This window comes from Camelus bactrianus, chromosome 3 (assembly GCF_048773025.1).
Source record: "Camelus bactrianus isolate YW-2024 breed Bactrian camel chromosome 3, ASM4877302v1, whole genome shotgun sequence".
NCBI classification, from domain to species: Eukaryota; Metazoa; Chordata; class Mammalia; order Artiodactyla; family Camelidae; genus Camelus; species Camelus bactrianus.
Genome location: NC_133541.1, coordinates 21,668,099 through 21,740,187, shown reverse-complemented (window position 1 = coordinate 21,740,187; position 72,089 = coordinate 21,668,099). Strand labels below are relative to the sequence as shown.

General features: G+C 33.3%; 1 pseudogene; it reads right to left on the bottom strand.

The window, feature by feature from the left end:
• Positions 1-48,300: 48,300 nt before the first annotated feature.
• On the bottom strand, positions 48,301-50,410 carry LOC105069463 (serine/threonine-protein kinase ULK4-like; annotated as a pseudogene).
• Positions 50,411-72,089: the final 21,679 nt, after the last annotated feature.

Sequence of the window (72,089 nt, the reverse complement as noted above, 5' to 3'; positions counted from 1 at the left end):
AGTGCCAGTCTGTAGTAATTTGTCTTTATCACCTTTGCTTTTAGATGAAAAGATAATTTACCTTTTAAAGAAGGAGAAAGTAAATTTACTGTAAGAGACAAATATATCCATATACAGTTCAATATAATGAAATTGCAAACCATAATAAACCCCTGTGATTCCTTTAGTCATATGCAACAATGCATATTTACTCTAAGGAAATGGCCTCAGCCTTATTCTTTATTGTGATTTGATTTGCTTTGATTTGGTTTTCTACTTGACAGCATTCGACTTCAAAATCTAGGAGGAACAGAACTGCATTATCAATTCAGAAGATGATTTAAAAAAATCATAAACTAATGCAAAAATATTAGGCAAAAATGTCTTTTATACAGTAAGCCAGAGAACAACACAATAATTGAGAGTTACATCAGGAAGAAATTGAAATCACTTTACAGTTTTACATGCACTAAAATAATTGAAATGATTTTTTAATCTAATTTATATATAGTAAATATTGGCAATTCTAGAACTTCCAATATATCCCTTCAAACACCCTTTCCTCCAATAACTGTAAGTTTCTTCTGCATAGCACAGGGAACTATATTCAATATCTTGCAGTAACCTATAATGAAAAAGAATGTGAAAACAAATATATGTATATGTATGACTGAAACACTATGTTGTACATCAGAAATTGACACACTGTAACTGACTATACTGCCATAAATTTTTAAAAAATTTAAAAATTAAATAAAATAATTGACCTGAGTACTAAAGTTGATAGCAGACACAAAGTTCTTTTATAAATTCAAATTTATAGGAAAACTCCCATCTTTCAGGATTAAAAAAACAATTAAAAGATTTAGAAATCATTTTCTCCTATAGCAAGTATTCTTTTCCAGAAAACATCCAGAATAGAGGTAGAAAAGATACTAACAAAGGAGAGTTGATAGTGAAAGTTTAGTGCAAGAATGTTTGAAAGAAGTGTGGTCCTAATTTGAATCAACATCTAATTAGTTCATTTAATTACTCAGTGCCAAGAATAATTGATTTCAGTCCAAGAAACAGAAACACTTCTACTATGGGGAAAAAAAAGTAATTTTGGCCCTTTAAATTGGCAGCTGGGCAAAGGTTGCCTCTAAAGAGTGTGTAACATGAGTGAGGTTTTATCTTCTATTTGAACTATTATTTCAACAGCTTCCCCACATTTATCATAACATTAAATACCAAAGTCATTTAGAGCTGGATTATAAAATACTCACATTTCTGAAACAAACTTCCACATCATCTATACAAAAAGGTATCGTGCACACATATAATTAAGAATGTAGATACTAACACTATTAGCAGCTTTTGGGTCATAGCTATTTATAGGTTATTATTTTTATGAAATATTTGTTATATTTGATGTTTTAGTCCCTTAGTGGCAAGAACTACTTTTTTTTTTTAAACCACATTGCTTCCTCTTTGAATCTGTGAAAGGAAGGAAAAACCTCCCTCTGTACTAGTTCTTACTTGTCTACATCTATCAAACTAATGTCTTCTCCGATGAAGAATCATTTTACCCTGCCCTCATCCTGTCCTTAAATGCTTGAACTTAGAATGGGGCACTTCATGTACCATGAAGCAGTTTCCTGGGGTGACGTTTTTCGGGGACTATGGGAACAAAGAAGCTGAACCTGGTCTATGCAGCTTTTTAGGCAGCATGGGGAGTTCCTCCTTTTTATTCTGTAATTTTTTTTAAACTTCTTTCTTTCTTTTTTTTCTTTACGGTGTGAACTGGTCTCAAGTCAGTGTACAGGTAAGCCCTGGCTGCCTCTGCATCTCAACTTACTCCCCCTGGGGACCAAAAGCCTTCATATATCCACAAAATGGGAGCCCACTGATGGATGGCATCTCAAAATAAAACAAACAAAAAGAGCAAGTATTAAAGCGAAGATTTATGTTTAAATGGATTACATAATTTACACAAAAGCAATGCTATCACCATCACCTGAGTGGACTCAGGCGAAGACTGGCCCTTTTTCTAGGGGGAATCCGGGAAGCTTTTGGGAAGGCAAGGGACTTCCTGTAACGAGGCAGCTCACGACATTTGGAATGACTATTTTAAAAAAAGAACAATGTACAATTAAAGTCATCAGCCACATTGTAGAACATTGAAGGTGCTTGTTCCAACTGACTGCTGTCGCATTTAATGTCGTCATTAGCAGGGACCTCTATGCCAACACAATGCTGTCTGGTGGGAACACCGAGTACTTAGGCATTGCTGACAAGATGCGGAGGGAGATCATCACCTTGGCTCCCAGCACCATGAAGATCAAGGTTATGATACCCACTGAGCACAAGTATTCCATGTGGATTTACAGCTCCATCCTGGCCTCTCTATCCACCTTCCAGCAAATGTGAATCAGCAAGCAGGAGTAGGAGCAGTCTGGCCCCTCTATGGTCCACAGCAAATGTTTCCAGGCAGATGGTTGACTGCATTAAACCCTGTCTTGACAAAACCTATCTTAGGCAGAAAATGAGATGAGATTGGCATGGCTTGATTTGGTTTTTGTTTGTTTTATTCTATTCTATTCTGTTCTATTCTATTCTATTTATTTTTGGTGCTTGACTCAGGATTTAAACATTGGAACGGAAGTTCCTTTTAAAACATGGAGACCTGCAGAGGGCATCCACTCCATCCATGAGTCTCTTAGGTCTGTAGGTGCTGGCATTGGCTTCTTATAGCTCAGTAAACATTATTTAATTACTACAAAAACATACCTAATTTTAATTCATCACCTAATCAAATACATAGAGTGCATTTTCTTTCTAAAATGATCCATTATTTAAAAATATTACATACTAAACTCCATCATGTTTTAATGTATGCTTCTGAAGTAGATTCTCTAAGTGCCATGAGCTTGACTTGATCTTTGTCCTACTGAAGTCTCAAAGGCAGAAAAATAAAATAGAAATATCTTACTCTGCAGTGCCACACAGAATTCCCTCCAGGCTGCCTTGCATTTTGTTTTATATTCTATGACTCCTAATATTGCCTTTTAAAAATGTTTCTGCTCATTATCAGATAATACAAGTTAGTTACCAAAATTTGGAACTGGCAGGAAACTATCGACATATTTGCTTATTATACATAGTCTTATAAATATTCATTATTATCATATTTTAGGACTGTACAATGAAATTAAAATTGTAATATTTACTATTGCATTATGAATATATTCTTATTTCAGGAAAGAGTTTTAAATGAGAATTTTGAGTGCTGCATAGTATTTCAATGTATGGGTATATCACTATTCACATAACCAATATCATATTGGAAAATTAAACTTTTTCCTTGTGTATTATTATTATTATTATTATTATTATTATTATTATTATTATTATCACTTTGAAATTTCTTTACATGATAGCAGAAAAATCAAGTTGCAATACTGTGTATTTTTGATGACAGTTGAAATAAAATATACAATTTACCTAAGATTCTGTAAAACATTATTATGCATTCAGCTTTGTACATTCCTGTTTCTGATACTGTCTTCCAACTCTCCCACGTTTAAACCTTTGGGCTATGCCCTCTGAACGTAGAGTGAGATGAATTATACCTTCAACCTCTTTTCTGAAGGTCCCCTTTATGCCTTTGCTATAACTGAAACCTGGCTCTTCCTCAGTGACATTCCCTCCTGTAAAATATTGTTTATTATTTTTCATTTAAAATTTCTGTTACCATTGGGTCTGGAGATAGGGTCGTTGTTCTCCTTATTGCTTCCAGACCATTCTCCTTCCTTTCTTCCTAGAAGAGCCCTCCTTATAGTAATTGTTAACTGATCCCCAAGTCACAGCTGGGGATCCTTAATTTTACCTTCTATTTTACCTGTAGTACTGACTCCACAATTCTCTGTCCCCACTGGTAGGTATAAATACTTGGGTCTATTGCTTTGCCCTGTTTCTCACATCTTCCATGCCCTAACTTCTCAACCTATTTATTTTAATTTTCCAGGGTCAGCATCCAAATCAGTCTAGGGTTTGCTCCCTCTATTTCGTTTCCTTTCTCTGGTTTTCATACTCACCTGACAAAATCCACACCCGAGTAAACACAACTTTCCTTTTCTGCCTCACCTGCATGCATCTGAACTTAGGTCAGGGAAACACACCACCCCATGGAGGGATGTCACTCCAATCTCATGACCACTAACCTCAGAAAACCTGGATGTTTCCCTCACGCATTCTCTTCTGTTTCCTTAGTCCATTAACTCTCCTAATTACTTAAACAACGAATTCAACCTGCTTATCTCCCTTAAAGCCTGTAACAACTGCTCCACTGCTGTTGATTTTGCTTCTCCGCTCACCAGAAGAATATCAAAGCAATTAAGAAAGTTTCCCCAATTTCCCATCTCAGCTTCCAAACACCTTGTATCTGAGCTCACATATCCTTCTCTTTTCTGTAACTATGGTTAAATCTGTGCTCCATCTATAACCACCCATTGTGCTACGTTTACTAGATCTCATCTCTTTTTATTTATAAATATCGATTCCTCTGCTTTCCCTTTATCTCCTTTGTTTCACAATGCTGCCCTCATCGAGTAAGCAAATATGGTATTATTTCTCCTATAAAAACGGCCAACCATGTCTTCCCCAGTAATGACCTTTCTCTGCTCCTTTCTCAATGAAGACAATTAGTATCAGAACTGTTAAAAGTGTTATCTTTTCTCATTCTCTCCATTTTTTTCCTATCCACTCTCTCCCTCTTCAACACCTCCCACTTAGGTGTTTCCCTACCATTCTGCCAAAAATTATTTTGTCACTTTTTAATATCTGTTCTCTCACTTTATTCATCAGCAATATTTGACAGAGTAGGGCTAATCCTCCTACATATTTTCTTCATTTGACTTTGATTATACTCCATTTTGCTCATTTTTCAATTTCACTTATGCTTCTTCTTAGCTTATGGTCTCCCATCATCTATCAAATTCTCAAATTTGGAGTTCCCTGCAACTCAGAACTTGAATCTTTCTCCCTCACTTCTTTAGTTATATAAACCTCTAATGTCCTTTAAATGCTAATACACCACAACATATTTCTTCATTTTGGAACTTTCCCCGATGTCCAGATTCATATAGTCAACTTTCTTCTTAATATATCGTAGTACTGAATGTGAATAGGTGAGCTGATAACACAGGCAGTGAACTGACTCTCGTAGGTGTTGGAGTATGTGCGTGTGTGTGTTTGTTCTACATATTCTTAGATGGTTCTATTCAAGTGAGTGGGACATACTGTGTTCACTGGACTTACAGATAAAACTGCACATAAGCAAACCTGGCATTCACATTATGTTTGCATCGTTCCTAATATATCAGTTGTTTTGGAGCAAGGTTTCTTTACAAGGCAAGCATTATGGCAGAACATATGCACTGATTTCTTGTACATGAGCCCGTATTCTCTCTGAAAGTCTGGGTTTTACCCACATCTTGCTTCCAAAATAATGACTCCTGAATAACTACTAGGTTCACTCAAACCATTTAAGCTATGCTAATTTAAAAGATAAAGAACAGGCAAATAAATTTAAAAATTATGATCAGATCACACAGTTTACTTCATAGGAAAAAAAACTGCTCATGAAAATGAGTGCTATTTGGTATCTTAGTAAACACTTAAATTGTGTGCTACAGGATGTACTGGTGTTTAGAGCTTAGAGTGGAATCAACATGGGGAAAACAGGCTCAGCTCCAGGAATTGTTGAAAAGAAAATTAGGCAGTAAGGAATTCAGCGGCTAAGGCAAGTGGATAGGTCACACGTACCGTCCCATGAAGTATTTGCCGTTAGAATGTTTGGGATGATGTTCTATGAGTCTGGGTGGTGGCCAAAGGGTACAAACTTCCAATTATAAGACAAATAAGTTCTGGGGATATAATGTACAGCATGGTGGTTATAGTTAATAATATTGTATTATATACATGAAAGCTGTTGAGAGAGTAGATCTTAAATGTTCTCATCACAACAAAGAAATGGCAATTATGTGATGTGATGGAGGTGTCAGCTAAGGCTATGGTGGTAGTCACTTTGCTATGTATAACCATATCAAATCAGCACATTGTACATCTTAAACTTACACAAAGTTATATGTCAGTTACATCTTAATAAAGCTGGAGTAAAAGAAATATAAATTTAAAATATTCTTACCTACCCATGTAAAAATACATGTCATAGATATCTTAAAAATAATAATCAAGACCAGAGAATTAAGGCAAATAAAGAAAGGCAATAGCACGAATTAGGGAGAAAATGCATCAGTGACGATATCAATTTCTAAGCAAACATCCCTATACTTGGGGTAATCACCACTCTACAGGCTGAGTGATGGCTATGAAGAAAAACAGTTAAAAAAAAACAACAACCATAGCTGGAAATCAGTCCAGCATGTCTGAGATTTTAGTCAGGGTCTCTGGTATAGGTAACAACCGCATCGTTTAGTTCCTATATACATAGTTTTAAGGGAGGGTATTAAACTAGGGTAGATTATGGTAGAATATTGGAATAATAAGTTCACCTTAAAATACCTGGGGATAAACTAAAAAACAAAAACAAAACAATTTTCTTTATGACACACACTCAATATGCAAGAATCAGAGAGAACCCTCGTGTTCAGAGTCATCGGGGGAAAGGTTGGTAGAGGTGGCTGTCACCTGGTGGACTGTCTGGATCACAGGACTTTCTTAATCAATGGGACAGTGAGAAAAGGGCAGAGAAAGGCCTGGCACCAGCAATTCAGTGCTTTGGCCTGGACATGAAACACACTATTAGTATTCCAATCCCATTGGCCAAAACCAATATGGCGTGCCTTCTTTCATAAGAAAGAAAACATGATCTTACTGGAAACACAAAAGGAGAGAAAAACCAGGTTATGACTGAGCTCTAGAAGTCTTGGTATCCTTACCACAGATGGGGACTGAGTATCAGGAAAGCGTGAGAACTCACTTATCAACACCAGCAAAATCTAGGGATGAATAAGTTGTAAGGGTAAGAGACACACTTCTCAACCTCCGAGAATTCATTCAGTCACTCATGTATTTATTTTCTAAGGATAAACAATTTTTATAAACAAACACAGGCCTGAAAGTGCACACTGATGTGAGTATCCAAAATAATTAAGTTCCTCCGTAGTCTGTACCGTGTAACAGTGTCGTGGTCACAGGAGTACTGGAGCACATTTTTTTCTGTAGTGCATTAGCATTTACTGGAATTTGGGGTCCTCACAAGTAGCCACATTAGACAATATAGATTCAGTATTTTTTCTAACTAACCCTTAATAAATAAGTGTTTAATATTTTATACCATAGCCCATAGAGAAATTTCCTTCTTTTAAGGCATTATAAATTAAGGTAAGCGATCTTGGGTTAATAGTCTCAAAGACAATCAGAAAAGGGTTTTATATATGTATATATATATATATATAATTTATATATATATTTTTATATATATATATTTAGTTTTATACTTCCTTACTTTGACAAGTACCAGCCAAAAGCCCATAAACTAATATTACCCATTTTTTCTTTTTGCATTACTCTCATGATTTACATATTGCACTATGGTTTTTTGAGTAAATTAAAGTAATAAACTCCATTTCCTGTCAAGACTACTTCCTTTCTTCTACTATATGCTTCAGTAGCTTATTCAAGTAAAGTTTACGACTAATTAGAAAAGCCACATGCATTTGGAATTAATATTGTCAGTTTGCGTTAGTGTATATTTAAATCTCTGATCGTGTTATGATTGCAAGGCAGTCTAGTTGAAGTAGAGCATATGTTTTGATCTCTGCACCATGAAATGAAAAAACGAGGTTTTCTTTAGAATTACATGATCATGCATAATAAAGATTCACATGCTGGTTAAAATACATATGGTTAACATGTTAAAGTACTAAATAGTAAAAAGTCCATTAAATAATACCTTGGTTAGATAAGATGATGATATTATAGAATTAGATAATGGTAGTGCAAACTAATAGGTTTCAAAGTCGTATTTGCATAGTTTAAAGGCTGAAGTAACAGGAATCTAAATGGACATCACATAAAGTCAGTCATCCTGTTTATCTATGGGGAGACCAAGCAGCTTATAGCATCTATAAAGCTGCAGAGGGTTTCTGAAAAATTGAACCAATACTTCCACCAGTCAAAATTGTATCTATGGATTGCTTGCTTGTGCCAAACACAGCTTTGAAGTCACACCTGCTTCTTACATGCTCAGAAGGGTTTATAATCTAGTTGGGGAGGAAATTAAAGGAAAATTGCAATGGAGAGCAGTTGATATTTTGACTGACAAATTGGTTATTTCGAAAATATAAGCTAAAGTATTAAAAGCAAGAGAGAGAGAGAGATAACTATTTCTGTTAAAATTTTATAGAGAGAAAATGTTCTTTTTTTGGAGGACTAATAATAGTGGGAGGAAACTTAGCCAACCAATTACTTTTTTAACAATCAAAAATACACACATATACCACAAACAAACAAACAAACAAACAAAACTTCACAAAGAAACTACTGTGTTTGGTCTAATTGTTATCAGTTAGAGGCCTTATTGGCTGAATAACTAACTAACAATCATAAACCCTAAGATGTGGTCCAGGTCGGTAGTTATACATAGAGATTTATGAATTATTATTCTTAACCCGTGTTTTCCTCTCAATATTGGACACAGTATTTGCATGTACATTGGCTCTAAATTAACATTAAAACACTTAGATCATGACATATACATTTTAGGGAACTCTACGTGAGGTTTCCAAGTGGCAGGTAAAGATATAAAACAAAAGAAGGCCAGGTTTCTATGGAAACTCTAAGCCTTGGGATCTTGAGCTTCCTGCGGCAGTACTGAGGTGGTTTCAGGGAGGTGTGCAACTTGGGGTTACTTGGGATGTGATGCACATGGTCATGTATAGCCAAGGTTTTATTCTCCTCTTTGTTTCATAGGTCTGTTGCAGAAGAAAATGCTATTTGCAATATGTATAATATATTCATACTACTTTTTTCTTTATAAAAGGTATGAAAGATGAACAGTCCCTGCCTTGTGGGTTTGAAAGAGTGTCTAGGGCACTTAGGCATCTTCATGAACAATCCAAGTATGACTGCACTTCAAAATTAATGAGCCAAGAAAATGAGCCTTGGTTATTTTTCCACTCTCTGACTTCTAATATTACATTTGTTTCTATAGTTAACATTAAAAGCACTACATTAAGTTCATATGAAATATAGCTTTGTTGTTTGATTTAGAAAAAGCTTCCTAAAATCTTCTAATGATAGTCTTGCGTTGGTCTATGCAGTGACCTACATAAAAAATAAAACAGAGATATAAAATTAAATAAATCTGGAAACTGCAAGATGCAGAAAGTACTTTGGAAATGAGTGAGCATACAACACATACTTTCAGAAAGATGGGCTGTATGGTGTGTAAAGTCATTAAGTACTATGGCTATTTTTAGAAATATAAGAAGACATGCTTTCTCTTACTAGTAGAGGTACAAAGTATAAAGTTGGAACTCTGGTCACTTTATGAGAATATTTATCTTGGAATTGACATTTGGGTACCCTGACCTGTTGGATATTTTGAACTGAAAATAAACCCCAGTGGATTGGGCTATATATTTCCGCCATCACACCTGGTGCTATTACTGGCACACAGGTAATATCACAGGCAACAGGAAACTCTGGCAAGGACAGAACAAAAGAAACAGTGTTGAGGAAAACTATCTCTTCCCAGAAAAGAGACGTCATGAGGAAAACAGTAGTTCTGAACCCAGACTTCAATTCCTAAGCACATAAAACAGGGCTCATTTTGGCAGTATGGCAGTTTTAAACAAAGATATTTGATTTCCACTGAAAAATATACCATAACATGTGTGTGCAGCCTATAGAAATAGCACCAAAACTATAAATACTTTTAGTTAAGTATTGATAAATAAAAATAAACCATTTCAGTTAACTCATATCTGAACGATGCACTGCTTTGGGTTATGTGTGCATCAGAAAACCAGGGCAATAAACTTTTCTCTTTTTTATGACACTGAACCTGTCTAGAGGCTTCATTTTATCATCAGACAACATATGACTCTTATTACTACAGTCCATTTGCTCAGGATTCTCCTAGGCAAAAAATTACTCAAATAAATTAATTTGAGAGACATGTTGTAATGCCTAAAATTATTGTAATGTATCATACTCTCCAGATAATATTTCAATAACAGGGATTACCATTGCCTCATGTCAACAGATTAGATCAGAGCTTCTATTTAGCATAGTAAGGCTGCAGAGGGAGATAATTTTCAAGTTGAGGGAATAGGTCTGGCCCCCTCAACCTCCATAAATACCTAATCTTTGTGCAGGCTCTCAGATGACCATCTTATTATTGAATATCCCAAAGCACTCTCTAATTATCCAGCCTTGATTTTCCTTAATGAATGAGGTTTCCCTTGATCATTTTACTAATTAATACTTAATAGCTAATAACTGCAGATATGATGCTATAAAAGATGCATTTTTTTGTATGTGGTAAATTTTGATTCACAAATATGTAAATAATGTAGATAGAGGTTAAAAGCACACAATTTCATTTCAGACAGTCTAGAGTTTAAGTAAAGATTTTTATAATATTTGAAACAAGCAATCTCAACCTCACTAAATCTCAGTTTTTCACCTCTAAATCAAGGAAGGTATTAAATAAGTTGAAATATGTTAAAGACACAGCGTAGTTACTAGGATGTAGTAAACAATCAACATATATTAGATTTGCAAATGGGAAGAGAATATCACAGGGCTGATAGGATTAGTTATTGAAGTTAAATAACCAGGACAGCACGTACTCTGTGTAATTGGGTAACCTAAACCTTCTGAGCTCCCATTTTCTCATATTTAAAGTGATAACGTCTTACTTGAAATTTTGCTTCAAGGTATATATAGGGTACACATTGTAGCTTCTAAGTTTGTACACGTTGGACAAGTATCTTAGCTATTATAAAAATTCTAGGTCATTTACTGGGTCTGACATAATCATATTCACTTTGCATTTTTAATCATAATGATTACTTCCTATTTGATACTATGATTTTGAGACTTAATATTTATTATTAATTTTCCTTCTCCTTAGAATACAGGAAACCATCAACATAATTAAGTAACATTGGATTAAATATGAATATGAGTGGGGTAACACTGTCCTTCTGCACACTGAGCTAAGTTCAAAGAACTGAAACCTTCTTTGCTTTGGGCACACACCCAAACCACTTTGCTAAGTAACCTAACTTCACTCATCTTCCTCTTTAAAAGCCTAGAAATTGGGTACTTGTTCACTAAAGCTAATTCCATATGTGTTTCATAACTTTTAAAAATTTCTAAGCAAGTAACAATAATTAGGCAGTATCTTTACTACACATGTTTAGACTGACCTCAGAACATTTTCTTATGCATTTTTTGTGCTAACAAAACAACGTCTTAGTCAAATTAGAACTTTTACTAAAATTTACTAAGAATTTACTAAATTTAATTTACTAAAAATCAGCAGTTTATGACTGACTTCTCCATGTCATTGTGGACCAAAGCTCTGTCTATGTGGTTACTTTGCCATGATCAAATTGTGGCTTAAATCTTCTATTTAAAATGACCACTTTGAGTCCCACTGCTAAGTCAGCATTCTATTCAGGATGACCTGAAAAGTGCATACATCACTTCGACTCACATTCCATTGTTGGAGACCTAGTTGGAAGGCCATACCCAGCTGTGTGGGAGGCTGGAAAAATTTATCTTGCTTAGTCAGTCCTGTAGTCAACTCAAATGTCTATTATAGGAGAAGAGGTGACCAGATGTTGTGGGAGAGACAACTAGCTGAATCTGCCTCAATAGTTTTCTCTTGTGATGTTTTTAAGTAAACGTGCAACTAGATTTGTCTTCAATTGTGCAATGGTGTAGTTTGGAAGTCATGATTTCTAGTTAATGCATTTCCAGTACTAAAGTCTGATTTAATTAAAATCATTCTAACACCATGGTAACTTGTTGAACTCTTTACCCCTACACCAACCATCCTGAATTCCCCCAAGTCTGCACAACCCTGAAAATCTCTACCATGCTTGGATTTATGACTATTCAAGGACTGGAAGGGTATCAAAATCTTTAATTTCTTGACAATGACTTAATTTCAATACAACTAAAGCCATTGGTTAAATAGCCCTTCTTTTCCCATAAGGACATCCACTTTCTTTTACTCTTCTATTTGTGATTTTTCATAGTAGCCACCAGTTACCCATGTCAGAAGCTGGAGACCGGACCCAAATTTCTCTACCATTTATCTAACATGTCAAATGAATAACGAAAATAACAACACATATAGTATACATATGTACCTATACCTATATATAAAATAAATAACTACATTTTTACACTGTAGGCATTTCTGTTCCAAGCCCCCTCATCTCCATATTTCTCCATATGTATTTTCCTTCCCCTTCTTTTGGTCTCCTTGTCTCTGCTTCCATCAACTCTGCTGTCAGAATAACCCCTATAAGAGGATTGCCTTGAAATTACACTTAAATATTAAAATGGCTTCCCATCACCTATAGGGTGAAAAAAAAATCTCTAACTTCTTAGTATGTTACAAAAGGGATTCATGCCTTGAATTCACCTGCCACTCCTTTCATCTCCATCTTCAGGCAAACTCTGTTTAACTCCCTGCAGTTTCCTCGTCATGCTGCATTTGCTCACACCTGTACATGTGTCACCTGGCAAAGTCTGGACAAAATGTCTAGTAGAGCAAAGATGCGGCCTCCACAGAAGTCCTTCAGACGGCTGCCCGGACCTAAATCCTCCCCTGTTCAGCTATCTTAGGCACTGCATCAATGCCGCACTTAGAAACATTGTAGAACCTATTACATTTTATTGTAATATTCTCTTCCAATACTCCCTTCCACGGGGTAAAAAGTGGTATTTATATCTTACTGTTTGCAGCATCCCTGCCAGGTATATGACATATATTCTGTACACAAAATATATTTTAAATAGTCTCATTCTGACTGAGAGCTTTTCAGTTTGTTTGTATTTAAAAAACTTGTTTTCATTGACTCCCTGCATCTATAAAACATTTTCTACCCATATCTTAAATACTGTATGATATATATTACCTTCCATAATGAGTATAATTTTAATGCAAGTGCTTTTAAATGAGTGACTTATGATACAATTTTAGTGTTTTTGGTTTAATAATCCACAGAAAAATAGGAATAAAAACATAATGATAATCTTGGTTGGTTTAAAAAATAAAATATGTTTTAAAATATTTAATCTTGAGCATTTGAAATTCCACCTGATTCTAAAAATTAGTCAGTGGATCCCAGTGAGCTTTTGTGCCTTCAGTTCGAGCCTGGGGGCTTTTACTCATAAGTATTCGTAAGTACTTTGCCTTCAGTCAAGGAAATCTGAAGAATCTCATGGGGCAGCAGGGGCATATTATGTTTCTCTAAACCAGGAAAATGAACAAATCAATTTGCATTTGAAATCCGCAGAGAATGAAAACTGCTACTTAGAGTGTTATGCATTCCTCTAGGAACAGTAGGGTGAAGTATTCCTTGCAATATCATATGGTGACATTTTTATTATCAGGAACTATTTTTCCGTGTACAAATAAAAATATGTTCTGTGCTCTTGCTCTCTCGCTGTGAGTAGGGCACTTAGAAAGCTGATTCATAGTGTTAGCCCTGAATCTTTATTGCTTACCACAGGCTGTTTGTCACGTGTAAGTCCTGAGGGCTATTGCAAATTTTATTGCTCCTTACATATGGCTCAGATTATATCAATGTATAAGACCAATTAAGAGGGTCCTTTATTTCATAACTTTGGGTACATTCACAGGAAATTTGTTTTAGAGTTGGCCAGAGTGCATCTATAGATGTAATTTAAATTAAATATCTCAACTGAGAATTATTTTAATGGGACATTATGTAGTATGCTAACTATCAGTCACTTGTGCAAGTAATAATGAAAAAATTATGAGTTCTATGCAAATTTAACATATTAACTAACCAAGGCACGTTAAATCATTACATAGTGAAAATCATGGAACATTCTTGCTGCTCCCCTCACTTTCGGGTCCCAAAGTTCTTTTTCAGAAAATAACAGCAGCAGTCATCTCTAGAACATCTTCCGTCAATGAAGCACCTTTATTCTCCCTTTTATTTTCACACAGTGCTATGTGAGTCATGTGTGTTTATTATCTATATTTTGCAGATGAGGAAATAGCTTCCAAGACAGTAAATGATTTGTCTAAGATTACAAAGCTAATACAATTAATTTGAAAAAAGTACAACTCTAAACATTTTTGTTGCTGGACTGGTTACTTTGTGTTTTGCTCTTCTTTCCAATATCAAATTACTGTAATTAGTGCTTGTCACTTTAGCTTTTGATCACATACTGTCCTGCGAATCTCCTTCTGTGTATCTTCAATTTTGCATTTTCAACTTGCTTATTTCCCTTGGATGCAATTGTGTTTAGTCATTCGTGTGGGGATCCTCTTCCCTCCACTCTGGCTTAAATTCAAACAATGGCCTCAACCTCCTGACCAAACTTATAAAAAAAAAAAAAAAATCTTCAACTGACCCCTCTGTTTCCTCACTCCCCATTTCATTACTATCTTTATTCACTGCTCTTTTTTTTAACTTTTTACCATAGCCAAATTTTCTGCCTTGTCTACATCTAATTTCTAATTGGTAGGTTTTGCTCCCTGATCAGTCTTAAAATTTCTACCTTGGCTTCTGCAACGCTGCATACTTTTTATTATTTCACCTATGATTTTGATTATATTTTCTACTTGGATTTTACTGGTGCTTTTTAAAAAAATTCCTATATGTGATTTTCAAGATTCTGTTCTAATTTATCTTCCTTTTTCTTGTTAGTCTTACATGCTCAATAAACTATCACCATTATGCCAATGCCAGTTAGATCCAAGACTGATATCACTTCTGAACAGGTACAAATTTAATATTGCTTAATTGCACTGCAGAAGGATGTTTCCATCTCCAGACGTACATTGTCTAAAAAAAATAAAAGTCTAAAAAAAATAAAAGTCTAAAACTTATTCATTTCAATGTCTGCATGTTTTCTATCCTGTGTTCTTTCTTACCTTTCTCTGTTTCTCTTTTTCTGTAGCCTAGATAGACTCTTAGTCACCATAATAATAGTCCCAATAATTTTTAAGACTGCTGCTCTCTATCTTCCATTATTCAGCTGTTAATAAATGCCCATTTTTACCTTCTACGTATTCTCTCTTTTACTATAGACTGCCATACCAGATTGTTCACAATAACCTAAGTATATCTCATGACTTGAATTTCCATTACCCTAATGATACTTGAGGGACCTTACATGTGTTAAACAATATTTTTGTGTATACTTATAAATATTCTACATTTTCATATATATATGTATATATATACATTTTATATTTCTGTGTAAAATACTTCCACTTCTATTATGTTTTGATGCCACTTATGTTGGTATTCTCTTTGCTACTAATAAAATTTTAAATGCATTTTATTAGTAGCATCTCTTCACTTTTTCACATATAACGTGTGTTCTGCCACAGAAAAATTACATAGTTGTCCCTGGATAATTGATTTGTTAGCACTTTTTATTGGAAATCTGTCTTTCTATTGAGAAGTGTTGGGATGTAGGTGCCAGTAGAGTTCTTTTATGAGCCTATATTGCTTAGCATAATTGCATAAATTTGACTACTAAAAGGTTCAAACTGAGACATAATCTGATTTATATCTTCTGGTATTTTCATTCACGTTACCATTTTGACACATGAGAAATTTGCTTACCCCTTATTTAGAGAAAAATTATTCATGTTTCACGCCTATAACAAACAGGCATCCAGAATCCACTCAATAACAGGAAATTTAATAATCACTAAAATACAAAGCCAAAGAATAAATCATCTCTTTGTCAATGAATCCCCAGAAGTTAGATAAGAAAATTTCATTATTTTAAAGAGTGATGTGTGGAACATAGGAATTAATCTGGCAACGTTAAGAAAATGAATGTGGCTACATGTAAAATGCCTTCTTAATTAATCAATTTTAATGCCTCTGTTGTGTTTTGGGTAATTTTATAGATGTCTTCTCTGGACAGTGAGTGTAGAGACTATTCACAGCACTATTAAAAATCTGTATTAATTATAGACCGAATTTGTGTAGCGCAAGTTCACTAATTACTTTCACAATAGAGTTCTAGCCTTTAGAAAACTGTATTACATAAATATGGTTACGACTTTATTACTCAGATGAGAAAAATAGGGCTGATATATATTCAGTAAGTTATCAAGTGTAAAAATATTAGTAAATGAATAACCAGGACTCGAATTCAGATTTCTAGACTCTGAGTCCAGGGTTCTTACATTGGAACCAAGAGTAGAAAAAAGATTCTCAGGTCTCCTTTTTTCTCACTTCCTAACACTTACGACTACTTCCATCACACTGCATTGCAATAGGTTTATCTGTTGTCATTGTGGTATCTTTTTAATTATTAGGATTCTTTCTTTTCTTTCCTTTTCTTTGTTTTTCTTTCTTTTGTTTGTTTCTTTTTGTTCTCCATAGGTAGTTTGAAAGGAACCAATCTGGCTACCAAAGTTCTAACTCCATTCTCATTGGCAGTGAAGCCAGGGGCATTCAGGTGGAAGTAACATCCATTGGCAATCTTGTAAAGGTGTAGCTTTTGTTTTGAAGAACAATGACTGAAGTTATTTAATTTAGTGAAATAAAATAAAATGAATATGAATGACAGCAAATGAAAGTGGCATTACATCTTACTACCCTCTTCTCATATATGCCCCTCTGAGTATCAGCTGTACTCATACTACAGTGATTAAAAACTGAAAGCAAAAGCCACTTGATTTCAAAAGGTATTGTTGGCAATTACTTACGGTCAAGCCCTCACCTCTCTATCAAATGGAAAAACAAGTTCAGTTAAATTTCTTTTCCAAATGCTTTTAAGATTTCTTAAATTTGAAGAATATTTAACAGAAAGCACTTCAATTGGCAGAATAGAAAAGGAAAAAAAAAGGTTTAAAAAAAAGCAAAACAGTAACTGTCAGATACTGTAAAGAAATGAAACTGCCTCCTATCTTGAACACAGAGAGAGGCTGGGGATTTTGTAGCACAACCTAGGAAGAATGCACAGATGGGCTATTTTAAAAGATGAGATAAATAAAAGTCATGTACAAAAAGCTTTGAACAAAGCATGATTTTGGAAATATAAATTCAGGAGTAATTTTTCTTCTTCATCCAAAACAACAGTAGGCTGTTCATGTGTTCTGCACTAACTAGTTAGTTATTATAGGATCTATTTGGAGATAAAGATAGAGGCAGAGAAAATATAAATGCATGAAAACATGTGAAGAAATTAGCACACCGTATTTTAAAAAAATTCCCCAAAACAAAAAAGATCTTGAAAAGTAGACTTCTGCAAGGATATTTGTGTGAATTTGTGTTAACAAATACAAATTAAAATAAGTTGTGATATTTAATGTAAAGCAATACTTTAAATTTGTTCTGCCAAATACTTTTTATTCGAAACTTAGTTTCTTACCAGCAAAGTAATACCTGTTGGAAATAAATCACATTAAAAAAAAATCATTTAAAGGCATAGCTTGGAAACATTGATGGTTTGTTTCCAGACAACCAAAATAAAGCAAATTTTGGAATAAATTCAGGAGTATACACGAATGTTTTGGTTTTCCACTGCATATAAAAGTAATGTTTAGACTATACTGTGTAATCTATTGATTGTGAAATAGCATTTTGTCTAAAAATACAATGTACATACCTTAATTAAAACTATTTTATTGACTAAAAAGTGCTAACCATCTTCTTATCCTTCAGGGAGTGGTAGTAACATCAAAGATCACTGATTATACATCACCGTAACAAATATAATAATAATAAAAGTTTGAAATACTGTGAGCATTACCAAAAATGTGACAAAGAGACACAAAGTGAGCAAATGTTGTTGGAAAAATTGTTCTAATAGACTTGCTTGATGTAGAGTTGCCGCAAATCTTTAATTTGTAAGAAACACAGTTTCTGTGAAGCACAAGCAAGTGCAATAAAATGATATATGCTTGTATATAGACATACGTATGTATCGATAGATACTTATAATCTTTCTATTAAACAGTTTTGCACTTTAAGGACAAAACAAAGCCTTGTCTGCCTGAACATTGCATAGCATTTTCATGCTCTTGTAAAATATTGACATGAGTGTCACGACTTGAGGATCACTGGAATGTGGGCAATTAACACCAATCTCAGATTTTATATCTTGTGGGAACTTGCTACTTTGCAAATATCTTAAGAAGCTTTGGTGTTAAATAACTATGATGGTGTCACAAAATTCACACACATTTTATTTACTGAGAAACACTGAAAAAATATCTATTACTTACAAAATGAAAGAAAATACTAATTCATAATTTAAAAATCATTCAATAAATATGCTGTTCACATTGATACAACTTTAAAGCAATTACTCAGAAATAGAAAAGGTAAATATTGAAAACTCCTAGAGAAACTCGAGCTAAAATATAGTTTATCTTTTCCCATCAAACTAATTATTGTAACCATTAGAGAATATCTCCGGATGTTAAACTAAAATTTAAAGTGAATATAAAGCACATTTTTAAGTGAAAGAGTATCTATGTATTATTTATGAGAAAAAATACATGTAGTGAGAGAAAGGACATCAGTAACTAAAAGAGATTTTCTTCAGGCTGTGGTTTTATAGTTGATTTAAGTTAAACTAAGTATTATAAATATAATATGAAATTCTACTTCTTTTGCAAGAGAGTTTTAACTCTGAGTAAAAATATTTATCAACTAAATGTAACACATTTTACATTAAAAATGGCATTTTATCACCAAGTTGTCAAGGGGAACCATGAACAACCTCTTAAAAATTAATTAAAAAAACAATAAATCCTGTTACCCTGGAACACGTCACCAAGAGTTGATAATTCAAGTATTTAAATTCCAAATCGATTCATGGATTCAGCATACTGCTTTATGAAATTGAAATTGCAGCTCATATATAAAATGTCTTCAGATTTTTTTCTTCTTAACATTTTACTATATCTGGAATGTGATTTACAGTAGCTTTAAATTGCTGCATCTCAGTCTTTTTGGCTGCAATGTGAGTAGTCTTTGGGCCTACAGTATCATGTCTTTGCTGTATTCTCCAGAACTCTGGAAAATTCTATCTTATATACAACATGTATATTTTAGGTTAGATCATCCCAATCATCCCTGCTGTTTTCAGCAAAAGTTGATTCAGATATACTGTGAGGGCAGAAATATTGCACAAACCATAATTTAAATTTTATTTGTATTGATAAGATACACATTATAAAATTGTTAAGGTCATTCTTGCTGTCCTGACCCAGATTTCCCACTATCTCAGAATGAATCTCTCCTAGACAATTCTTCCCCTCTGACTACCTCAATCACCTGGAATGGTGACAATCTATCATAGAGATGGTTTGGCCAGCAAACTCTTTTATCAAAGGTCTCTCACACTCCAGTAATATGACTTTAAACAGATTACTTGATTTCATTAAGCCTGTTTTATCTGTAAATGAGGATAATTATGTTAATTACTACATAAGAATGTGGTGAGAACTGAATGAGCTAAAATTTAGAAAATACTTCACGTAGCTCTTAGCATGTTGTGAGCATTAATTAAATATTAGCTATTTGTTGTAATATTTAGAAAAGTTGATATTATTGTCTGATTCTCATATTTCTGGAAACTTCAAAAAATGACTACTGCAAGTACATAATAAAGTCACATGGTATCATGAGAAACATATTACAACATATTTTTTAAATCACTAAATATATCAATTGTAGAGTTTATTGAAAGAAATGTGAGAGTCACACTAGTCCCTTCCTGAGAATTTGAAATTATTTCTAATGTTTAAAGAAAAATTGTGTTCTATATAAAAGTGTTTCAATGTTGCATTATTATCTTTAAATGTATTCTGGGAAACATACTGTAACTATAAGCAGATGTCAACTGATACACCTTGACCTTTGGCATTCTATTAAATTTGGTGTAATCGCTCTGCTCTCTATCCTTGTAAAAATCCCCTGAATGTCTTGATCTACCTCCTGGTACTCACTTATCCCTCTATACCTGCATGCTCTTCTCACATCTCATTTGCTATGGCTTCTCTCTTCTCCATTGCTCTTTAGGTTATAGTACATAGTACTTGTCTCCCTTTGCTCTTGTGTTCAGTCTTCGTATTGATTTGTATGAGCAATCATGTTCCACTAGTAGCTTAGGAACCGGGCTAAGTCTTGTTCACTGATTAATCCCAGTACCCGAAATATTTGGTGTACTGTTGGCCTGCGGGCATTAGAAGGATACCTGTGACTGAAAGGTGAACAGTGAAGACCTTGTCGTTTCTCCAGGTGTTTCACTTTGTATGCAAACTTTTTTTCTTCTCACAACACTCTTGTCAACCTGTAGTCCAGTTTAAAAAGTGTAACACCTACTATCAATCTTTAACTCTTTTCCAATCCAAAAAGTTGAATGAATTTTACAATTGTCATTAAGCTATAGGAGCAAAATTAGTTTAAAAGTGTAACAGATTAAAGTTGATGTGTTACATTATATGTGTACATGTTTATATAATAAATGTAAATATATTTGTTTATGATTTTCTTGGCTATCTGAATTGATTATAACTCTTTTAGGATAAGAAAAAGGACACTGGAACTAAATTTAAATTGTTTTTTCTTTCCTGTATTAGCAATAGCAAGGGATACATAAGGGTAGTGTGCTTTTTGTTGTTTAAAGGAAGTCATACATTCAATAATCAAAAAGTAGACTTGTTATGTCAATACTAATTGGGAGGAAAAGCAAAGTTTCTGCTTTTTGTGTGCATTCACTTTCAATGTTCTTGCTTCTGTGCAAGTAATTTATCTCATTCCATTTGGCATGGACCACTGTGGCGTCTCCCGCACTATCATCTAGATTGTTTACATAAAGACCCAGTAGGGGAGTATACTTGTTTGATCGTGTGGAGTTATGTTAAAATAAAACAAATAAATGCCCACAGGTAGTTCATCAAGGTGAAAATTTAGCTGTCTTTCTAAACTGGAAGTTGAAGAACAGGGAAACAATATGAAAATAAAAAAACAAAGGTGTCTGTGTTTGGAGAAATTGAGTGAATCAGGAGGACACTGATCATGAAATCTATGTACGCTTGAATGAATATTTGAAATGTTAAGATGCATGCTTGTTTCTTTAATGACTTTTCCATCTTTATCAAAAAATGCTACAATAATATTTACTAGATATTTAGGACACAAATATGAAGACCACACTCTAGGACACAAACTGTAAACAACTTTCTTTTGTAAGATTCTTCTAAAAGGATAAGAAGTTATTTCACATGTGAGAAGCTAAAAGAAACGCGAAATAAAATCAAAATTGGTAAATACTCTTGACACACTCTCCCCCAAAATAATCATTGTTTAATTCTTCAGAACAGAAGCTTTCCCTTATAACAAATGTATCACTTAGTCATTTATGTGATTTAAAATATCCTAGCTCAATTAGGATCAGCCATGTATAAGGAAAAACTCACAATGTTACTGGCTTAAATAACAATGAAACTTTAGTTTTCATGTGAAAGAATTCCCAAGTTGGGCAGGTAGGATGACTCTCAAAGTCAGCAGGGACATAGGGTCCATCTCTCCTCAACTCTGTCTACCTTAGCAAATGAATTTTAATTTTAAAGTCATTCCAAGGTCCTGGATAACTGCTGGAACTTACATCACTCTCTGCATTTAAGGAAGCAGGGAGGATGGAGGGTGGGTAAGGGCGCTGTATATTTAAAGACTATTTTTAAAGGTCCCATTAAATCACTTTTGCTTATGTGTCATTAGTCACAAGGTTACACCTAGTAGCAAGAGACTGAGAAGTATAGCCTATTAACTTGGAAAACTGCCACATTCTACTGTGCAGGGTTGGTATTACTAAGGAGGAACAGGTGAAGAGATATTTGTGTGGGCAAGTAAAATTCTCTGCCAAGGTCTTTAGTGCAATTATATTACATTTTATTTTTTAAGTATTTTTTTGAAATTACCTTTATCTATATTTTTCCTTAATCAACATATTATGATAGGATTATTTCCTCAAGCCATTAGGTTTTATTCTGAATAAATCATTAAATTTAGGAATAAATAATCTTGGATCTAGTCTCTGCTCTGTCGTAAACTCTTTACATGATCTTAGGAGGTTATTATATGGCACTGGACTTCATTTAACCTGAAATATTTATGTCTTGTAAATTTAATTAACCATAAATAATTATACTGCCTTTCACATATTTTCTACTTATGATGCAGATAAAATAATTACATATTAACACATATTTTTCTAAAATATATCACAATCATAACCCTAAATGTAATTAGAATGCAAGCCCTAATGTAAAATTTCAAAAAAAATATATTAGGTACCATATTTAATTGTAATATATTCTAAACAGTTAAAAAATTTTCCTAAAATTTCATTTTTGTTGTGATTTCCAATGAGTCTAATGTGAATTTTATTAATTTTCTAAAGAAGCGATTGGCAAATTCATTAATTTATTGTGCAAATAATCCTCTAGCACCTAGGATGTGACTGCTATTGTTTTAAGTGCTTATAATACTTAGTAAGAAAATTACAGGTGGATCTATATCTCTTAGTGAATCATAGTTTAACAGGTAAGAATAGAAATATATAGATATTTTTCTATTATATATATCCATAGACATGAGGGGACATTACTGAGTAGGGCTGAGGTGCTTAACAGCTGTCCCCATAAAGATGGTGGAAAGACCATCGGATATATGAATCTGGAGTTCAGGGGAGAGGATTTGTTTGGAGATAGCTCTTTGGAAGTTGTCAGCATACTGACAATATTTAAAGGCATAGAAATGGATATGGAGTTAGAATTCCAATCTTAAAAAAAAAAAAAAAAGGATTCAAGGTGAGTGTAACATTAACTACCATGACACAGGAGCAATCAGACAAAGACATTGAAAAGAAGCAGCCAGAGAAATAGAAGGAAAACAAAACAAGCACTTCTCCTGGAAAGCATAAGTGGAAGTACAGTGCTTCCGGCAGAAGGATGTGTGGTCATCTCGTCCACACGTGGCTGATGGTGAGTAAGGGGAGGTGTGGCAAACAGCCACTAGGCTCGGCAATGTGGAGGGCAACAGGGACCTTGAAAAGCATGTTCAGAAAAATGGAGAGACAAAGCCAGATTGGATTCAAGAGAGAATGGAAAGAAAGAAATCTAGCACTTCAGGAGAGACAATTCTTTCAAGGAGTTTTACTGTGGTGGGGGGATTAATATAATTTGCAGTGCCTGTAAATTGACATCAAGGTTTGTCTGATAATTGTTCATAAAATAGAAACGAAAAATAAGATAACATGCCATATTCGTGACAATCGCTTGAGAAAAAGGCCAAATAACTGATACAAGCAAGAAAAGGGACAAGCACTAGATCAATGGCCACGTGCAGGCTAGAAGGCATGAGATGCAGTATGCGAGTGGAAAGAATGGCTTTTATTTAAATACAGGTGATTGGCAGTTCCTGCACTATGATGTAGAACTGGGATTACAGAGGTGAAGAATGACAGTTTCTGCTGGATTATGAAACAGAATAAAGCTGTATCCTTTACCAAGTTTGAAACACTAGAGTTTTTATCATGAAATCTATCGAGTTCAATCTGGCCTTGAGATGTAGAAGTGGAGCTATCCACTAGTTACTTGGATATATATGAATATACGCAATATAAATAAATATAAGTAAACACGATCTAGAGTTACAAATGTGTTGTTTATCTGTGAATGGTCATTAAAGAGAGGACATTAGCTGGTTAGTCTTAGGACACAATGTGAAGAAAGTGACAGAGGGCTTAAGTACAAGCATTGCTGTATTTAGGCAGTATACATATATCCCTTTTGAAAATTTCTAACAATGGAAAAAATGCATTACATGATTTGATTTTAATCAGACAGTTTTAAATTTATGTTTATTTTTGTGTATTATTATTCTGTCACCTTCAATTTCATTAATAATATCCCCTTAGTGACTTTGTACAGCTTTCTAAGGAAATAGTTTCTCACAATCGTGTTAGTAAACATCTGTGTTTATATTATCTTTACTGTGTCTGAAACAAATTGTTTTAGCTAATCTATTTTCAAAAATAAAGATATTGTCAATATATAGCCAAACCCTGAATGCACTCTTCAGACTTTTTCTGCTATCTTTATTGTCTCCTTATACATTTTGTAAATTTTATTTTCATAAAACGTTATCCTTCAGTTGTCCCCGCTGAATATATTATTTTAGATTTGACCGCTCTTCTCCCCCTTCAATTATCATCTTACAGTTACCTAAATCACTCCAGTTGTGGCTCTAGAGAAAAATTAACCTTTTTATGTTAGTTTTAGAAATGGAATTTTTCAATCCAACCTAAATGGTGCCTTAATTCAGAGAAACCAAATATCATCTAACATAGAGGAGAGAAAGATTTTTTGGTAATAATATATCCTTTAACATTTCCCCACGTATAATTTCCTACAGATTTTACTGTCTTTGATAACTTTTAAAATCATTTTTACTAAGGAACATAAAGCCCACAAGATTTCTAAAAGACTTGTCCTTTAGTTGTAACACAAAATCATGCGTTAAGCCTCAGCTGAAACTCTGTTACAACATATTTGTTTGAAATTCTAGTCCCTCTTTGAGAAAGGCAAGGTACTAAACACATACTCTGAAATTGTTCTTTCATACAAAGCCTTATATCCACAGGAAACAGTACTTGTGGGACGTTTTTATTTCACTTTGATACATATTGAATTTTTGAAAGCATTTTGAAGGCTAGTACAGGGTAAATCGAAAAACTACATATATACTATAAACCAAGAATAGGTCCAGTTGAGCAGCACACACTGGCCTAAATTGGTCGGTCTATCTATCTGTCTATCTATCCATCCATCCTTGTTCTGAATATAATATGCATAGGTTAAAGCAAATTAAACATTTTAGAAAGACCTGAAATATAGTCTTAGAAATACATTTTCACATGTGTAGTTAATTAATTTTATTAGGCACAACTTTTAACAATATGTATTATTTCTTAATTCATGTATATAGGCCCTGACATATTTCAGGTAAGCTTTCATAACTGTTTTTCAAAGACAAGCTGACTGTGGAAAATTTAGAAACTAGAATAATCACTAAGATTCAATATTTTAGGGGACTTTTTACTAAGAGTTGTGATAATACTATATAATATGTCAAAATCTAAGTTAGGTTTAGATTAATTCTTGTGGAGAAATATTAACTTCAAAGCTATTTTAAAAAGAGCGAGAAAATATTGGCTTTATGAAGTTGGTTGTTTAAATAACTTTGTTATTGCTACTGTAAGAGTCACATGCCATGGACTATACTCCTATGAAGGGGAAGAACATTAGAATAATATATTTTAATGTGTGAGGCCAGAGGAGCACTGCAATGTTGGAATATCTCAGAGCTAAGGCCTGGGAGAATATTTTAGGAAACTAGTTTGTTTTTCCTTTGGAAAGGTAGAAGTAGCAGCTGTGGTGGATAGATTATTGTCCTTGACTCTTTCCTTCCTCCTCGTGCTGTCATTATCTGCCTCTGCAATGCCGCCTGACAGAGAGCCATGTGGGCTTGACCATGTGACATTCTTTGACCAAAGGAATATGGTTGTACAGTTGCAGCTGAGGCTCTCAAACACAATGTAAACATTTTGCCAGCTCTCTGAGCTTGTCACGTGAAGGGCTGGCCTCAGGGAGCCATCGTTCCTTCTGTCTGAGACTCAGAATGAAGACTTGTGGATCACAAGAGACTCATAAAGACTCACAAGAGACATCAACACATTGAATAACTTGGAATTAATGGATAAATTCCTAGTAACATAGAAGCTACCAAGACTGAATCATGAAGCAAGGGAAATTTTGAACAGACCAATAATTGGTAAGTAGATTGAATCAGAATTTCTTTCTAAGTAAAATCTTGGCTGTACTCTTGGACGTCTTCTTGACCAAAGTCTCTCAACCTTCAAGGATGGTGTGAATTAGAATTCTAGAAGCTATTACCCAGTTATTATTTTTATGATATTTAATGGCTCTTTTCCTCTCATTATTTAGTATTTTATTGATTTTTTCTAACTGAGAATTTTTAATGGTGTTAAATATATTTTTATTAAAATTTAAACAATGTTGATTTTATTTTTAAGAGACTTAAACCATATTATAAAGTCTGTAACAAATGGTTCTATTTCTCAGCACAATAGACTTTGCCAGAAATAAGAAAACCATTCTTTAAAATTTAGATTGACTTTACCTTGTAAATATGAAGACAAAAACTTTAAGCATCTTATTCACATACAGGGATTCAATTTTATGCTTTGAAAATGTTTCTGTATAAACATATTATTTTGACCCAGAGGCAATTCCTTTTGTTCTACTTAAACTTCTTTGAACTATGCAATAATAGCAACAGGCACATTAGAAAATCTTTCAAAATCATCCTAAATTTACAAAAAATATTGCATGCATTTTTATTTGCAGTTTTTATTTTTATAAAAGACAACTGTAATCTACTCAATATTAATAAATGTGTCTATGCTTATAAAGAAATTATAGAAGTGTATTATCAACTTTCCTTTTTTTTGGTCAAGGTAGTCAAGCATTGAAATAATTGATTGCACATAATTTTATAAATTTAAAATTGTATCTCTCTCAACAATATATACTTATAATATCAAGGAAAAATGTTTAAAGAAGATGGATATAACGTTCATCTCCTAATACTTCCCCTACATAACAGCCTCAGTGGCAGCAATGTAAGGCATATTTTCACAGTATCTTATAGAATGACAAATAATAATAATACCATTTTTATTTACATATCAAGCATTCTGGAGGTAGGGAAGTTCATGTTAATTATTTTTATGTAAGAGCGGTAATTCTGGAAGTCCCAGTCAGAATTCTACTTATGTGGCATTGGCAAGCTTTTAGCTAATTTTACTAGACTAATTCCTTTTTACCTCTGGAAGCGGCGGAGGGACCCAATTTCCATAAGAACACTGCCACATCTTATCCCAGAAATTCAGGTTCTATTGCTAAGGAAGAACAGAGCGCTAAGCATTGTCTAAAACTTGAGATTATTTTGGAGACCTAATCTAAGCGTCTTTTAAACGTGTAGCTAAACGAATAGATTTGATTTTACTCCTAATGTAAGAATTATGCTCTTTTGAATTAAAAAAAAAAAAACTGCTAATGTTGATGTGGCAATATAGGTGAGATTTTTTCTGACAGACTCTCTATCACACTTCTATACTACTACCTTTAATTAATCTCAAACACTATTGTATATATAAGATTTGCATCTTCACTGTCAGAATAAACTTACACTTAAAAAAAAGTCAACGGCAGTGTCTAGTAAGTTTCAGAGAACATAATGGTGTTTGATATAAACATTTTAATTTTAATTTCTTGGCTGAGCAAAGCTAAGATTTTATTACTCTCAAAGTAATATTTTATGGAGAAAATAATTTGGTTTCAGAAAAAATGTTGTGATCCCATGAAAATATAATTATAGACGTTGCTTTAAAATTGTTATTTTACCACTTACTTTACTTTCTGGAAATTAATAAACACCGTCTATAGCTGTAACCAAAGGATACAGACAGTTAAACAATGCATTAAAGTTAACTCTAGTGGATAAATATCAGCCTTTTCAAGTATGAATGATATATGCTAAATAGAAAAAACAAAACATACAAACAAAATAGAACCTTGAAGTTGCATTTCTAGGATGACTAAGTGGTACTAGCACTGAATTGTGTAGCTGATGTTTTTTAAATCTCTTTTAGTGATTACTCTGATTTTTTCCTGTAACTTCTGGATTGGTGGCTGCTATGCAACATTTTCAGTAAATAAAAGTCATTTTTGACAGTTCACAGCAAAATAATAAAGACTACTTTTTCTTTATTGACTTCTTGGCTGGAAATAGTTTCTTTATCTTCAGACTACAATCAGACAGCTCTTATACGTGCATATACGTGTAGGTACATTCATACAAGTGTGATACATATTATTTCGGTAGGATCTATTTAATTTTAAATGTATTTTTTTAGATAATATTTACTTTTTTAGCTAATATATCTTGACTACCTAAAGTACATTGGGCTTTAAATTAGATGTCGCAGACATAATATTAAGTGGGCTATACAGGACCACTGGCACCTGCGGAATTAAAGAGAAGGGAGACGCATAGGTAAGCAGCCAGACAAGCACCGGATGCCACGTAGGATATTCATATGATAAATACAGGGTTCCATGTGAGTGCAAACATCAGGTTTAGGAGATTTTCCAGCTGAATCTGAGGCTGGAGCGAGAAGGGGGTGGCAGTCATTTGAGGTAGGAGAAGAGGGACAAAGAACACATTGCATAAATGAAAGAGTATGTTAAAAACTAAGATGTAGTACAGAATTTGTTACATTTAAAGATCTGGAAAATGTTTTTTAATAGCCTGAATGTGGAGTTTGACTAAGGGTGTGGCCAGACATAAGTATAGTTGTAAAAGGAACCATGTTCTAGGACACTAACAAGTCTGTTTTGGAGTTTACACTAACATTAAGAGAAATGAGGAGTTGTAAATGCATTTTAGAAAGACCACCTTAACTGCGATGTGAAACATGAATGGATGGACACAAAAGAGAGAAAGGAAAACTGTCTAAGAGTATATGTTAATAATTATAAATTATAGTATATAATAATATAAATTATAGTTTGATATATGGCACTGGCAGTAATGATAGAATAAAGTAGACATGCTTGGCAGACATCTGGAGGGTAAAATTATTAAAAATTAGAATTAATTGAATATGCTGTGGCTTAGGGCAATGGAGGAATGAAGGATGTCTTTGGAATTACTGGTTTCTGAATCTGAATGAATGGAAAATAATCACATGAGGTAAAAAACACAGAAGCACAAACCAATGTTGTGGGAGACAAGGTATGGGTTCAGTTTTGGACATGCTGAGTTAAAGAGAATTGAATACAAGTGGGCATAAACTATACCAAATTATTTCACTGATTTGCCGCACTGAGAAGTAATATTAATTATGAAATATATAAAAGATGATAGTAAAAAAGTTGAAAATCACAAAAATCTAAGAGTTTTAAAATAAAGATAATAAAACAAAATGTGTAGAGTATTTTTAGTAGAAGCACACCATGGTCGAACATATAAATGATACATGGAATAAGAAAAAAGAAGAACCTAGGAGCAAAGCATGAAAATGAGCATTCCAGAGACATCTTAGTTATATTGTCAGAGCTTTTGACTAGGGCATTACTTCTTGAAACTTCCTCTTTTCTTCCTATAGTGTCAGTGACAACACAATCTAATAACATTTTCCTGTCTATCCCATTTATATATTTAGAAAAATATCACTTATAGGCTTACATATAAAGATAAGGTACTATAGTCCTTGAGTTTATTATTAGGGATAATATTTAACTTTTACCCTTTCTTGTCTAGTGAAGGCTTTTAGCGAAATGAATAAATTTAGTTATTTGGACTCTAATTTGATTTCTTATTATGTGATATTTAATACGTGTGCTATTCTTATTATGAAAGATCATTCTAGTGTATTAGAATATTGAAAATTCAAGTTGTTTTTTTTTTAAGCCATAGAAACTCAGGCAGAAATTACAACCACTATTCTTATGGAATATAGAAATGGTTCTAGGATAGCATAGGGAGTTAAAGTCATTACCACAGTACTCACAGACTTGGTATAACACAACAAATTGTGATAAAAATTTTATTAAAATAGATTGTGCTTTAGCATTTTACTATTAGGATTATGTTAATAAAGTTGTTTTATTTAAGAAAATGAAAATAAAGTAATTGGAAGAATAATAATTGCCATCACTAGTAGCCAAATTTATTCTTGGCTAAAAAATGTTTATGTTTTAAAAATTAAATTCTGAGTGTAAAAATTACATATAGATAGATAGTTGGAGGTACACATATCAATATCAATATGGCTATAGATATAGATAAATCTACATACATTAGAATATATATTTTATGAGGACCTCCAGGTTTAGAAATTGAAATGCTGACAGAAAACACAGATTTCTATAAAAGAAAAAGTGTAAACAAATATATATGATATATTTATATTACCATTTTTTTTATACCTGTTTGTAAGTATCTCCCATTCAAGAAGGAGTAAGATTTACTCTCTGTTACAGTACTTCTCACTATCCCAAGACTGTTTATTGCACAAATATTATGGGCAAAGCAGTATTTTTTTCTGTCCTTACACAAGCTTTTGAAAGATTGAAGAATAAAACCCAAGTAAAGCAGAAGCAATGAAATTCAGGTAACTACACCAGTACAAGCAGCTGGAAGTAAGAAAAGTAATACTGAAGGCAGAGAAGAAACAGTGATTGATATCCTTGTTGGAAAGATGGATGAAATCAGGCTGACAGTTTCTGTCTAAAATTGACTTTCCTGCCTCTCCTGCAACTTAATTTTATTTATTTATTTTGACATATGACTTCACAGAAAGTATTTCAAAAGGTGGTTTTATTTGTGTAAGTTTGTAATTAAAATATGAATGTCAAAGGCGATCTGTTTCTTTGCTTGATTTTGTGTTGTTTTTCTTTGTGCTCCTGCTCAGAAAGAGATGTGCTTTATGTACTTTGCTTAATGTCAATAGATCCAGTATATGTCTTGGGCTGAAAATACAACAAACGTGCCTCTTGTCTTTGAAGTTGTCATTTGTCTCTCTTTCCCATATTTTCATGACAGGTATCTCCTGAGAAGACTAAGTGGCATAATAGGAGATCAGCAGGAAATGTAGGCGCCATGTTCTATGTGTTAATACATCAAACGTGCCAACATTAAGATGAGGAATGGCTTCCTGGTATAAAGATTAAAATGTGTTTTCAGAAAGAAAACAGCCCTGTGTGAATTATGTTTCTTGCTTAGAGACCAAATGCAAAAATTAAATTGTATTGTTAATGTACTTTCCACAGAGACATAAAAATCTGCTTTCTGTTTTCACAGTATAATATTATAGATGGCTAATGAAGTCTTCTTTGCTTATCTTTTCCAATCCTGTGGGATGTCTTAAGTTGAAAATTACACCCTGATTAGTGAAGGAAGCTGAGTTAAGAACTACGAAGTGCTTTCAGAATCTATATAATTAAATGATCACAGACCAAAAGTTTAAGCACTACAGGGAATATTTACGCTACTTTGTGTATGTGTGTGTGTATGATGAAACAAAACCTGGTATAGAGAAGATAAAGGAAATAAGAAACAACATTTGATTTCTTCAGGTATTTACTTAAGATTGGTCATATAAATAGATATATTTATATTTTATAAAAATAAAATATAGGCATTAATATTTGAGAGGTTTCCAAAATTGTATTTGTTGATTAAATGTGTTCATTGAGTGCCAGACATGTTTGAAGTTGATTATAGTGAGACATACAAGACAAGCAAGGCTATTACTTTCAAAGATATTAAATACTACGGGTGGGAGAGTAACTTAGTAAAACGAACAAAATTAAGCAAGGTTTAACTGATAGTTTAAATAAGAGGATTAAGAGAAGAAAAGTATGATTTCTAAGTGTTTGTCCTGCGCGTGTACCAGGAGAGTAAGTAATTCATTGAGATTAGGAAGACTAGGGAAAAAAGCAAATTTAGACTGTTGGAATCAAAATTCTTTTGTGGCATGCTAAATTATACATGTCTACTAAATATCAAAGGTAAACTCCTGACCCAAAGACAGTCAATCAATTAACCGATTGGCCACCGTCAATGACCTGGTCTACCAGGAATACACTTTCTGACCTAGATGGCCTTTTGGGAATGGGGACTATTTAAACTGATTGAGTTCCTTTTGCCAGGACAGAACACTCATCCCATAAATCTTGGCTACCAAGTTCTCACACTTGTCATCTTCTTTGGAGAACTGCCCTCATTAGCCTCCTTAGAGATTATGCCAACGGTTTCAAGGCTACTAAGTTTCAGAAGGGTAGGGTATAGAGGTTTAACTCCTGGTGTTTGGTTGGACTACCTCCTTGGTGCGTGTCAGCCCCATCAGGCTGAAGCTCTCCTCCAGCACATATCGCGTCCTGGCTTAGCCTCCTTTCCAGCCCTGCCCCACTTCCCTCTGTCCCTTTCTGAGAGGACTTCTTTAACATAAGACTTCCACAGAAAGCACCAGCTCAGGCATTGCTTCTAAGAAACTGATTTAAGATGCTTGTGTAACAATCAACCGCTGCTAAAGAAACATGACAGCAGGCTCCCGCGGCTAAGCTGTGTCTTGAACTGTAACTACACTGATAAATAATGCTCTCGATTCTGGGAGACCTGATGGAAGAGGCACCTCTAGTTTCCCTTAAGACTTGAGAGTGTAGTATATTGCTCCCTTCTTTAATTTATTGTACTTACTTCAAAAGTTCTTTGTTATCTAAAATCTGCCAACTGCATCAATGCCCCCTGCACCGTGGAAGAGACTAAGGAACAGAATATATAATTCAAAAAGGCATACTCAGAAATTATATTTCTTGTTCATGTAAATGTGCTTTAATTAAATAAATAAAGCTGTCATTTGGGGAATTTTTAGAATAATATTTAATTGAGTTTTTCTTCTGTAATTTGTAGTTGGAGAAATGACTAAGAAAATTCAGGGTGGAAAACTCGATGTCTGTTAAGAATTGAATCTTACACATTTCCTGGCCCTGTGTTTACTGCCATTAGCAGGTCCTCGTAACTTAGAATATTTATCACAGATTTTAAAAAAGCAATGTGATCATGGATCAAAATCTATGATTCTCCACACTTCCTTTCCCAGCGTGTATAACACCTCTTGCAGTTTGGAGGGGGGAAGTGGGTGGAGTGTGACCACTTTTGCAACTACAACTTCACATTGGGGCATGGTGCTTTTTCCTTTATTTTTTTCCCTTTTACTTTCTCAATTAAATTGAGAAATTACAAAGCAGAAAAATGTTGCAGCTAATCCGCTGGGAGAAAAATTACATGCATATAAAATAAAGTATACTGCCTTTTTCATGAACAGTGGGTGAGCTATTTGAAAATTTTATGCCATTAGCACTTTCAATATGTCATTAACCTAGAAAATAAGAGGGAATAATGAAAGCCATTAAAAGCAGTTGAGTGGCCTGCTGTAGCCTGGCCAATAAGAGAATAAAGAATGAGAAATCAAGCAAGACGTTCTATTATATTACAACTTGGCAGGACTGTGTCTAGAAGGGAGGTGTATGTGTATATATTTAATTTTTTCTTTCTCCATACTATGCTTTTAATGTATATAAGACAAAAGAAGGTTTTTAAATTTTAGATAGGATTACCAAGTGCCAGTCATAAAAATACCAGCTAAATCTAAAATGAAGGTTATTCTTCTAAATTTGAAGCACTGAGCACACTCTGTATGTCCTCCTAAAATCTGTTCTATCACAACTTTCTGAACCACTGTGTTCAGGTAAGGTTGCATTTTAAAAGAAGAGTCATGAGGCTACTTTTCCACTGGCTACAAAATTTACGTACTTCTTGTGTTATGAGACACAAGACAAATATTTTTCCCTGTGAATGTTAAGTACCACCCCCTACAACCAAATTTCTTTCCTCTGCCTGTAGTCTCACCTCAGCCATGACCAAATCTGGAAACTCTCAGAATCTGCTGATTTTTAAACTGACTTTGATATAAACCAGTCATGATTTTGTGCTATGCCCAAGACTATACTGACTTTATTATGGGTATCAGGTTGAAGGGAGAGTCAAGATTGCCACTAAAATTCCTTATTAGTCCAGGATAAATGTATGGAGTTACTGTCCTCTGGCTTGGTAAAGTTTGATTCTGCTTCTTTAAAGAAACCTAATGCAGGAGTTTAAAGCAGACAGATGGGGAAAATTACAAGCAAAGGCAAAAGAAACAAAAAGTGAATGGGGGCCAGATGTTTAAGTGCTTGAGATTCAAGAACAGACATGAGATTAATTTGAGAGGAATACACCACATATTGTAAGAAACAGTTTGATCAGATGGATAAGGCCATGGGAAATACTGATAGAGCTGAAGCCCAGGCTGACCTGTGCACAGTTTCCTTCCTTAACAAGGTAGCTCTTTTGACAATTTCCTAGCAATAGAATTTGACTGTAGTAGATATTCTCAGTCTGGAATTTCATGATGGGAAATATTAAGAAATTAAATATATACATATGCACTGATTTGCATGCACTGATTTGAATCTAACCTATGACACAAATGAACTTATTTACAAAACAGAAACAGACCCATAGACATAGGAAACAAACATGGTTACCAAAGGGAAAAGAAGGTGGGGTGGGGGATAAATTAGGAGTTTTGGAATTAGCAGATACAAATGACTATATGTAAAATAGAAAAACCACAAGATCCAACTGTATAGAACAGGGAGATGTAACCAATATCCTGTAATAAACCATAATGGAAAAGAATATAAAATATATATATGTAGATAGATAACTGAATCACTTTGCTGTACACAAGAAACTAACACAACATTGTAAATCAGCCATACGTCAATAAAAAAGAAGCAAAAAGGATATTGAATTTTCACATATAATATAATGAATCCTTAGTGAATTCCCATATCAAATATATAAATTCTATATTCTTTAGTATTTTAATATTTTTCCATGAACTATTTTCTTTGCAGCAAATTTTTAGCGTTGTTTTGTTTTGATATTCTAGCAATACTGCTGAGACTCTAAAAAATAATACTAGAAGAAAAATACACATTGCTTGGTTTAGCAAACTGTGTAAATAATATATTGATAACAACTCCTTGCCTTTTTTCAAGTACTAATTTTCAGTTCAGTACATGTGGTTTGAACGATTTCTTATGTGTACTACCACCAAGGAGTTAAATAAATAAATAAATAAACATAAAACTGCCATTTAAATTTTATCTCAATCTCCTTATAAAAAAATCAACTAAATAGAATAAATGTGTCAGCTAAGAAAGTGGAGGAGATTTCAAAAATTATTTTGTAAGTGAAATTGTGCATGTTTTTGAAAGTACTGTACATTCCATAAGCTAAGTAGCAACTCTGTGTGTGTGTGTATATATATATATATATTTATGTTTCTATGCTGTTCCATTCTACAAAATATATCTACTGTTCTGTCATTGCATTGTATATTCTCTTCTATTTTTACACATATTATTTTGCACATATTAATTGGCCCTCAGAAATTCAGGTGTTTGAGCTCTTCAATTCTACTTGGTTTGAGAGAGAATCTGCATAATTTCTACATGGAAAATATATCTGAGATACCTGTTTGCTCAGTATGACTGTAACGTAAATATGTTCATGGACACAGAAATAAAAATATAAGCACTTCCATAATAGCTATTTAGAACTCTAAAACATCAGGATGAACATTGTTCCTATTGCTGATCGTCATTTTCAAACTCACAAATAAAATCATAGGAACAAGGACCATTTGAGTGACTTTGGTATGTGCAACGTAGAAGTAGAAAACAAAAATAAAAACATATGGCAACCTGGAGCCCGAGCTTTAGAAGTTAACAGCCACTGCTTATCTAAAAAATATATTCTGTGACCAATAGTGAAGTTTATACAGATCAGTTCAAACCATTACACTGAATTTAAATTACTGTCCATTTAAAACATATTAAAATTTATTTCAAAATGTCTCCAACCTTATTCTGTCAGAATGAGTTGACAGAATAAAATCAACAGTCTAAAACAGTCCAAATTTGCCTGTTAAAATTAGAATATTTCAGTACTACAGAAGGAGCATCAGACATTTTGAAGTCTGTAAATGCTCTTCAGGGACAAGCATTTCCATAGTTAGGGAATGCCATATCCCTAGTTGTTTAACTGTGGCTCAGTTCTGACTCAATCAGACTGTATTTTACTTTGGCTCAAACATTTTTCAAAACTCCTAAATATCTCCAGCATCAGTTACCTTGTTTAAATTTAATCCAGTTATTTTTTCCCCTATTACCTGCCTTTGCATTTTAATGTCTTTTTTTTTCACAGTTGTCAGCTCTAAGTATCTGGCCATCTTACCCTCTCCAAAATTTACTCATACCCTGCATATCTTCTGAAGGGATTTTGCATGGCGCTAACCCCACATCTGAGTGCTACAGCTCATCCTAATTTCACTTGAGACGCTAATTATCACAACTGGATGAATGAATCAACCGTCTGAGTTCAAGTATTTGCTTTGACATTTTACCTGAGTTTGTCAAAGACTGTAGCTTTCCACCCATGACCTGGAATCCTCCTTCTAAACCCATTCTTATAACTGAATGACCACTTCCCAGTACCAATGTTCATTTACACTAGTTACCAACTATTTTTGCCTTGTTTCATCATGCTAAATTATGCTATAACCTTTCTCTTCAAGATGCAGACCACCCATCTCTTACTTTGTTTCTAGGAATCCAGGTAATATGCATCTTTTTTTCTTGACTCCCTACTGTCTCAGATTTTGTGCTCATATATGTCATATAAGCTTTGCTTATGTTATCTTTTTCAACAAATATCTTGCTCAGGTAGATAGCTCTTGTCTGAAGTCTCAGATCCTTTGATTTTGATTTATTATTCTAAATAAACATGTTTTTAGGGAATCAACTTTTACTAATGTGGAACCATCACTTAAATAATTAGTCGTATTTAATAATTCAAACAGCAAGCCATCAGAATTGAAGACTATAATAACCAAACACCAGAGCATATAGCTCCACCATTGTGCAACAGTCTGTGGGTTAGCACCTCAAAGGTTATTCCGTTCCTTACTCACTTTCCCATGTGGTCATTTCTGGCAAAATATTCCTCAATTCTAAAAAAAAAAAGTATTTCTTCTTCTACTAGTTTTATAACATATGTGTATATGTGGCCCTAATGACTTCATTCATTAGTCATTTCTCTGTGTACTGTTTTTAATGATACATTTTTTGTCCCAGAAATTATTGATATATAAACAGAAACATAGTTTATATCTTACTTTTAAATTCATAATACCAAAAATTCATAATTACTAAATTTTGGTTCATAATTACCAAAAGTTTGGCCATCTAATTTTGTATTTATGTCATTATATATATATCAAGAAAACACTTAATAAGTTGAAAAGCTATATTTTATATACATATTCCCAAATTTGAGAGATCATTTGTAGCATTTTATGTGGAAATTATATTTAAAACACCTGCTTGTTCAATATGGTTCTAACATAAATGGACACAGAAATATAAATATAAGCAATTATGTAATAGCAATTCAGAGCTCTAAACCATAACAGTGAACATTTTTCCTGTTCATATGCATGTGAATTTATATGTAAATATCAATATATATGAATATATATATTCATTTTAAACTCAGGCCTTTCCAAAGAAGACGATCCTGAGCACAAGTGATATTTGATAAGCTTTCTCACTTGACGTCTGTGGTGTTTGTTAAAACTTGATTTCAGTGTCCCGCTTGAGAGTTCCATCTGGAATTCAGCTTGCTTTTCAAAACGCCTCTGCAATGTAGAACTGCTATTTATTTGAGATGTACTAATGTCCTCACAGAGTCAATGCACAACAAAAAAATGCTGTGTTTGCGATTTTTTGAGTCAGAAAACTGCTGGCACTGAAAAATGAAGAACAAATCCTTGCATTCTGGCAAGCTCCTAACAGCATTGAACAATTAACGCTAAATCATTTTGAGCCAAACTTACTGTCCTAAGATCTGATCTCTTTCCTAAATGATGTTGTCAAAAACAAAAACGCGGGTGCATTTTTAAAGAACGAAAGTAGATGTGAATTTTTTTTTAAATGACCATAACTGCTTTAAGATAACTTAACATATAAAGTAGCAAATGGTTTTGCTTGATAGAGTTAGCCTTCGTGTTGTAATCTTTTGATTTCTACAGTTGAAATTCTGGTACCATTATAATTAGTCTCTATTATGAATGTTTTTTGCATCTGGGATGTTTTATTTCGTGCATTAAACAGGAAGCAGCACGAAATTATGTACTTAATGTAAGCAGACACATCCCAATTCTATGATGAAAAATATATTGACTTTAAAATAATCTGAAGAACCTATTACGTACGTGTGTGCCTGTGTGTAAAGGTAACTTTAAGCACTGTTTTATCACAGCTGCGATAGCATTTTAAGTGCCCTATATTCTGACTAGTCACAGAAAAGCAGCCAAGTGGAAATGACAGTGACTGACAATTACAGAAGAAATAAAATCTCTTCCAGAAGTGCACTGAGACCTGTGGACCTCAATCAACTGAACTACAAATCCATTAAATGACTTAATTTTGTGTATCCAACTGTGAGATATATTTACCACTACACTGACAAGAACTATAGATAATAAATGCATCTTGTAATACAATTCACCTACTAGTAAGTGAGTTACCTATGCTGAATAATCTGTCTAACAGCCTGACACTGTATATGAGCAAAAACTCAAAACGTACCATAGAGCTTAAAGAAAACAAAGGCTAACTAAGGTAAATGACTAATATCATCGCTTTTTTTTTAATAAAAGGGCAAACTTCAAATCAAAAAATGTTAATTGCCACATTAAAACGCAGGTATACTTTGTTTCATACGTTTATGCTTTGCTGTATTGTGCTTCACAGATTTTACATTGCTTTAAGAAATGAGATGTTTGTGGCATCCCTGCATTAAGCAAGACTGCTGGCACCGTTTTTCCAACGGCATTTGCTCACTCGTGTCTCTGTGTCACATTTTGGTAATTCTTGCAATATTTCACATTTTTTCATTATTATTTATATTTGTTTTGGTGATCTGTAATCAATGAGCTTTGATGTAACTATTGCAAAAAGATTACAACTCACTGAAGGCTCAGATAATGGTTAACCTTTTTTAGCAATAAGGTATTTTTAATTAAGGTATGTACAATGTGATTTTAGATATAATGCTATTGCACATTTAATAGACTACAAAATAGTGTAAATATAACTTTGCATGCAATGGGAAACCAGGACATTTGTGTGATTCACTTTATTGCAATATTTGCTTTATTGTGGTGATTTGAACAAAACCTGCAAAACCTCCGAGGTGTACCTGCATTCTGACCAATCTACTATTAAAAGATATGTTGAGTCATTTTAAATTAATATCTATTTTTAAATTATCTAGGTCACAAAAGAGGAAGAGATAGACATTAACTTTAAAACAGGCTTGCCCAAATTCCATGTGTCTTAGAGCCTGGGACATGTTAGAAACGGTATATTCGCCAAAAGACACTTTCCTCAGTATACCATGTATAACATATACTATAGTACATGTTTCCACAGCATGTACTATAATTTATACTAAAATCTCCAGTTAATTATATTATTTTTTAAAAACATTACATATAAAATAAATTTGCCAGTGATAGAACAAGCTTGACCATTCAAAAGTTCATAACAAAAAGAAAATTATTCATTCACTCACCCATTTATTTATTGAAAAATGTTCATTGAGACAATACTGTGTGCCAGGGATCTGTAGGAGAGTCATGGTTGAAAGAATTCATGTGACTACCATGTGATTTTAAGAAAGTGTTATTAAAAATTTGACAATGAAATCTCTTTCATTCAACAGAATAGAAAAAGTTATGCCAAGGAAATTTAAACTTTAAGTGTATTTCCTCACAGGTATACAGAACACAAGTGGAAACAATAAAGTTAGATGAAAACCTGGCTTAATTTTCATCAGTAATCTTTCATCAATAATTTTATGTGATGAATGAGTCTTATGCAGGGGTTAATTTATTTGACTGTTTTTCTAATATGCCTGTTCTAGAATTTCAGCAATTATCATCAATTTGTACCTCAAAACCTGTAAAAATATAATTTAGTTTAATTTACTTTGGCATTGTAATTGCTGACTGGGAAGCAAAATAAACAGACTGCAGCTAATGCATACATCTTCTATGCTGGAAAGAAGCATATGATGATTAATTATTAGAAAAACCTTACACCAAAATGAGTTGTAACCAAAGAAATGATGGAAAATTGGTCAGCGTTAAGTTTAGGGAAAATCTAAAATAAGCATACATTATAATCCCTTTATTGCCTTAACTGGAAGACAAATGGGAAGATGTGAAGGCTATATTGTACAAGTATTTAGGTAATTACATCTCAATTGATTAATAATATAAGTGATTCATTTGGAACTGCTAAAGAAAAAAATAATGAGACCATGAAATAACTATGTGGTACTTCCTTTCAAATAATTTGTTTAAACAGTCAACTTGTATTTTCTATGTATTTATATATGTATAGGCACATGTATATTTATACACTAACACAGTATGTGGGTATGTGTTTGATAATGACAATTCATGCTATGTTATGAAAACTTTATCTTATCTTTTTAAAAATATACTTTTCCTATCTGTCTGATACATCTTCCTATAGTGTTATTGAGAACGGTAAATGACTTATGTATTATATTATATATTCATATTTATATAAATTATCTGAGCACTGTGAGGGAGATACCAGATGTAAAGTTTTGTACATTTACAAGTGATACTAAGAATAGAAGACTAAAAGTATCAAGATGTCAACATAAAATAGTATTTGGCCTGGACTTAAATTTCAAATCAAAACATGAGTGCAACTATTGCTTTAGGAATAAAAACATAAATGGAATTCTAAGAAGGAAGCTAAGTTTATTAAGCACCTACTATGGCTTGAAAGTATTACATAGTTTTACTTTCAAAAATACTTTTTTAGGGACGTTAATATTATTTTATTTCATTATATCATAAAAGAAATCTGAGCCTTAGAGAAGTTACATGACTTCCTGATGATTAATTATGCAGTGACTAACATAACCAGGAAAAAATAGACACTATTGGATTCCAGTTCAGCAAATTAATATTTGTTTTATTTATGGTTCTTTTTCTTTTTTAATTGATGGATAGTTGACATACACCATTATATTAGTTTCAGGTATGCAACATAATGGTTCAATATTTTGTATATATTGCAAAATGATCACCATGACAAGTCTAGTTAACACGCATCACTGTAAATAGTTACAGAATTTTTTTCTTGTCATGAGAAATTTTAGGATCTACTCTCTTAGCCACTTTCAAACATGCAATACAGTATTATTAATTATAATTATCATGGTATACATTACATCCTTGTGATATTTATTTTAAAGCTGGAAGCTTGTATCTTTTGCCCCTCTTCACCTGAGCTTTCTGTGTGTAGTATGATTGTCACCCCGACTTCATGAACTCTGTCAGAGTTCTATCTGTTTTCTCCACTTCATTTCTAGCACCACTGATGTGCATTGGGAGGCAGAACAACTGAGAAACAAAAATGCAAAAGTGGTTGGAGTTGTGAACCCTGTCAGCATCCCTGCTCTAATACTCCTTGAACCGCTGGGTTTATTGAGAGCAGCAATACGTCTCTGAGCTCCTGTCCTATGCCCTGCAATGGAAATATGACACAGAAAGGATCTCCTGCATAGCACTATTTACAACAAGCCTACCTCTACCCTCTTTATCTAAACTATACATTGCCAGTGGTTTTTATTCTGGTGTCAACAATGTATTTGTTTCAACCTAATCACAAAAGACCATGCTAACTCATATTACAATACATGTGTCTCTTTAACTTTATTTCTAGTTGGAAAATAGATTTTTCTCCTTGATGTTCTAATCATCATGATAAAAATCTTTGCTTTTAATCCTTATCTAGGGTTATCTTTATAATTAAGTTTTGTGTGCATTTCTTAGCATGTATAATTAACTTTTATGTATACAACTTAGAAATTCATGGAACTGAGCCTAATTCTATGATTTAGTACATTCTCTAGGTAATAAATAACCTAGTGTATTTTATTAATTGCTTAATCCATTCAATTAATACACATGTTTTAGTACTGAATGTATGACATATGTTTATATGTAAACAATTGACAATGTTAAACCAGAAAAAATGTTATAATTAATGATACAAATAAAATGATTCTATTTAAAGTTCTACTGGAATTCTAGTCATCTTTTGTCATTATGTACTTTCCCAATAATTGCATACAAACAGGACTATATAGTAGAAGATTTGATATTAAAAGTGAATCCTTAATTTAGGTGAGGTTAAGCACTTCTAATACAGTACATTCCTTTCTCAACATTAAGTTATCAGGAAAGAAAAATGATTAATTAATACAGAGCTGTAGGAAAGGATATCAGGAAGTTAGTTACTTCATCTCAGAATTGTACATCCTAAGGAATAATCCCAACTGCTCTGTTACATTTTGACATTCATACCCCCTAGCAAGCACATCATGCATCTAATTAGATAATGCTAGATAAATATTGAGACATTAGCACTTTCAACTAATTTCATATATTTGCTAGTCTACTAAGAATATCTTTATTACATTATTGGATAACATACAGAGTTCTTCATTTCAGTAGGTTTTTTTTTTTTTTTTTTTTGGTATTTTGCTGCAATTCTATATTGCCTTGTGGGATTATATTTTAGATTTACTGCTTCTCCATAGTCCATAATGATACACGTGAATCTGATCAAATTTCAAAGCCACATGGACAGCATGTGTGAAGTCACCCTATAAATAACTGACACTGTTTAAGTTGCTCTCACGTTTCTGTGTCAAGGCAGACCAACACGTTCATGCCCATGTTTCTAGGCTTCACGTTGGGTTAGGGACCGTTTTCAAGTATTTAAACTCTGCAGTCAATTATGTGTTCCCAATTTGTCTCAAGAATTGAAATTTTCTTATAGAAGATTTAAAAATTGTATCTATAATTGTTTCTTCATGTGCAGTGATGACAGGAAGGGACGTTATCCTGTAAATAGAATATTTTAAAGAGTTTATTCAGAGTTTTCATGTCTTAGAAAGGGAGACATGACAGTAATGTAGGGCAAACTTTTTAAACACTTGATTACATTTTCTTTAATATGAATAATACATCAGAGATAATTTACTGGTCAATAAGAACTGAACAAAGTATTGATTCCCACAATTATTAAACTGTTTCTAACTAAGAAAACTTTGTTGTGTTAAAAGAAATGCATTCTGCAAGTTATGAGATAGTAGAAAATAAACTGATATAATACCCTCCTTTCTTCTGGTCTAACAACATTGAGACAGAGCCAAGCAAGACTCCTCAGCACTTAGCTGAAGCCAAGAGTCAATATTTGCCCCTAGAAAAGCCCAAATCTCCACTGGTAGCTCATCTCACTGAGGTTTCTCTTTCCTGGAATTTTAGTCCTCACGGCTTGTATAGATCCCTAAAGGACTGATTTAAAAATATATTAGACACAAAGACAGATTTAATGAAATGAAAGAGAGAACACCAGAAAACACAAGTACTGAAGCAAAGAAACCGAAATAATGAAAAAGAAAGAGCAAAAGAGATGTGGAACAAAGCAAAAAAGTCCACTACATACAATTTAAATTCAATATGGAGAAGAGATAAAATGTGAGGTAGAAGCAGTATTTCAACAGACAAGAGCTGATAGGGAAAAAAAAAATTCAGCCCAAGGATTCAAGAAATTCTGCAAGGACCAGACAAGGGAAATACACAGCACATCGCACCTGGCTGCATCCTAACAGAACAAGTGAAAACCTAAAGCAGAAAGAAGCATACAAAAAGTGGTCAGAGGAGAAAAATAGGCATCTTATATTATTATCTTCAAAGGAACAATACTGAGTGGGAAAGCTGGCTTCTGAATGGAAATGATGAAAAGCAGAAGACAAAGGAAGGGTATTTTTAAAGGGCTGAAAACAACGTCAACAAGAAATTCTACTTCAAAACGTCCCCCCAAATTTCTTCGAATATAAAGTCAAAAATAAAAGATTCATTCACATGAATAAAAAATGGACAGTATTTATCACTGTATCCAGAGAAATTTTAATCACCTTTCCAGTAGGAAAAACATCTGAGAGAGAAATAGGGAAATACAGTATGAAATAAAAAATAACACAGAATGTGAATATATAAATAAGCACAAAATCAATATTGACTCCATTAAAAATGTATAATAGTGCAGAGTCACAATTTGGGAGAACAATAATAACAAAGATAATAATAAGGTAAATAAAATTCAAGTGAACTAAGGCTCTAACATTATACATAATAAGATAAAATATAATTATTCTGTTGAAATGTCATAAGTTCAATTTCTTCATGTTATAATCTCTAGGCATCGCTCCTAAAATTATTTAAGAGTAAGAAATTACAGGTTAATTGACAGAAAGTAAAATAATAAGGAAGGGTTAATTAATTCAAAGTAACAAAAAGAAAAGAATGTTCAATACAAAATGACTGGTCATTCATAAAACAAATCCTAGTGTCATAGCAGCTATAAATTGAAGTATAGAAGTAATTATACAAAATATAAATGAATAAATATTCAAGTAAAAGACTAAAATGATCAGAGTGGCTAAAATACCAAATCCTTGTATTTGCTACATACAAGAGACACATGAAAGGAAAGTTGGAAATGAAATATAGAAAGAAATTGTACTTTACCAAATTATACTATACTAAACTCTAACCTAAAGAAGACTGGCAGAGATATGCTGATATTTGACATGATAGATTTTAGTGTTAGAACATCATACCATATGAACAGAGACAGTATGTAATTCAATTCATCAGAAATACTGCACAATTTTAAATATGGATACATACAACAGCCTATCTTCCAATATTTTTTAATTGACAGAGTTAAAGTTGATATAGAGAAATCCACAGTCATTAAGAAATATGCTTTAAAATAACACATGGGCCAAAGAATACATCACAATGAAAACTAGAAAACACTGTTACACGAATGAAGATTTCATTAATGAAGGAAAAAAAATAATCCTTGTCAAGTGTACTTAAAGCAGTGCTTAAAGGTGAATTTATTGATTTAAGGGTATGCATTTGTATTAGCTTGGACTGCCATTACAAATCACCATAGACTGGTGACTTAAACAGCAGGAATGTATGGCTCACAGTTCTTGAGGCTGGGAAGTCCAAGATCAACATGTTGCATCCCCTGGGAGAGCTCTCCTCCTGACTTGGGCATGGCTGCCTTTTTTGCTGGTTGCTAACCTGATGCAGAGAAAGAGAAAGCAAGCTCTCCAGTGTCTCTTATTAGGGCACGTAATCCCATCATGAGGGATGTGCCTTTGTGATCTCACCTAAATCTCATTACCTCCAAAGATGCCATTCCAAATACGATAATTTGGGCCTAGGGATTCAACATAAGAATGTTGGGGATAGGCAATCACTTGTAGCAATGTTAAAATAGAGGAAATTCTAAAACTTTAGTGAAACAGGCTTCTATTGCGTGACACCAGAAAAAGCACAGCAAGTCAAGGTCAGCATTTAGAAGGAAGAGAGTAATTAATACATAGTAAACAGTAAAAATCAGTAAAATAGGAAAACAGAATAAAGAATATTTTTAAAAGATAAACTTAGTTTATTTTAAAAGTTGATAAAATAAGGCAAGAGAGACTGATCAGGAGATAAAAACAGAAAATTACAGTTACATAAGCATGTAAAAGGAATCATGACTAATAGGTACATTGCTAACAAAAATAAGTTAATTATGCAAAATTTTATGGTGATAAATTTGGCATTTTAGATGAAATGGTTGGACAGATTCCTAGAAAAATAGAATTTAACAGTGATATAAAAAGAAAAACAAAAAACTGTCTATTCCCATACTTATTAAATAAAAGTTTTTTGAGGAAAGTCCCTGACTCAAAAGGATTTACTGGTTTAAACTTCAAGATTTCCTAAGTATTATTCTAGGTATTTTTCTAATGACGAATATTTGCTTGGCCTCTGGACACAGAAAGATATTGAAAAGAGACAAAGGGACACTGAAGAAAGAGGCAGATCACTCCAGATTGGTAGATGGCAGTTTTAAGAAGTAAGAGAACTTACAAAGGAGGTTTTTCTTGGGCAGCCACGAGACAAGCAGATCTCTGCACCCACCCACCAGAATCTTTAATGTTTAAATAAAGGCCTTAACTAGGTTCAGTCACATAAACAGTCCAGATGGTCTTAAGAACACACTACTCTCTCAAGTCTACGTCCGTGGAATGGCTCTGGCTACAGCAATGGTGGGTGGACAGTTCATTCCAAGGATGGGGGTTGGGGTGAAGAAGCTCTGATTGTCTTGGTCCAGCTCACAAATCAACCAGTAGTCACATCCTCTCCATAATCTCCTCTGAGAACAAATTATCAATTTTCTATTTTCTGTATTCCAGGAGACAAGCAACAAAAAAAGAAACACATCTTATTTCACTCTATGAAACTATGAAAACCTTGATACCAAAACCTAAAATGTACCTTAAGAATGAAACTTTACCAAAAAAAAAAGTATCTAATAAAGGCAGATGAAAAAAATTTTAAACAAAATATTAATAAATAATAAAATCTACAAGTGGGCTTATTCCAGGAATGCAAAAGAGAAAAAAATCTGCCAGGCTTCTGCTTTGAATGTAGAATCTGGAAGCATCATCACTTTCACTCTTAAAACAGTATAAGGAAATTCTGCAATTTTCAACTTGGATGATCCTGGAGGAATTATGCTCAGTGAAATAAGCCAAAAAAAGAAAGACACATACTGTATGATCTCACATATATGTGGAATCTAAAAAAGTTAAATTCATGGGACTAAAGATTAGAATAGTAGTTACCAGGGATCAAGGGATGGGGAAAATGGAGAGATATTGGTAAAAGTGCCCAAACTTTGAGTTATCTGGTAAGTTCTAGACCTTCTAATGTACAGCATGGTGACTATAGTTCATAATACTGTATTGCATATTTGAACTTTGCAAGAGAGTAGTAGATCTTAACTTGTCTCAATCCATAAGAAAGCAGCTATGTGAGGTGATGAATGTGTTAACTTGATTGTGGTAATCATGTCACAACACACATATATATAAATTCATCATGTTATATACTTTAAGCATATACAATTGTGTTTGTCAATTATACATCAATAAATCTGGAGAAAAAGAAACCAAACAAAGCCAAAAAAAAAAAAAAAAGGCTAGATAATTTCTAAAATAATGTATTATCTTGAACTCCTGAGAGCTGAGAGCTAAGTTCACAGGACAACCAACTAATAAGAAATCTAAGGAAAACAGTTATCTATAAGACATGGTAGAATTCAATCTGGTGCCTACTTGGGGCAATCACTGGGGTGACTGTAAGAAAAACTGAGCTAAATTTTATTTTAGAAATTGCTGAAGACTAACTGGACTTAACAGGAGGATACAGAATACCGGGCAGCTAGAAATGCACAGGAAAAAAGCACCCACTCCTGGTCTAGTCTCCTTTGCTCTCATCACATCTTCATGAGTAGAAAACAGAGAAGGCTCTTCGTTGGGTCAGGTTTAGAGAAGGAAAACACCTTTCACTGCAAGAAAGACATTCAGCATTGCCGGGATTCTTCTCCATTACGGCCAGTATGGAAAGCAGTGACAACAACCAAAACGCCTCATCCAGACACTAAGCAGCAAACTGTCAGCCTCATGAAGGCAGCTGAGCTTCTGCCCCTAACAAGGAAAGCCAAGGGCCATGTGCACGCGCATGTTGCAGTTAACACGTTCACCCGAGAACACACACGTTTTTGTATCTAATTTCACAGGGTCTCATTCCCTCCTAATAAATCCCATCACATTCCCTTGACATACTTACAGAGGCCACAATGTTCACTGATTTTTAACTCTGTCAACGCTGCAGCTGCCAAAGTGAAAGAAATGTTTAAGGCCATCAGTAATATTTTGAACTGAAGCTTTGAATTTCTGTGCTTACTCTGAGAGTCACTCAGAGGCGTTAGAGACAACCAGCCCTCCTCATTTCCCCCTCTTCAGGGCACAGTGGCAGGCACGCAGTCTCCTACATTCTAGTCATGTATCTTTTGATCTACTTGGAACAGACTAACTTACGACCAAATTTGCAGCTATATACTGACCACGGGCCGTGCCAGTTACTTTGCCCAGATATAAAAAGTGTTTGAAAGCTCATACTGAGCAAAACCTATACATAACTGAATGTCAATAAGGTACTTGCCCGTTCTTCTCCAGAGCCAGGGGGCCATTCTGAGCCAGGCTAGAGGAACAGGAGCAGTGGGCCCCACCTCCAAACCCCTGGCGGATGGAGGCCTTAGTGGGGCTCCCCAGGTGCCCTTTCCACTTGCTGCCTGCCCCCTCCTTGGGATGCTGGGGGGCACACACTGAACCGTTCCTGTGTCAAGTGCCTTTGAGATCCAGATCTTTAAACTGTTATGTATTTATTAAAAAAAAAAAAAAAAGACAAAAAAACCCTTCAAACTTCAAAACCTTCAGGATCCTCGTTAGGAAGCAGTGGGATGAGCAGGCTGACTAGGTCTGTCAGGGGCTTGCTGAGCAGCAGCAAGTCTTCGGCGGCAGGAGCGCTCCCTCCTGAGCCGGACTGCGGTGCCTGCAGGGCCAGCCGCACTACCGCGGAGAGGTAGGTCAGCTTGCCGTGCAAAATACGAGGCCGGGAAAACCGCAGCGCGGCGCTGTCTCCTTGCTGTTTTTATTGTCCACGTCCAAGCACTGTGTGGCAGTTTCGGCGAACAGGTGACAGACATGACCAACCAGTCCTTGTTCATAAAGGAGCTTCATCTTTGAATCTTTGCAGGCAACCAGATTGTTGAGCAATGCAATCACACTTTGCATGATGTTACCCAGCATGTTCTCCTGATGTTCCAGAATTACTTCAAAAATGCGTGGGATCAGTTTGCTTTCTTCCACAAGTCTGGTGAAAGACAGGTTGTGTTCTGTCATGGCAACCAGCGGCTTCAGGGAGTACGAGGGTACCGGGGTGGGCTGTGTCAATTGACAGAATGAGTCAAAAATGACCTCAAAATTGACACATGATAATAATAATAACAACAACAATAATAATACACTTTGCAATGTGATATTGAATAGCAAGAGGAAATTATTGTGCAGACACAGGCTCTAATTGTTCAATCTTTTCAAATATAATTTTATTGGGCTTTGAGAGGAAATCATTCAGTAAGTCTTTCAAAGTTAAATTGGAATTTTGAATGTAAATTCCTTAAGTAGGAAAAACATGATTAAACTACCTAATTACATTCTGGTAGTGGATCACAAAGAAAAGGAACTTGAGTTAAAAATCTAAAAATGACTCACTTCAGTGCCCTGGAACAATATTACCAATTTTCTCTCCTTTCTCACTCTGGTTTAATTATATCTGCATAAGTACCCATTAAAAACAAACATCATAAATATTGTTTGATACAGTGAATATGCTTGATGGAAACAGAAATGTCCTCCATTTTCTACGTTATAAATCTCAATTCATTCTTAAAGATTCAGTGCTAATGTCTCTCTGTCCTTAAACTTGCCATGTGTTCTTACTTTACTGGCTCCAGAAGCACTTTATACATAAATATAATTAATTTTTTACCTCATGTCAATAACTGTTTATGAATTTTCTTTATCTTTTCTCCAGCAAGGTATATAGAATATGAAATATAATGAAGTCAGATGTATATAACTTTTATCGGCTTACATTTCTTTATAAAAATGACTTTGAGAGAATATATGAAATAAAAATAATTAAATCAACTGTGGTGATTTTATATGTGTGTTTGTGTGTGTGTGTGTGTGTGTGTGTGTAGCTAGCAATATAATTAGGAAAATTATTGATTATTGGATATTTTAAAAATAACTATTACTAAACTAACCCAGTTGATTATCTTTTTCCAGAAATCGAAAGACTATAAAATAGAATTAGAAGACAATTAAACCAAAATCAAGTATGTAATCTATATACATTCCCACTTAATTACTTATTATGTGTGTATAAATAATGTATATGAGCTATATATATACAAACAGATAGATTTACATAGATACACACATATCTATACATACATGTATAAATAGTGTGTGTGTGTGCGTGTTTGTAATGAAGACACATACATTGTGTTTATGTGTGGTTGAATTGTCCCTCCTCTGGTCAAAATCCTTTCCTGTTTTCTTAAATGGATAATACCTACTGGATTAATGATAACTGTATAATGGTTATCAAAGTGCCCAGTAAGGTAAGCATTTTCACTAAATGAACGGTTGTGTTGGGAAGTTCAGGTCCCCTTTTCTTCTAAGAATTCCAATCAATATTAAGCTGAGTGAGCCATTACCTGACTCTTGGCCATTTTTACCTTTCTTGATTTTTTACTTTCTCTTTCAAATTTTGTTTCTGAGTAAATGGATATTAAAAAATATGGCCTTATGTGTACACATTTAAAATGGGAAAATGGGAAATTTTGACAGCTGATGTAAACCACTGAGACAGCATTTAAATAACCACAAAAATCCTTTAATAGATGGTTAGTCATTCCTGCAAAGATGATTTTTCATTTTGATTCAACACCATAGTTGTTCCCCAAAAAGCCTACCTACATTTCAGAAGTTCTGATGGATTTGGCAGATCATAGAGCATTGTATTATATGAATGGAGGAATATAGTAAATATAGACTATATTTCATTTATTATTTTGTGTAAGTAATTTTAAATAGGTGTGCCTTTTATAGAACATAATTATACTCCAAATATTTGTAGTTTAAAATCATAATTCCTTATGAATTATTCAATAGTAGAAACTGAATAATATTTTTGAAAAGCCAAAAAGAATTTCTCTATAGTTACTTAAATCCAAAATGAGGAAATACATTTCCTTCAAACTTCCTAAATTATTTCATTCTAGGTTAAAAACCAACATGATGAAGTTTATCCCCAAAGGTACTCAGTGGAAAAGTTATAAGCCATGGAAAATGGGGCTTAAATTCAAAGTGCCATCTCAGAAAGCGTAATAAAAATAGATTTTCAGTCTGCCCCAAACACAAATAGTAATGCCATAAAATATGAAATATTGGGAGTATGGTATTGCTATCTTTAATTTTTATAGTGGAGTTTTTCTCAGGTCTTCCCCTATGCTAGAAAATAACCTTACATCCTGTGAAAGTCATCCACTTCTTTTAGCAGACCTGGAAACTTGGATGAGGTCTCAAAACATGTGAATGAAAATATGCAGTGACTTTGAAGTTGGAATACATTGTTGCAATTTATATTACCCTCCCCAAAAGAATTTAAAAAGCCAAATAATTAGAAATCATCATTTGAAATGACCCTTGATGGAATAATCAATCTACATGTAATCAACAAGGGGGGAATTGGAAGGGCCCAGACTGATAGACTTTATTTTATGGCTATAAGAACCTATTTCCTACCATTGGATCATACCTGTCAAGGAGCAACCTCACATGTGGGGGTCAGTGATTCAATCTTGCATCATTTTGCTCTACCTCCTACTTGCAGTGATTCATTGGAATGAAGATTCAGGTAAGATTAAGGGAGTGGGGTTGGATTACATACAGTAGGTATCCTGGATCATGGATTTCTAGACCTATGGCCAGTATGATGATTGTGTGTGCCTGTGTGCATGTTTGTGTGTGTGCATGTGCGTAAACATGTGTTTCCCCTGCTCTATTAGGACATGATTCCATTATTCCTTTGTTGCTGTCATAAATTTCTTTCCATGCAGCACTCATCTGCAAGCCACACTCCCATATGTAACCAAATTAAATTGCCTGTTAATCAGTTCCTTACGACAGGCAGCTACTCTGTCTCATTGCTCTCCTGACACCAATTTTTATAACATAAATCATGATGCTGTATAATTTTTCTATTAACACATATCAATAAACATCCATTAGGCAATGCCCCCAAAAGAGCAATATCAGAGAGTTTCCAAGGTTTCATTCTGTGATAACCATACATGTCAACAGTAATAGCAGCTCTGACGCTATTTACTACAACTAAGTTTGTGATAGAACTCACACTTCTGTTTTATTTTATAGGGACGGGTAAAGTGTGGGAAACTTTAAATCACTAGGACAATCATTTTTGATATTTCCAACATAAGAGTTACCATATGCCAGATATGGGCCCTTATTAAACATCTAACTAATGAATTTTATCAAAAACAATTCTAGTGAATTCCAACAAAAATGATGTTCATTTCTCATGGCCAGTTATGGGAATTTCCTCAACTGTTCTTTAGTAATGCCAACTAGATCAGTAAATTGCAGCCAAAATGATTTTTCAGACCAAGTGAGGCTGACTCTTTCAAATTGTTTTCTAAGCATACTGCAGAAATATCTGCTCTTCATAAAAATAATTTCTCTGGTCAGAGTTTTATATCAAGTATCTGGGGTTATAAAATGTGCACATTGTATCACACACAGCGAAGGCACTGGCCGCCAGAGCCTTTTTGCTGGATTTGCTATGCTCGAGGCCTTATTTTATGTGATCCTGGTATAGGCAGGGGTTTCTGAATAAAGGGCATTCCTTAGGGTAACAACCCCAGGGCCAGTCTGGCACCCAGAGAGAGCTGCACTGAGGTTGCTTCCCTATTCAACATCAGGTTTCCCATAGACCAGTTGGCTCCATGTTTGGAACATAGTAACTAATTTTGTTGTAAATATTGAGAATGGTTTTCAGTAATTTAAAGTCTCCCAGCTTTTAAGATAAAAGGTTATACCTAAAACTAGTTATGACTTAACACAATCAGTATCTATGGATATTTATGATTTTTATGATTTTGTTCTCTCCATCCTGACTCAGTAATAAGGATGTTACTGATGTGGTAGCCTCTTGGACACTTCCAAGACTCCGAATGTCCCGTAAAGTTTGTAAGTTGATTCTAATTCTTCAGTCAGTTTCTATTGTTTCTACAGTCCCAGTGACACTGTTTTGTAGAGATGTCTTAAAGATATAGAAAATTTTTTTCCTTTTAATTTTTAAAAAAATTTACTGATTTATTACCAGGTTGAAAATCCAAATTACAATGAACTGAGAGCCTATACAAAGAAGGTTTGTAAGAATAGGAAATTTTCTCAGAAATTAATATATGGAAATAAGTTTCAATATTTTTGCTTATAGAAAGCATTAAAACACTGCAAGCCTGGATTGTAATGTACCTACTAGAATATGATGGTACAGGTCATTAGCAAGGTTACTTCTGTTCATAAGGATTCTCTAATTTGTCTACCAGTTTTAATCAGGTATAAATGGCAAATAAAATTGTAAGAAATTTGAAGTGTACGTGTGATGATTTGATATACTGGGTTAGAATCCCCCATCTAATTAACATATCTTTCATGTCATATATATATATGACATATATATATATATATGCTGTATGTATAACATTTATATATATGAGGACATTTAAGTTCTATTCTTAGTAAACACTGATGTTGTTTTATTTGTACTCAGTAGTCATTGTTTTTATATCCCTGGAGGCTCAGAGCCTCAGAGAGACTTTCTGGATGTTTTTTCTTCCTTATTTCTACATACAACTATTCACTGCAATAATATAACAAATGTCTTGTTTGTTTGTTTGCTTAAATAGATATCATTTTAGGGCAGTCTAGATTCATAGCAAAATTTGGCAGGAAGTACAGAGGACTCCCACAAACACTTGTCCCCCCAACCCCAGACGTAGAATCTCCCCCACTATCAACAATCCACATCAGAGTGGTTAATTTATTACAATTGATGAACCTATATTGACACACAAACATTATTCAATGCTCTTAGTTTACATTACGGTTCATTCTGGTGTTGTAATCACTGTGCGTTTTTACGAATGTGTAAAGATATATACTCATCTTTGTAGCATTGTGCAGAATAGCGTCGCTGTCCTAAAAAAGTCTTCGTATTCCACCTATTATCTTTTCTTCCCCCGCAACCCCTGACAATCACTAAACCTTTATGTCTCCATAGTTTTGCCTCTTCTGGAATGTCATATGGATGAAATCACACAGAATTCTTTCCAGATTGACTTCTTGGACTTAGAATTATGCATTTCAGGTTTCCTCCACGTCTTTTCATGGGATGGTAGTACACTTCTTTTTACTGCTAAATAGCATTCCATTGTCTGGATGTTCCACAGTTAATTTATTCACCTACCAAAAGACATATTTGCTTCCAAGTTTTGGCCATTCTGGATAAAGCCACAACAAATATTCATCACAGGTTTTTATGAGAACATAAGTTTTCAGCTCATTTCAGTAAGTACCAAGAAATGCGATGGCTGGATCACACGGTAAGAGTATGTGTAGTTTTGCAAGAAACTGCCAAACTGTCTTCCAATGTGGCTGCTCTACCTTGCACTCCCACCGGCAGTGAATGAGGCTCCCTGCTGCTACACATCCTTATCAGCACAATTTGCAGTATCCAGGTTTGTTCAAGATAATCACTAGGGTTCTTCTAAGAGAGAGGCAAGAGGGTCAGAAGTGAAGAAAAACACGTCATGATGGGAAGCAGAGGGCGGAGTGATGCGGACAGAGTCTGAGGAATGCAGGCAGCTGCTGGATGCTGGACAGTGCACAGGACAGACTCTCCTCCAGAGCCTCCACGGCTCTGCTGAAAGCTTCGTTTCATCCTTCTGACTGTGAGATGGTGAGAAGTCTAGCAGTTTGTTTTAAGACCCTGAGCCTGTGTTGATTTGTTGCAGCAGCAGCAGTAGGAAAGTAACACCACCAGTGAATTTCAAAGCTGGGTGACATCTGTGATTGGTGAGCCCGCTGCACAGGACAGCCCTCTTTACCAGTCATTGTATTTCCACTAAATGTCATAGAGATTACTTACCAAAAAAAAACTTATTTGGCATCTTAAGAAGTCTTGAAATTATATCACTTTTTAATATATTTCTTAATATGCAAAATCAAGTATACTCTGCCCGTGAGTACATGTGTGTTTGTGTGTATATGTATACACTTTTGTTTTAAAAAATAACCCATGTCTCACCGTGGCAGGGACGTGAGTCTAGTAATTTTATCATTTCTTATTTCCAGTGTTACTTCCTCTATTTTCACAGATATTTGTCTCTCCATGGTAACTTCAATTCCTTATTTTCTGAACCTAACATACTCTGGTCAAAGTTTTAAGAGTAAGAAGACACCAAAATTCCCATGATTATAAAATAGATTTAATTGACTGCATGTATAGAGTTGTGAAGAAAGATTAAATTAATTTTCTCACTTTATTTATTACATTTTCACCTAGAAATAGGTCTAAAACTATCTTTTGGAGTCAAGCTTTTCAATTTGGCATCATTTTTACATAAGCTCTTCAAATCATTTTTTATACCCAAATCCTCTATAATGTGGGAGTTGGTGCTTATAAAATATTTATTAAGTGAAAATATTTGCTGGAAATTTTAAATCTAAATAAATGTTTTTGAATGCTATTATATAATACAGAGATGGTAGGAAAGTTTGCAGCCTATGCAGTGTAGAATTTATCCTGTAGCGAACATTAGTGGGCCACAATGTAGCAAACTCATATTTATACACAGTCTGCAGTTCATGCTTGATAATGGGTGTATTTTCACAGTCACACCATTCTTATTTTATTTGAAGCAACCAGAATTCTTTCAAAATTTTAAATTTCTGAAATATTTGCATTGTTTTAAAGAGACATGCATCCTTCTCAGGCCTTGAGGAAAAGAGTAAATCCTATTTTTCCTTTACTCCCTATCTGGATGTCTGGGGTAATTTTGCTTCAATCGCCACTTTGAAAGTAAGAGGTCTTGTCATTCCCTTCCATCCGCTGAAAGCAATGAAGCATTACAATTCTCTGTCCATCCTATTAATAGATTTGCAACTGAAGCAAAAGAAATTTAAGGCCTTTCACAGATCTTGGAGAATTTTACAACAGTATCACCAGCAAAATCCCCTAGAAAATAGCACACAAAGCATAACATACTTTTTGATATGATAGGAAATTTAGAGTGCTTATCAAACTCTTTATACTGATATAGTGTTCTTTTTTTCTTTTTCAAGCTACAGCACAATGGATAATGCTCTTTTACTCATATTTTGAAATTAAGAGGAAATGTTTTAAACTGACAACATTAAGAGAACAAGTGAACATTTTAATAAAGAACATATAATTTGAAGTGAATAAAAATTTCCTTTGGAATTCTATCCCATGAATGTAGAATAATTATTATTTTCAAAATAAAAATTTATAGGGAGGAATAGTGATTGTCAATTATATCAATTAGTTCTTTTTCTTTACTGTAATTTCTCAAATTTACATTCAAACATATCAACCAATCTTTTTAAAGCTTGGACTTAATATAATTATGGAAAGTACCTAAATAACTTGCTTCTTAGATTGGCTCTGCAGATTCCAACTAAGCCAACTGCCTGCTATACACTACTGAAGATGGAATAGTGACATAAATAGAGACCAAGTTATGTTGCTCCACTTGTAAGCAGGACATTTACAAATTACGCAGGCTAGTGGGTATTTTATTTTCTCTCCTACATTTGTTCTACACTCTCACTAGCTAAACCTTAGCTTTCCGTGGGATAGGATTAAATCTGATCCACAATCCTAAGGGTGGTCTCTAAGGGGCTGAATCTGGGGCTATCAATCCAGGATGTGGCAGCAGAGTATTTGAAAAAAAATTTTTTTTTTTAATATTCAGGTTTGGGAATTTGATTGAGTAGATCTAGGAGGAGATTCCCAGCATCAACATGCTTTTAACGTCTGTATAGGATTCTAATATAAAACCAACATTGAAAACCACTGAATTAAACTATTTGATCGAATCCCATCAATCTTGTCAGGGTGATTGGTTCGGTATATACCTTCTTAAAGGAAACAGTGGAATAAGATGCATTATTCAGCATGCAAATTTTGATACAAGAGTAAGTATCATGTGGAATTGAGAACATTGGTAAGTCTGGAGCACAAATTGTCTTTCCTCCTCTTAAAAGTTTGGAGTATAAATATAGTACATAAAATTGCTTCAGTCACTTCGAGGATGAAGCCAGCCCAAGGAGTGATCAAATTCCAAGAGGATCACAGAAATGTTGATTTAGTCTTGATTATGCATCACTTGCAATATATCCAACCTTAATTATTTGCAGTTAAGCCTATAACAAAAACCCTTTTCTTTTTTGATTGAATTTGAGTTAACATTCTAGTACATCAAATTTACTCAACTGATATAAAAATAGAAGTCTTTTAGACCTTGCCTTGTCATTTAATATTGCTTCTAATTATGTTTTTAGTCTTGTGCATTATGTTCATTCTTAATTATAAACTGTATCCTATTCCTTCATGAGGACTGCTATATTTAATCTAGCCGGAAAAGGAAAGTATGTAAATAGAGTAGAAAATAACACTCCATGGTAGTATGAAAATATCTCAAAGTAAAACAGAAGAATCCCCTCCATGGTCAGAAGAGAAAAAAACATAGACACAGGACAAGATTGTACACCACTGCTGCTATTATTCACCAGAATATCTTTTATTTGATCTGTGCCATGGAAAAAAACATAATTATAAATATTGGAAGTTAAGTTACACACTTATAAATGATTTCTTACATCAAATTAACTATAATGTTATTTTAATTAAATACATTGCTCTTGAAAATATCTAGGTATAAAATAAATACTGAAAATAATTACCTTTCTATGTAAGCAACTAGGTAATGTAACACAGTACAAAGTAAAACAAATTTTAAAAATGTAAAATTGTTCATTATATGTAAGAGAATTTTAAAATATTTTATATACGCAAGGAAGTATATGATGAAATCGTAGAAGCTTTAGGAAAATTTTTTCTTTTTCATTTTGGGAAGTTTTACATAAGATCAGAAAATAATTTATAATAAAATATATTGTGTGATTTTTACATGCTGTCAAAACTATCTAGAAAAAAATAAGTAAAATTAAATTGAAATAAAATACTTACTAGAAATAGATCCAGACCTTACTGTTGCCAAGCCTTATTGAGATGTGTTCAAAAGATATCAAGAAATACTTCAGGAAAAATAATAGCTATATCTAGAACTTAACACTAGTCATTTTCGTGATAAGATGTAGATTCCCTAATAAGAGACTATTTTCACATGTGGAAATCACAATATCTATAATTATTAAATAAATAAGGAACACACTAAAGTTTTCAGGAAATAGATACTCTCTTACACTGCTGGCAAAAGTCTCTTCAAAATAAAATAGAGTAGAGTGAGACAACTGATGATATATATATATACATATGTGTATTAAATAATACAAGTTAGGTATATTCTTTGACTTTTTGTTCTATTCATTATACTATGCTTTACCATGTACTCACTCACACATGCACCCATGCATGTGATTTCTCTTTGAGTTTAGATTATACATGATTTATTTTTATGATTGAGTCATATTTTTGGAATTATCTATAGTATCATATTATTAACTTGTATTCAGAATAAGCTATAAAAAGGAATTCTTTCTTTCCTTGGACTCCCACTAGAATCTACCTTCAAATTATATTTGATTCCATTCTTTTCATTTTCACTCTTTCTCTCTTAATCTGAGCTCCTATTATTTTTAATTTAGATAGCAGTTAAGCTCCTTACCTCCTTTGTCATCTCTTCTGAACTTTCAATTAATTTCTGAGACTCTCATCTGTTCAACATACTTTTGGAAGCCTGGTAAATCAGACAGATAAGGTCCCTGGCTTCATGAAATTTACCATTCCATGATTCAGACAATAAACAGGTAAACAGTTTCAAAACACAGAAAAAATTGATAAACAGATGTAAAATTACACACTGAGTAATATGCTATGAATTTAACCAAAAAAGATTCTAAAATGGATATTAAAAAGTCATGTCAAATAAAAAGAAATTTAGTGAAGGACATAATATAAGCCTTGAAAGATGGAAAGACAAAAAATATAGGCAGACTTATGATCAATGAATTCCAAGTACGTGAAACAGTATGCCTATTGTCTTTCAGTCCTAAAAGCACTAGTATACTCAGGAGTTAGTTTGTTTAGAAATTAATGAGTACAAGAATGAGTAGTCTTTGATATATTTAGAAAAGTAAACAATGGCAGAATATGCAGGGTTTGTTAGGCTACTGTAAAGGAGACTAAATTTTTCCTAAAGCAATGAAAAATCTTTAAGTATTTAGGGGTTGGCATGATACCATTCTTATGTTTTAACAAATCACTTCCTAACCCAAGAAAATATAATTACAATTTTATTAATTTTCTTGTTAAACAACATGAATTTTTTGTGTATATTACTCACTTTCTTATGCTTTGATCTTTACATCATTCTTGGAAATCATTGCTTTTAACAGAATGAACTTTTTAGACGAGTGTCATTATTTGGTTTTTATTTTGCTATGGCTTTTTTGTTTGCTTTTATGAATTTGACATTAATGCTTTTGATCTGTAGACAAAAATGTCTCCAGTTGTAATGTTTAGCTTTATATTGGTTTTGATTTTGTTAATCCTTTTTCAGGATATTCATATTAAACAGGTGGCTTGAAAAGTAACATACATTGGTTATGTTAACTATTCTTCTACCTTCCTTGATACTTTATACGTTATATAGTATAATTTTCTAAGTAGCTTTCTATAAAGCAAGTAGTATACACATTCATTCTATGAGGACTTTATTCCAGACCTTCTGTTTTCTAACATTATGAACACATATTAAGTTGTGTAATTGTCTTTTTTTTTTCACTACATTGGTTTTTGTATTTGGATACAGTATACTAAAATTTTCACTAGAATATAAATTAGAGCTTTTATTTGGTAAAAATATATTTCCTGTGGCAACTGTGTTTTACTGAAGATCGTTTACCTTGAAATGAAAATTACAGAATGTCTAAGATAAAATGAGAATGAATTACTATGTGTTATGAATTGTAGTATATGGTTAAATCAATAGCTTTAAATAGTTATAAAGCCAAAATAGAAATAATTAAATTTAGAAAAATTTTAAAAAGAAAAATAAATTTTTAAAAAGAAAAATAAAAACTTAAAGATTTAAATATAGGAGAATGGCATAAAAATAAATATCCTATTAAATAAAATTTTAGTGTTTTATTAATCACAAAAACATGAAAAACAATTTTAATTATTTGTACAGAATTGGTGCTCCACAAAAAGTATGAAAGTAAAATTTTGACAGTTTCTGAGACTATAAATAGTATTTTATTAATGTTTTTATTTTAATATGTGTGATACAGCTACAAAAATGAAATGGAATAAAATATTTTGAGATAAAATGTCAACAGTTTGGTCACACTTACCATTTCAATTTATCTAAAATAAAACACCTATGTTGACTAGAATATATCTTGTATCATTTTATGCTTTTTTAAAAAAATTAAACACACATACACAATATTATAGAAGAAAATTAAAATTTTAATGGGACAGACCACTACAACACAAAAAACTAACTTTAGAATTATGTATTTTATACATACCTGGAACTAGCTGTCACTCAATCTATAACTTCCAAGGAATGAAGCATTATAACCACAGTAAGGAAATTCTTGTGGAATTAGGTATGGCTATTTTAAGCCCCATGAAAATAAACTGGATGGTTTGTAAGGGTTAGACGAGAAGGCAAAATATCCACAGGAGCTGTAACTCCTAAGACATCACACTGATAAAGATTTCCCATAAATCCTCTGAACCATGGCTGTTCCAATCAAGAGAGTAACAGCCACCCTCTAAGGTGTCACGAGGTTGTAAAGAGCTCAGCCGTCCTATGAACCATATCCACTTGTTTTATGGGGAACATGTTTCAATACTTGCTTTATGGGATTTATGAGCATATAAATAGGAAGATACTATATTAGTGCAAAATAAGTGCAGTAACAGAGATATTTTAATATTAAATTATGCAAAAACCTCCTCTAATCTACTTATGTAAAATAATACATCTACCTCTTAACTCTGAAAAATATTAACTAAACACATTTCTTAATGCCTGTTATGCATACTCCCTATATAGTTCTACATTAATCTGTTTTCTCAAAACATTTGATAGAAATATATATTGTAAATTCAGTAATTAATAGTTTTAACTTTTTTCCCACAGCTATTAGAAGTAATGTCTCTTAAGAAACTATCATTATTTTAAAAAATTTACACATAGACTTAGACTTTGAAATCAACAAGCATTTATAATCAGTAACATTTATTGATGCTTTTACATAATCTGATTGATTTAATTTTACTTTTTAACCTTTATAGTGATACCATTTGATTCATATTTACTATTGTTGACAAATTAATCTTATCAGAAGAAATCCTTTTTTCCATGTGTAAAATGACCTCATTGAAAAAAATAATTGATTTCATTTTGTGAATAAAATACTTCTGACAAGAGATAAAGATAATTAACTGAATAGTAATTTTTCAGTCAGTATATGGGCTAAATTATATATGATACATACTTGAGTTTTACCTGACATTGTACCAGTCATGCTCAAGATTTAAATATTTATCTTCTTAATCAAATTATAAAATATTCTTTTGGTCAAAATCTACTTTGAAAAATGTTTACATTTTTGCCTACTGAAGGTAGCAGTTACATCAAACATTGCAAAATCACCTACCCCATTAAAATGTATTTTGTTTCTATAAACAAATTGTATATTTAACTATTAATTTTTAAAAACTTCATAAAATAAGTAGTATTTTGAAAATGTCAATCCATGTTAAATTTCATCATACTTAACAGCTGAAGGATGCATCGCCAATCAGGTGAGGATGGAGGAAGAAGTGCATCCAGATAGAATAGCATGTGCAATGGTACTGAGGTGTGTGCTGGCAATTCAAACGATGGAAATAAGAGTTAAATCCTACAGAGCAAGGGAAGATGTGGTAGAGAATGAACCTGGAAGGGAACAGTGTTAACATTCTGAGCCATGCTAAAGGGTTGATCTTACAAATACAGTCTCCTATAATATTATTTAATATTTATGCATTTACCTATGTGGAAAAATTGCACATAATATGAAATTTGATTCATGTTGAAGAATGATTTACATAATTTACATGCAGTAAAAGAACAAAAGAACATCCATAAATGAATGACATATTAACAATGTGAGATTTAGCTGAACTCAGGAGAACATTTAAGAACATTTCACTCTTCATATTTGCATGTTAAAGAGTCATGGCCTGGGTAATTCCTGATACCCATAGAATCAGGGGAACTTTAAATAAAATAAGTTGTCTTAAGTGTGAACTGCTAAACTCCCTGCTTTTGTGATCTTGTATCGGTATTGCCCCAGGATCCTGGGAATCACAATGTGTACCTAGGGTGGATTAGGGTGGACAGTGAGTCACTTTGGGGCTAATCTCATAGGTATCTAGAAGTTACAGGTTTGAAATGCTTCAATTTTTAAATCATATAACCAAGCACAAACAGGCATGACATTTCAGTGATATTTCAGAAATGAATTTATTATATTACAGCTGTTGCTCAGCTGGTAAAACATTTCAAGAACTTCTTTAAATAATAATTTGAAATTTTCTATCTAATAAATCAACCTGAAACATCAACATTTTGTGAAAATTTGTATTTATATATTTTTCATCAATGTGGCATTCTTAATGAGATGAATGATGGACTAAACAACTAGTTTTATTATTAATCTTTCACTCTGGCATCCCATTCTATTTATTTCAATTATAATACTTCATGGATATTATGAATTCTTCATATAATATATTAGCTTATGTATTTTTAACAAGACAAATTTTGCTGTAAAGAAGATACTATTATGATGAGACTTTCTTAAGCTGAGGACATAAATTATGACATAAATATATATTTTTAAAAGTAAATTTAAAATTGCTTACTTTGATTGGTCATTCTTAAGACAATGTATTTACTAGCTTTTAAGATAGTAAAACATAATTTATGGATTTCCCAATGTAATTAAATGAAACAGTTCAATATTTATAGAATGCATATGTCTTTCATGGTGACATGAAATTTAGCGACAACAGAAAAAATCGAACACAAACTATTTATTGCTATTTATTAAAACAATAAGCATTTAAATAAGACTACAAAAAATGAAGTGACTACATTTGCCCCTATGACTGTCTTTTCTGGCTTGTAGAAATTTCCTTTTTTCTCAATGATTTCACCTTTTTTGTGCATGGAAAATATGAATACAAAAGGATAGATTCTTGTGAAATGAAAATAATTTCAGTAAAGTAAATCATTTCAAATATGATATACATTTATGTTTGTATTAAATGAATCATTAATTTCTTCCATCATTGCTATTACTTAACATTGTATCATTAAGACAAATGGATTAAGATAATCAAAACAAATATGAGGTCATACCAACAGAGAGAAATGTATATAAGTATTATTTGTTATATAAGTCATTATTACTTATATAAGAACAAAAAAACAGAAGAAACTATCACAAATTTATTAAAATCACAAAGCAGGGAAGCTATTACAAATCTTAAAATTGCAAAGGAAGCTTGCAATCATGGTAAATGGGGAAAATGACCACAATTCACATTTCTGTCCATGGCCCTTTACAGTGTGGCTTTTTGTAGCTCTTCCAATGAATAGGTTGGGCATATTTTCTTGCTTCCTGAGTCATGACATGGTCAGATAACTAGATTTGACCAATGACTCAAGAGCAAATGTGGTATCTGCAGAGACTTGAAAAGCATTTGCACATTTGATTGGTTATCTCTTTTTACTCTTCGGCTAGCTTGTTGTATGATCCAGGAGAGGTACAGAGCAAAGGCATATGTTTATGCCTTAGCATATTAATCATAGTAGTTTTCAATTCAGTCTGATAATTCCAACAACCTTGGCATAACTGAGTCTGGTTCTGATGATTGTTCTGTCTCTTTGAAATGTTCTTTTGCCTCTTAGTGTGAGTATTTGAATCAGTAGACTGAGTAAAGTAGCTTATCCTTACCAAGGGGAGTGGACATCATCCAACTTGTTGAAGGATTGAACAGAACAAAAAGGAGAAGGAAGGGTGAATCTCTTCCTCTGTTCTAGTTAAGACATCCATTTTCTCCTGCACTTGGACACTGGCACTCCTGGTTCTTGGGCTTTGGATGAAGACTGGGATATACACCATCCATCCTCATTTTCAAATTTATGTCAAAATGTTTAGGCAAGACAGTCATGCTTACCTTGCCAAACCTCTTTCTTAAATTCAACTAACTCTAATAGACAAGTTTTATAAAGAAATTGCTCTTTGTATTCTTTCATCAATGAAAATTTCTGATAAAATTTAAATAAGTAACTTTGATTTGCTTGGATGGCTTCTAGTTGGAACATGTAAAATATATAAAATATACTTGAGAAATTGTTCTCTGTGTACCACTATTATTTCCATGTATGAATTTTATTAAACCAATTAGTTTAAGAGATAACATAAATCAACATTTCAGCATTTTGAGTTCACAATTCTCTTTTCAATCTTATCTGTTTTTAATCAATGACACGAAGGTTTTATATTTTTAAATAGTAGTCCCTGTGTTTAGCCTGAATGAAAAGGGCTAAGCCAGTGAGAGTTAAGTCAGCTCTCCTCTTTATCACTTCCTTTGGAAACTGATCAACCTCTGGCTAGAAATTGAAGATTATCAGTCACTGAAGGATCAAAGTAGCCTTGGATCACTCTCCATTCCCAGCGTTAGCATCCTGACTGATCCTCTCATAGACAGTAGAAGCCATCTTTCATTACTTTACCTGTATAGCATCAATTCCAATTGTCTTCCCATTGGAAAACCTTAGGCATTTTTACTGCTTTTAGGAGTGCTGGAATTAAACACTGGATGATACTTAGAAGTGACCATGGAGTGACAAATCTGGACTCACTGGAGGTCCCTCTCAACTGAAGCAGAGGAAAAATGCACAGTAAGTATATTCCATTGAAATAATCCTATTGATGCAGAGTTGTGGTTTAGTACAACATTTTTTCATGAATTTTATTGCTTCAGAAAGCTATTAAGCTTGAAGGATGTGCACATGTATGTTTATTCTTTGCAGTCACACTTAAATCTCTTGAAATCCAGTGAAATATACAGTTAGCATGATTAATATCTTATTTATCTTGATTAGTTTTTTATCAAGATTTTAAAATGCTGAAAATCAGAAACTACTCTTTAAGAAATGTTTTAAGCACAAAGCCAGTTTTTTTTATTAGTTTCTTATTTACTCAAAAATAGTTACATAAATCTGAAAGGATTACGCATTATTTCTGAATCTATCAACACCAAAATGATATCTGCAATTTGATCATATGATATTATGAGGACAATAAAACAGGACTTTTACCTAAAAGAGGAAAGAGAGGGAGAAAAAGGGAGAGAGAAAGCCAGGGATAGAAATAGACAGGGAGAAGAAATGACAGGTATCTTTCCTCATCTCAGTTGCCTTCTCTTCAGCTTTTCCCATACATTTTTAAGCCTACATACCTAACCTTTCTCTTTTGCACATTTAGGAAATAAGATTTATATTTTTCTCTTATTTCATTTGTAAAAAAATAATTAATTAAAATTTTCTGGTTTCTATTATTCACTTTCAGTAGTTCAACTCTTTCTAAGAGAGATTACTCATGGAGCAACTATACAATCTCTACTATTTTTTTCAGTGATGTCTATCCTTCAACAGACAATTGACTAGCAGGTTTAAATGGACTGTGGATTTGCCATCCACCGATAGCCACCATCCATTCATTTTAAATAAGAGAAGTATCTCTTTGGTTTGAATTGTGCTTCTTCTTCCACAGAGATGGAATTTTTCAACCTACTAGATAGATTGCTCAAGTTGTATCAAAGAGTAGCAATTCATCTGTGACAAACCGAGATCCATAACAGAGTTAAAACTCACACCACCTGCCTATAATCCAGTAAGAAAGGTTGGGCTTATCCTTCCTGGATGAGAACAAAGAAAGTAACTGATCCATGAAATGAGAAATGTAACTGAATAACTTCTGGATGTGAAAGGAGAAAAATTGTTGACTGAGCATCACACAACTTTGCAGCAGATAATAATAAGGTGCATTGAGGGCGGTGGGACATCCCAAATGCCTGAACTGGTCAGGAAAGTGTGGTATAATTTTATATAAGGTAAATATAATTAAAATATTACTAAGTGCTTGATAAAAATAACATCTTTCACTGATTTATTTTAATTTTTCATTCACGTATGCCTGTCTCTCTATACCTGACAAATGTGTATGTCTGTGTGTAGCATTATGAATATGATAATAATCATCCATCAGCATTTTAAATGTCTAAATTTGTACATTTATACTTTTCTGAATTAAAAGAATAACATTAAAAATAACACAGTGTAAAGACATCTGATGTTTTCAAAGCAACCAGGAACACCTTATAAAATTTGCTTAATCTTCAGAAAAGTTTTATGCAGTAAAAACCATTTTATCCATATTTCACAGCTGAGGAAACTGAGGAATAAAAGGGTGAAATATTTACACACATCAGTGAGCCTGTAAACTGTGGAAAGACTTTTCAAACCCTGGAAGTCTGAATTCATAGCACATGAATTTAACTACTGTGATATATCACACTTTAATTTGACTGTCATCAATCCTTGAGTTAAAATGAAAAGTGAAAAGTATTATTTAGTCTACATCTGTGCCAATGAAAAAAAAAAATCCAATCTACAGGAGATTCCTAGAAAAATATATTGCACCAACAAATTCTCAGTAAGTAATTGTTAAAGGAAAACAAACAAAATAAAACAAAACAAAATGAATGACTAGATAAATAATCCTTGAAAATGAAAATCAATCCTATTTTCAATAAATTTGATGACTCTGGGACTCATGAATCCAAGTAACATTGCAATCAGTTTTCAGACAGCTCTGATAGAGTGCCATTCCTTATTTTGGAATAGATCTGGCTCCTATAATAACTCAGTGGTCATAATTCTATCCTCTACTTTTCATGCAAGGCTTTCCTAAAATTTGAAGAAACACCCTAAATCTCCATTTCCACTCTGAATTTGCATGGATGCCTCATTTCTACTCTTTTGAGTATTATAAATATTTTTACAGTATATACTTACTTTCATTTCTCAAAAGATACTAACTTTCTGATGTGTAATCATGCATCCATGTAGCTATCAAATTTGATTACATCTCCTACATAATGTTTGATTATATATATATTAAAATTTCCACATTAAGAATATGAAAATGAATATATGTATATTCCTATATGATTGAAGCACTGTGCTGTGCACCAGAAATTGACACAACATTGTGAACTGACTATACGTCAACAAAAATAAAAAAGAATAAATAAAAGAATAGATATTTCTAGCAACCAATAAACTCCAATGTACCATTTTAGTCATTAGTCTATCCCCAAAATAAACACTATCTGAATTCTAACACCATAGGCTAGTTCTGCTTTTTGCTTATTTGTAGACTCTATATATGTGTGTATTTGTGACTTTGTGCATACACATGTGGTAAAGTTTAATATATATATATATATATAGTGTCTAGTTTCATTAGTTAACATTATTTTAAAAGCTTCAACTATGTTGTTTGTTTCAGACAGTTCAAAAATATCTTTTTCATTGCTATACAGTATTCTATTTTATAAATGCACCAATATTTTTAATCATTTTGGTGTTCATGGGCATTTGAGTTGTTTCTACATTGGGACTAATAAGAATGGTTTTTATGAATATTTTGGTCATTTCTTTTGATGAATATACAAACACATTGTTTTAAATATTTCTCATAGTAGTTAAATTTCTGACATGCAGTGTTGTGTATGTTCAGCTAATAGTAGGTACTAACAAAAAATTTTTGCACCACTTATAAAAATTTATACTCCAAACAGCAGAGTATTAGTTGTAGTTGTTACACATTGTTACCAGCACTTAGTAGTATTGTCTTTTTTTTTTTTAATTAATAGAGCAGATATCACATTGGGGACTTAGCTTACCTTTCTCAGGTGACTAATGAAGTTAAATATCTTTTCATGTGTCTATTGAACATTCTGAAATTCTCTTCTCTAAAATCTTATTCTAAGTCTATTGCCAATTTTTATAAGGTTTCCTGCACTTTGCTACTTGATTTGTAAAAGTTCTTTGTGTATCTTACATATGGATGCTTTATCAAATGTATGTGAAATCATCTGTCTTTTTAAGGTGTCACTTAATGCAAAGCGATTCTGTTTTTATTGTATATCTTTAAGCTGTACAGCTTGGAGATTTGATATACATGCACAGTGTGAAACTATCAGCACAATTGGGATAATTAACTTGCAATCGTCTACATAGTTAGCTTTTGCTTATTTGTTTATTTTGTGCTGAGAACACTTAGGATCGACCCTCTTAGCAAATTCCAAGTGTACAGCATGGTATTGTTACCTATTGTCACCACTATATACATTAGATCTCCAGAACTTGTTCATCTTGCATAACTGAAACATTTGTGTCCTATTAAAAATATTTGCCTGTTCCACTTTAATTTATCAAAAGCAATCTTCATGTACCAATGTAGCTATTAAATTTTATTATGCTTTATTTGATTTTAATAGTAGAAAGCAATTTGGCAATGATATCAAAATTCACTAAAAAAAATTCATTCATTCAAAACTAATCCTTTCCCACTTAACGATTTCCCATTTTTGAGCTAGACACAGTAACACAATAGTTTATCTTTAAAAAGTTTGGGAAAATAGTTCTTCCTTTGGATACAGTATTTCAAATTTGCTAACTTTAGGTTTTATTAACATCAATTAATGCTTAGTGAAGAAAGCACTCAGAAATTAGAAGCAAGATGTTTTCTTTTTACTTTATAAGAAACTTGTATGACTGCTTTTCATTGGCAACCAAAGGTACAGAATTACTTTGTCCCACCTCCAACACCACCTCTAACAAAGTTTCAGTGGATTGGCTCGTTATTATGCACATGTCCTCTGTAGTATGTGATAGTTTTCTGATTCTTGAGAAATGCAGTTAGGAGCCAGTATGGTCAGTTGAAAAAATGTTCCATGGTAAATTTATTTTTTAATTAAATGGGAACATTCTAAAATCATGTACCTATAAAATCACATACACAGCCTGGTAACACAACATGGCCCCTTAGTCCTGCCCTCGCTGCAAGTTTGTCTTTAGAGAGTCGGATATTTTTATGAAAACTTGTGTATTTAAATGAATATGTATGAGAGTATATTTATTTTTCAAAAAGTGTCCATAAATATCATCCAATCTTGAGAGTGTGTGATTCACCCCACAGAGATTAAGAGCAACTGTCCTTGAACAATCTTTCTTATAAAAATGTAAAAAATCATACTGAGTAAATAAGGCATGCTGTTAGTTATTGCCTGCCTGTTTATGATCACTGTCCTGCTGGTGTTATTTTATATCTTTCCATTTATACTCTCAGAGTGAACCATTTTAGGCAAGTGATAAACAGTCAGAGATACAGAATAGCACTTCTTAATTAAATCTTCCACATTTTAACACTTCATATTTGTAAGTTTCTTGTGACTGAAAGCCTTGTCATTTCCTAACTAACTATTATTAAACCCTTTGTTATACATTTAGTTTAAAACAAATTATTTAAATTGGAAACACTAAATTTTTCTGAGGTTGGTCTTGTAAGTATCATTCTATTTCTTTTAGGTATCAGTTTACGATGAGTAATTATGAAATACAGCAAAAGGAAAGAAGTGAAAGGAGATCCTAACTTTATTCATATTCCAGGCCTATATAACTAGTTTTCAAATATTAAAAATAAGCAAGTGTACCATAATAGAGTAAAACATTGACAATAGGGGAAGCAGCACATAGGATTTATGGTCGTATTTGCAATTTTTATGGAATTTTAAAAGTATACTAACTTAAAAAAAATGAAAATGTAACCCTGTTACTAAAGACAATTACCTCTCTTTTGTAAAAATATTGTGCAAAATTAAGATTCTATTTCTGAAAATGTCTAAGAGTATAGGAAGTGGATAGGTTGGGAGTTTTATTAGAACACATTATAAAAATTATCCCTAAGCAACTTATATGATCATTTTCAACTTTCAAGTTAGAGTATTCTGTAAATTAAAGAAATATTAAGAGAAAACAAAACAAAGATTTTTTTCCACATATGTTGATCATTTGCTTTCTAATAAAATATAGTATACTCATTATTTTTTTCATAGACAGTGTATGTTGATTGCCACTAAATATTTTGTGCAAGAGAGTCAACAGTAAAATAGATCAGATCCATCTCTACCCTAAGGAACTTAGACTAGTGAGAAACCTAGTAACTCATAAAATGATCGTGTAACTGAGTGTAAATTTGCATCTATGACAGGTGCTATAAGGAGAATGCATGCAGAGATATCAAATGTAAAGAAATGGTTTAGAAGAGTTAGAGTTTTTCTATTATGAAAAATTATAAATTTTCCTTTGAAGAAGGTTAACAGGGGTCTGAATCTATGACAGACAGCTTGCCCAATAGAGTGATATAAGTTGGAAGTGGACTTTCAAGGTGTCAGTTTAACTAGGTGCTGGCCTAGAAAGAACGTAAAGAAAGGAAATACTCCAAGTAGGCCGAGTGTTAAACATTAAACAGTTTATTTCACTGCCCTTCTTTTTGTTTTAAATCACGGATAAGTGGTCCGAATATAGGATATAAAATGGTAATATTTGGGACTAAATAAGAACATGAAAATGGGTTTTAAAAAGTTTTATGTGGATGATCTTCTCAAAAGCTTCAATAGTGGATGTTGGTCCCCTGTGGCCAGTGGATCTAATCTGGTGGCCAATCCAAGGCCATAGTCTGCAGACAATCCTGTCATGCTACAAACAAGGGACCCTATTCCCTCCCAACCAGGAACAGATATAGCAGTGGCGTTGACCAGCTGCCATATGAGGCACATGCTTAAGCAGAACAGAAGAGTTTACACTGAGTCTGAGAAAGGAAAAATATTCCCACACCAGGAGATCAACCCAGGCTGGGCTGCGAGGGCTCTATGACAATGTAAGGGGGTTGTACAGGCCCAAGGCCCATTCTCACGTGGCTGAGCAGGAGCAGAAAGGCTGAACATAAGGCTGCCTTTTCTGCCATCTGCACAAATACTTTCCAAAGGCCCTACTGCAGAAGAGATTCTTAACCCGTCCTGTGGATGTCAATCAGCTCCTTTCTTTCCTGATTCAAGGATTTGATCCATGGGCCCGTGAATGGTGTGGAAAGAATTGCTGGAATATATATTCTGTATGTACTCAGTATCGTGTACTTCCCTCCATAAAGTTTGGCCTGGGAATCGCCTATTCTGAGTGCCCAACATGGAACCCGCTCTGTGATACCATAACCTGAAGGCGCTGATCACTTTCTTTATAGCAGGTCGATGGCATTGGGTAGATTCCATCATAGAAGCTGGACATGAAGGGTGAATGTGATCTGTTCTGCTGGATAGCATGTGCATTCTAGATTAAAATTTCTTACTTTCCAGAGCCTCCATCCATGGTATTTCACACATGACCAAAAAGTGAAATTCATAAGAAAAATGTAAAGCAATATGTCGATTTCTATGGGTTAAATGGCTACTATTTTAAGTTTTACATCAGAGGTACCTGGACATATAGAATGAAAAATGGTCTCTTGAAGATTCAATGATAGAGCCACTTGGGATGAAAAGCACCTTTTGAAGTTAGGGTACTGTCATAAAGAACATTTTATATACTCTAAATCAATATATTCCATTTCTTTCATCACCAAAATACACAGGCCTTGGAACCAAAAGGATGGCAAGTACTCATCATTAAACTATTCATGAGTTTTGGCATCTTCCTCATGGCCGTGAGCCTGAGGATTATTATTTTTTAATACCAAACCTAGGATCTATCCCAGAAATTGCTACTTGTACTTCCTGTTCTTTTACTGTTTGCTTTATTTTTATTTTTTCTGGTAAGCTCTTCATGCCAAGGGAAAAATCATTCAAAGATAGGACATAAA